This window comes from Chanodichthys erythropterus, chromosome 16 (assembly GCF_024489055.1).
Source record: "Chanodichthys erythropterus isolate Z2021 chromosome 16, ASM2448905v1, whole genome shotgun sequence".
Classification (NCBI taxonomy): Eukaryota; Metazoa; Chordata; class Actinopteri; order Cypriniformes; family Xenocyprididae; genus Chanodichthys; species Chanodichthys erythropterus.
In genome coordinates this window covers 18,953,692-19,014,639 of record NC_090236.1, presented here as the reverse complement: position 1 = coordinate 19,014,639, position 60,948 = coordinate 18,953,692, and the positions used below count along the sequence as shown (strand labels likewise).

Genomic DNA, 60,948 nt, shown 5'->3' with positions numbered 1-60,948 from the left:
ATATTTGGCATGACATTTCAAAATGTCTCACTTTCAACATTTGATATGTTTTCTATATTCTATTGTGTATAAAATATAAATTTATGAGATTTGTAAATTATTGTATTCCTTTTTTATTCACAATTTGTACAGTGTCCCAACTTTTTTGGAATCGGTTTGTATTACTGTGAACAAACCAACGTAATCCTTTCTAAAGTCATGACCCATTTCCTGTGATACACAGAAACATTAATTTAAGCAATTCATTCAGAGTTAAGTTCTTGTGTTATATAATTACATATTCTGCATATAACACATATTTTGCAAGCATTTTTTTTATTAATCCTGTCATATTTGCTTGGAGCTCAAGTAAAAGTTGATCAAAAGCCTTCATTGATGTTAATCTATTTAACTTCAAATCAATAATGAATTTGCTGTTTGTTTCCATTCATGTTAGAATGATAATTATGTAACATTATGCAGTGATGTAATAGAGATAATGATACAGATAGTGATTGCAGATGTCCAGGTGTTCTCTAAAAGCTCTTGTATCTGCTTTATAGGGAGCTTTTACCAATCAGTGTGTCCTCTACACTGCACAGTGCTGTTCTTGTCACAGCTCAAGAGGAAGTGACTTCACCTCTTCAGTCACCGGATGTCCGCGGAAGAAACCATGATCGTGGGGTGCGCTCCCGTAGGTATGGCCAGTCGCCCACAAGAGTACGTTTCGAGGATGAGTCAGAAAAGGAGGCTGAGCGGCGATACCTGGAGCGGGTACGTGAACGCGGGCCAGTGGTGGTTGAGAAATCGCACTCCACCCAACAGATGAAGACAGATCCGGTGTACAATATCTCAGAGGAAAGCAGGGGGAAGGCAATAAACTGGGTAAATGTTGGTATCCCTGTGGCCATCTTAACCAAAGAGGGAGAGTGTTTGGCTGCCATGGTGCCAAAGGACGAAATGCTCAGGACATGTGAAACCTGTGGAAGCATCTTGGGACCTGCACAGACCAAAGATTGTCCTTCCACGGCAACACAGAGTATCGCAGACTCTCGGGAGAAGGCAGTCCCTCGGTGGGTCGGCCCTAACCAATCATGTCGCCGAACCATCCACCCGACCTTCAAGGAAAGTATTACTTTTACTGGTGGCATCAGCCTGGCAGAAAGTGTAGGACGTGGAGGTGTAGGAGGTGCAGGTGAGAGCATGTCGGCCTTTGGGAAGCTTCGAAGAAGGAGCAGGAAAGGGGAAAGTAGAGTTGAAACCAGTAATGGTCCTTATGCTCGGAGTCAGGATCTATGGGCTCAGAGAAGGAACTCCAAAACCAGGTCAAGTCTGGAGGATAAAACTACTCGCTCTAAAGTTCTAAAGACATCTGCTCAAGGCTCTACAGAAACCTCACCTGACCATGAGAATAAGGACCTATCCAGCAACGTCAGGGACTCTCCTCCCCACCTCCCCATCAAATCGGCTCTAAAATCAGGTTCAAAAAGCCGTCCAACAGTGCAACGGGTGGTCAAGCTGATGCCCTCAGTTCAGTACCGTTTAATTCACCTTGACCACAAACTGGATGGAGGCTCTCACCATGAAAACATACAACCTGAAGAGCACCTCAGTGTCACCCTCAGTGCCTCCCCTCAGGTTCATCCAGTTACATCAGGTCTGACGTCTTGCAACAGACCATCCTCTCTCAGGTATTCCTCATCTATGCTGACAACAGACCTTCAGGCTCTAACAATATGGGACTCTGCAGGCGACCCAGTCACTGGTAAGTTTACCTGAAATTAGATCTTAAATGATGAAATGTAGCATCCCTCTAGCCAACTCAAAACAACTTGTTCAGGATGTCGGGCCTACAATTTTTTTTTTTTTTTTTGCTGAAACCTTAATGCTTTTCTTTTGGTGCTCTATCAACTATGTAAATTAAGTATACAATTGAAAATTGCCTGAAAAACAGCTAGTGAGATGCTGCCTCTAGATGAACAACAGGTTTACACATAACCTGATTCAGAACTGGTTTATTGATTCCTACTACAATATGGTTTGCATTTGTTGTGCATCAGGTCATGTGGTAAGTGAGGGTGTCTGTATGGATCCCAAAAGCACTTGCACAGCTCCTGTTTCCTCAGATTGCCGCCCAGCTTTGAGAGCTGTGGGTATGTCCAAGGCAGAGGACCTGAGGGCAGAACTTCTGAGAGCAGAGCACCGAAAAGCTGAAATACATTGGGATGACAGTTTAGCTGTGTCTAGGTAAGTTACATCATAAGAGATCCCTTACTTGACACAATGTGTCAATCTTATCGATATAGATAATTATAGATTGCATATTTTATGTTTGCATTGAACACAAAGGTTCCTAAAGAAGTCAAACTCTCATGAAGGAATTTCCTTACAGTTACCTGTATGCTTTATAAATGGATAGGTTGAAAATAATTGGTAGCTCACTATGTGGTGTGACCACACCCGCAATGCAACCTTACCAAATCGCTTTTATTAGAATCAATGAAGTATCCGCTGTCTACACTGCAAGTGTGCAACTGCAGTTTTGTTGATTAGAACTTTACATATACATATTGATAGAACTTTACTTTTATACATCAGTAGTCGCTTTACTCCCCTGATGTGAGGTAAAACATTAATAGTATTAGTAGTAGTGGTAGCATTGCATTGTGTTGCTCACTCTATAGATACATTCGCCGTTGTGCACAGCCATCAAACCTAGCAGACATGAAATAAGTTAGTTTAACAGTGAAGATAAACAAATAAATGTTTTTCTCCTAGGGGTCTTTCACACTTGCAGTTTAGTTTGAAGCAGGGAACAGTTTGAATGAAAACTTGGTAATGGGAAAGCTGTCATGTGGAGGTGGGAGTAGGAGGTTGTCTAAAGGCTGGAACACACCAAGACGACACCTACAAACTAGTGGCGACAAAAGCAGACTGAGGGGTTGGCTCATGTCGGCAGCGTCTGGGTCCAAAGTTGCCCAGACACTCCAAACCAATGCTCGACAGCCAACGGCCAAGTAGCATGTCAGTTCTGCACCTGCGTAAGATGAAATGTCTTTCCGTACCAGCAGGTGGCAGTAGCTGAACAGCCAATCAGAATGATCAGATGGCCCGACTGACCGACGAACTCCGACACCGATTCAACATGTCGAATCGGCCGAAAAAAAGCTGACGAGGAACAAGTTCAGCCGACGGTGCGGAACACACTGAGAAAACTTAGTCGGCCAACGAACTAAAACTGCCCGACGGCTTGGTGTGTTCCTGACTTAAGGATATGTTTACACGACAACAATGTACTAAAAACTGAAAAGTTTTTCCTTTGCGTTTTTAGACTGAACACATTACATGCATGCGCATGGCATCAACGTTTTCACAAATTCACATTTTTGTAATTTGCACAGAGATGATAGCGGTATCATTTTCAAAAGCTTGCACAGGGTTTTTTTTTGTGAATGTGTGAGACTTCAGATTTATTAGCCGCTATAGGCAAATACTGAGAAGAATATCAAAGTGCAGTAAACTGTAAAACCGTTTGTGCTACAAACCAGTGTTTAAAATTAAGACAATACATTAAAATAAAATGGTAAAAAATACCAGTTTACAATATCAAGCAGCTGTTTTGTATAGCTAAAAAGTAACTGGAAGCGAATGACACCTGAAGCCAGACACTTTAAAATTACAAATGACTGTGCCCAGTCTTACCTGAAAAATAAGGTAGATACAACACAGATTGTTTTAAAGCAACTTTAAAGTGCTAAAAGGAAAATTATACATTTCGGTTGTTCAGCTGAAGTCAGTTCAGTGTTGATTCAAAAACCTTGGGAGAAACCAGGTTCAGTCAGGGGCCAGTTTTCCTCTGGCCAACGAACGAACACAATCTGATTATGATTTAGGCTGCATCACATATCAAAAATAAAACCTTTACTTCAATCAGTTCGATTCTCTCAGGAAGAAAACGTCCATTCGTGATTCAGTTTGTCACATATAACCTACAGTTAGGTAGATGTGCAATGAGGTGCATTTGTTTCTAATGCCACTGCCACTAACCCAGAACCTGATTACATAAAAACTACTAACCTATTACTGTAACTAACCAAACAAAATGGCCCAACAGGCTGAACCCAGTGTATGGGTATTTAAAAAAAAAAAAAAAAAAGGGTGGAACACTTTGGTTCTTTTGGTGTAGACCAGAAATGATACATTCAATACTGATTCACTTAACATTCACACTGTGACTTTTAAGACCGAACCTAAAGATACAAAAAACTTTTATGATGTATATTTTGGGATGGAACTTACCGAACATCCAAAACAATGCTGCTGCAAGGAGCCATGGTTCCGATGACTACTGAACTATAATGGGCAACGTAGCTTCTATGACCAGAAAAAACAGATATGCTTGAGCATTCTCTCTTTTTTAGGGTCGCATCTTGTGACACCATGTCCTGTATTTGGTTCATTTAGATGTCTTTGGTCCATGTTGCATTCATATTTCAGTTGAATTTATTTAAAAGTGAACTGAGACCCCTGAAAAGGTTGGTCTCGGTCCGTTTGGTGGGCACCAGGGTTCGGATGGCAGCATTCACACTTATTCAGATGAACCGAACTAACAGAGCAATTGTACTAGAGTCTGTTTTGAACCAGACCTGCCAAGCGTGAACACACTCTTAGCTTTGTGATGATAAATGCATTAGTTTACAAGATAAACTTGTAGTATAGCCATTTACAGCACTCGTTAATTTTTCCCACAACTTCTATGTGTAGGAGAACAGGGGAACGAGAAGGGAGGCCTAAGTTATCCCTCCGTCGCTTTTTCTCAGCCATGGGACTGAACAGTATGGGTAAGCTGGTAAAGGGCAGCCGGTCCAACAGCATGGAGCACCTGTGTTCCCCCACTGCCCGCTACAGTTCTGCCTCTCCCAGTCCTACACACAGAGGCCTTGTCCCTCTGAAGAGGACCCCCTCTCTCCAGTCTCTCCACACAGTGAGTTCTCTTCTTTGTTAAAAGAGTTAATCTAAATACAGTAGCATCCACCCTAGCAATATATTGAGAGATCATTTGGATTGTATCTCTGGCTTTGTTTAATGAAATTGAAAAACATACCATGTGGTTTGCTGACCATAATACATCTGGAGAATTATGTAACAACACACTTTGATCAGTCTGGTGGACTGAACAGAACAAACTAGAAGCAACTGCTTTTTATTTACGGATGCAAGTTGACATAAGATGCATGTTTACTGAATTTACATGAGGCAATTTGATTATGGAAAATATAAATATAGCATACTTAAGGATAATTGACCCTGACAGACGCCAAACAAGGGCAACAGACACGTTCATTGGGTTTTGTTGCTGTTGGTCGGTGCTTGTTTACATAGACTGAACATGTTCAGTCGTTGTTTTTTGAGTCGTTTGTCAGGTCTTGGTTGTGGCATGTGTAACATAATAGAATATTTATACATTTTTGTATATATTTATATTTATTTATGCACCATGCTAGTATTTGATGTATTCTTATATGATTTTATTACAGTATTTTGATAATGCATTAATTCTGCTTTGCCATTGCAGAAATAAAATGTATTTTAAAATATATTAAAGTAGAAAAGATATTTTAAATTGTAAAAAAAAAAAAAAATACTGTTTTTTTTAATCAAATAAATGCAGTCTTTGTGAGAATAAGAGAATTCCTTTCAAAAAAATCTCCAAACTTTTGAACAGTAGAGTATTATTTATTATTATTATTGAGATTCACTCTGTAATCAAAACAAAACAAAACAAAAAATAACAAAAAATAACACCAAAGAAGTTGTCTGGGTGTATTAACATTTTAAACTATAATGTCCATGTAATGTCAGAGGTTTGAACATGTCAGTAAAATCCAAGTTTATCAAATTAAAAAATAAATAAATAGTGTTTTTCAGTTTTTCAAAGCTTCAGTGTTTTTCTCTGCCATCAGGAGTCTCCTTTGGCTCAGTTACGTAAAGCATCTTCTGTCCAGAGTCTACAGTCCCCGAAGAGGAAGTTTGAACGTTCCACTATATTAGGAGAGATACCACTGCCACTGAGTTTGGCACCAAGGTGTGTAATATTAAATGTGATAAAGTCATACATTTTTAGATTTAAAGTTGGCATGAAACAGAAGTTGCGATAGTCTTTTCTTCCCTATTATGACATATATTCGAGCGAATGAGCGAATGTAACTTCATTTTGGGACTCTATTTTGTCCTTGGGGAACTGATTGGGTCATAGGAAGCTGGCATTGCTAATTAAACAGAGGCAGATCTGAATACCAGTTTGCTGTCAGTTGTGGAGAATATAGTCCCACACTACGGCAAGACATACATCATGAAGAGAACAGACGTTGTTTCAATGGTTTGTACAAATTATAATGTGCACAAATCAATTATTTATAATAAAAAAAATAAAAAAAAGAATTGTCAATTTTGATTTCATGTTGACTTTAAATACTGTGCACAGCATAAATGAGTACACCCCCTCAAATACATAAGATTTATTTTCTTTATGATCACGAATACAATTCATGGAAAGATGGCAAAACTAAAATGTATTAAACATATACATCATAAAAACTGAGAAATATATGTCATTAATAGCCATAAAATAAGTAAATTAGCCAAGGGCGTAGATTTGGTTTCAACATTGGGGGGGGTTGAACGTATGCTGCCTGTTTGTTTTTTTGGTTTTTTTTATATTAAAAAATAATAATCTGTTTTATGTGTAGTGTTATTGGATAATCTATCTATCTATCTATCTATCTATCTATCTATCTATCTATCTATCTATCTATCTATCTATCTATCTATCTATCTATCTATCTATCTATCTATCTATCTATCTATCTATCTATCAGAACTTTATGAAATGTATGTATAATCATTCATCAAATTCTAACATAACGGTGATTCTAAAAAGAAAGAAATTATGTTAAATATTGAAACCGCCAGTAGGCGGCAGCGATTCGCTTTTTTATTGAGTGAGTGAGTCACTTAAATCGTTCATTCAGCCAATTCGTTCAAAAGTCAGATTAATTTAGGAAGAAAACAAACACCGATGTGAATATTTTTGTCATTGATCATTACAGACACTATTGAAAAATGAACAAACAAAACAGACGGCTGTTTTGGTAACTGGTTACAGTTACACTGATAGTTATGGCTACATTGTAATGGATTAGCTAGCTAAAATATGAGTGTATTACACAACATTCTCATACCTCCTTCTCAGTACATGCTTTATTCTTTTTAACGGACCAGCGGTTTAATATAGTTTTCTGGGCAGTGGTTCTCTTCATTTTTGGTGCTACCCGCGCTCTCTCATTCAAACAGTACAGCTCCACTCGCGTTGTTTTGGTGAAAGAGCGAGGCGCGTTGGTTGGGCGTTACCAATCGGTTCAATGGAGGGGGAGAATATTTTTGTCTAATTTATTATGACAAACTCATATTTGAATACAAACAAAATTATTGTTACAAAATAAATGAATTCTACATATTTTTCATTTGATCTGCTGTGATTTTCATGTTGAAATATTGGGGGGGTTGTAACTGAAGCATTTGAATATTGGGGGGGTGACCTCCCCCCCCCCATCCCCCCCACAAACTACGCCCCTGAAATTAGCCCATTTTGCTTAAATTAAGGATTGCAGAAATGAGTACACCCTAAATTAAATTCAACAAATGTATAATATTCTAGCACTTAGTATGCCCTCCATAATTTTGAATATACTGCTCTGACCCTTCTTGGCACGCAATGTACAAGTTCATGACAAATTGTCACATCTGTCCTGTTTAACTCCTGGATGATGAGCTCCTTAAATGCCCTGATCTTTAATGGGGAGTGTTGCTCAACTCGTCTCTACAGAATCCCCCACAGGTGCTCAAGAGTGTTAAGATTGAGTGCAATACATGTCCACAGAAGGTTTTTCACCTTGGGAGAATGCATATCCTCATGCTGAAAAAATGCCCAACAATGCAGGGTATGAGGAAAGGGTAACATCTTCTGTTTCAAGTTTATGTATTAAATTACACAGTGGTGTGGGAATTCATGACAGCATTGATAAAGCACAACTCCCTCACACCTTCAGCACTCATACATCCCTATAGAAGAGCTTTACTACCACTGAACTTTACTGTGGGAACCAGACACTTCTCTGTACTCTTCCTCTAGCAACACCATAACATTTTTGATGCTGTTAGATCCAAAATGATTGATTTGATCTTATGAGACCAGAGTATTGATTCCCAGAATCTGTATTTTGTAAATATGGGCTTTGGAAATGGCTTACTGACTTTATTGTGCTTTGGCTACAGTAGGTAGTTCCAGTGAGAACAACAACCATGCGTGTAATTTCTGCAGGCTGCATCTTACTCTGTGAGATAAACAGTCACTCTTTTCATAGCTTTTGCTGGCTCTGAGACGCTTTGTATTTCTCCTGCTCTTTGTCTCGAAAAAAATAAAAAATAAATAAAAAAATCCCTCATCACTAAATGAAAGCTTAAAATGAAGGCCTGATTATTTTTAAGGGGCCTTGTCACAAGTCCATTGTTTTTGAATTTCTGTGTTACTTTTGCTATATTTTCACACTTAAAACAATGATTTGGTAATACTCTTGTACCACTGTCCTCTTTTGTGCTAAGAAATAAGTCTCCTGACAGTTCTCTCCCAAGTGCTTCCATTGTTGTCAGCATTAAGTTTGAGAATGATTCAGTGGGCTATATAACACTTTTAATTGTCAAGAAATTACTTCTCTGTAAATGTGTTTGTTCAACATATTTACTAGTTGATCAAACATTGCCTTAAACTTACACCAGAACATTTTTTATTTGTTTTATTTAGTAACTTTTAGGAGGGTGAACTCATTTTATCACCTTGATACGGAAATCTTATATTCCTGAATAATTTTGACATACTTCTTTGGTAATTGTTTAAGCAGACTTGCTGGAACATTATAAAGAACCCTAACATGTCTTCTAAGTAATTGAGTAATTGCTGACTTGCAGAAGTTTCAGAGGGGGTGTACTCATTTATGCTATGCACTGTACATAATTCATGCCTCAAATATGTAAACTTTCTGATTCTGCTGTAAAACCATATTGGCCATGCCAAATTTCTGATTGGGCTGTTGATTTCTGTGTTTCAGGGAGCTTGAAAAGGAAGGGAGCTTGGAAGAGGCACTAGAGGATTCTCGAGGTCCACTAGGGCGGCTAGTGCAGGCCTTTCCTGATGGGACTTTACTGATAGAGCTTATCAGACCTCCCAACAATGGACCCTTTGGCTTTGTCATCTCTAGGGGTAAAGGAAGACCTGACTCAGGTTAGCCTCAGTTTCCCTTTGCCTCCATGACACTGAAAAAACTCAAACCCTGTGCAATTTCTGAAATGATTTAAAAGTCTTTTATCAAAATCAGTTATGCTGGTCTTATAGGTATATATGTGGAACGGGTTGGAGACAGTGCCACAGAGAACATCTACACTGGACTCCTGGGTGTTGGAGATGAGATTCTAGAAGTCAATGGAGAAATCATTGCTGGACTGACCCTAGATCAAGTTACACGCCTCATGACCCGTGACAGCAAAGCCCTGATCCGGATCCTTCCACGTTCCTGGATCAAGCACTGATGTAATTGAGAGACAAAATACAGAGCATGGAGTTATGCAGATAAGACCAAAATAAAGGAAAGTTTACAAAGCACTGATTGAGATGACTTTTACATTGTATTGTTCTCCAGTCATGGGTTAAGAAATCTAAAATGGCTTTTGCAATGCTTTGTAACCAGAGAAATAAGAAATAAAAACATTTAAAACTTGGCCCCTGGTCTTTTTTTAAAGCTGCAGTCCGTAATTTTTCCCTCTTCGTCGCCATCTCTGCTTGAAACCTGCAATTGCAGTTACTTGAGGAATTATCATCTTTACATGACTTATGCATTGGCATGCCTCCCCAGCGCAGATTAAATGTTTGCTGTCAGTCACGGTGTGGATACAGTACTTCGGAATCACAGATTGTAGTCTTGGAAGTATGACCAAAATAAGAACTTTAATCGGCCACTTTTGTTCTGACAAACTGAGAAAAAAAGCATTACAATAAATCACGCTGCCAATGGTGATTAAATCTAACGATTGCTTAGCTCAGATCACATCAAACCATGCAAATTATTATTACTGTTATACTTTGTTCTCAAATTGTTAATGTTAACAACATCAGCATTGCGTGACTATGTGTATTTAGTGTGTATTAGTGTTACCTATAGATTTAAATTTATGTAGCCACTCCGCAGAATCCGCCATCAAAATGATAGGCTAAGTTTAATTATTCCAGCTGCTGTGAGAAAAGACTATAAATGATCTGCCCCTGGCAGCATCCTCCATATGCCATTTAAACCTACTAGCTGGGACTCCTTCTTTATGTAAACAGACGTGATGTAATGACGCAAAGACGAATGACTGCATGCTCGAATTTCCTACAGAAACCCACCAGTACCACCCGAATTATAAAACATTATTGCAAGCTTACCGTTGTGAATCAGGCTAAGGTAAAGAGATAGTTTTGAACACTAGCTGGTTATGTGCTTGCTCAATAATAATTTTGGATCATTTTTAACCCAAAAAATTACGGTCTGCTGCTTTAATAATTGTAATGATTTTCGTTTTCATTGGATGGATGAATGAATGGGTGGATTGCTACCTTGAAAATGGAAGCAATATACAATAATAATAAGTACGTATATGCTGATACAAAATACCAGTTTCTGTAGATAGCGTTCAACAAATTATCTAGATATTTGGCCATATAATAGTTTTGGTAAATGGATATTTCACCCAAAAGTAAAAACTCAGTCATCATCTACACTGTGGAACACAAAAGAAGATATTTTGAAAAATGTTGGTAACCAAACAGCTTTGGTTATCATTGACCTCCACATTTTTCAAAATATCTTATTTTATGCTCTACAGAAGTAAGGAAGTAACACAGGTTTGTGACAACATGAGGGTGAGTAAATGATAACAGAATTTTCATTTCTGGGTGAACTATCTTTTTAAATAAGCTAATTAATAATAAATTACCTTAAATAACTGAATATGCTACAAGTCCACCATACTAAACTGTATACACATGACAAAATTCGGGATACAGTAGGCTATCTCACACAGTCTAATCTGTTTACTGCACATTTTAGCAAACGAAGCATGTCATGTAGGTCTTCCATACATGAAGAAAATCTGAATAATTAAGACAGTATACATATGACAGACATTTTAAGAATAATGTAGTATGATATTCCAATCAGAAGCATAATAAGACATGCCACTTTCTCCATCTGCTGGTCAGATTTCATAAATGCAACTTTCAGTACAAATTGTGCCATTGTCATATAGGATCAAGTTGTCAATTTGGGAAACTGGCAGACACTAAACTATAAAACAAAACAATAATTGATGAAACATGTATAAAAGTTTGCCTAATACAAAAATGATAACAAACAAAAATGATCATTTCTGCATCATTTTGCACCAATTGCCCATGTGGTTAATCCAGCCCTTGAAATATATATTTCTTCTAATAACTTTTTAGCTGGAGGGTTGAATTTTTGCGTTAAAAGTACACAAGCAACACTTCTTTAAAAAATCTACTACTATACATACATATTGGGGTGCACTACAATCTTTTTTTTTATTTTTTTTATTTGCTGTGTTTATTCATTCATTTGCATTTAAGTGTATGCTATTCTTTTACAGTTCTTTCAGTCAAATGAGTGTACTTGCATATAGGCAGAACAAACTCAAACCTCCCCCATCAGTGTGTCTTCACATTCTCTGACTGGTATCAGCACGGCATGCTTCTGCACATTCAGACGCTATGACAGACCTAAGAGCATCTAAAAAGCTTCTGTTTGGACTGTTACTGTTACAGACATGGCTCGGCTTTATTCATACACTCATTGACCTGGAACCTGTTCTGCATGAGACATCTCTTCTCAAACCCAAAGTAGTCATTGCCATTTTGGCCCGTAACGCTGAACACAGTCTTCCTTATTTTCTGGGATGTATTGAGAGACTGGATTATCCCAAGGACCGGATCTCTATATGGTAACTCATTTTTGTTTCATGTTGGTGGCATATATCCTTTCAAATGCATGTTTTTCACATTTTTGAACTTTAAAATTGTAATAACATTTTATAAGGAAGACATATAATGGATTAGGACGTATAGGAATGTATGCATCATGGCAACACTTGCATTAATAGCATCCCTCATTATTATATTTAAAAAGAATAACAGATCATCATAGCAATTAAAGCACCTTCATGCATACTCACATTTGAATCTGCATACTGATCTATTAAGCATTACATGAGTTTAATATCTTATTGCTGAAAGTTACCATAATGTGTTAGTACTATTATAACACAGTCTAAGATATATAATACATGTGTCAGTGGTTTTGTATTTGACCACACACTGAAGTGAGCACTAGGCTTTTAATTACACCTTAGTCTGAAATATCCTGGAAAGCTTGAAAAGTAAATATGACAAGAATCACAGTGAAGTGAAAGAATGTGAAAGGAGAAAAGAAGGAAAAAGTGCAGGCAGTTTGCACTCCAATAAGTAGGAAAACATGTGACCAATAATAATGTATTCTAATATGATTTATTTTTATATTAATAATAAAAAGTATTATTATTTGTAGTAATATTATTATTTAATTTTTTTAATTAATTGATTTTGATTTTTTTTTTCTTTTTACTTCTGTGCACCCCCTTGTAGACACTACGGAAGAGGATTAGGGCCAAGCAATAATAAAAAAATAAAACCATCTCGAGATTAAAGTTGTTAAATTTCGAGAAAAAAATCGTTAAATTTCGAGAAAAAAGTCGAAATAAAATGTTGAGAATAAACTTGTTAAATTATGAGAAAAAAACTCGTTAAATTTTGAGAAAAAAGTCGAGATAAAATGTTGAGAATAAAGTCATTAAATTATGAGAACCATTCGTTAAATTATGAGAACCATTCGTTAAATTATGAGAACCATTCGTTAAATTATGAGAGAAAACTCGTTAAATTACAAGATAAAAATTCGTTAAATTACGAGAAAAAAACTCGTTAAATTTCGAGGAAAAAGTCGAGATAAAATGTTGAGAATAAACTCGTTAAATTACGAGAAAAAAGTCGTTCAATTGCGAGAACCATTCGCTAAATTATGAGAACAAATTCATTAAATTATGAGAAAAATGTTACATTTCGAGAAAAAAGTCGAGATAAAACGTTGAGAATAAACTCATTAAATTATGACTTTATTCTCAACATTTTATCTCGACTTTTTTCTCGAAATTTAATGACATTTTTCTCGTAATTTAATGAGTTTATTCTCAACATTTTATTTTGACTTTTTTTCTCGAAATTTAACAACTTTAATCTCGAGATGGTTTTAATTTTTATTATTGCTTGGCCCTAATCCTCTTCCGTAGTTGACCCCTGTAGGTCACTGTTCAAAAGAAATAAATATCTTCTGTAACTTAAGAAATGTTTTTAATGTTACTTTTGATCAATTTAATGATCAATAATCTTTGCTGAATTAAATTATTCATTTCTTTTAAAAAAATCTTACTGACGCCAACCTTTTGAGAAGTAGTTTTATATGACAAGATGATGATGTTAATAATAAAAAGAATGCTAAATGCTAATTCTGGTCCTAACATGGACTTTCTGTTTGTCAGGGCCGCTACCGATCACAATATTGACAACACCACTGCAATGCTGCATGAATGGCTCTCTGGAGTGGAGAGTTTGTATCATTCGGTACAACTGCAGACGATGAAGGAGGAGAAGAGGTGACAACACATGCACATTACATTCTTTTAGAGCTTCTTTACCATAAGTAACATAATGTTGAACAAAATTAATATATGTATAAAGAAGGAAACATCTCATGTGTCTGTGCATACTGAAGCATTCAGTTCTCATTCATTATAATTATTTACAGTTATTATGTAGATGAGCTGGGTCCTAAGCACTGGACGGAGTCTCGGTTCACCCATGTGATGAAGTTGAGGCAGGCTGCGCTCACATCAGCTAGGGCACAATGGGCAGACTACATTCTGGTGAGATGACATCTCCTTCTGTGCTGATCTTAGGTCAGCTGCTGGTGTCCCTATATGTGTGTTACAACTGTCTGTATTATCATATCGTAATTAAAGGGTTAGTTCACCCTAAAATGAAATTATGTCATTAAGTACTCACCCTCATGTCGTCCCAAACCCATAAGACCTTCGTTCATCTTCGGAACACAAATTAAGATATTTTTTGATGAAATCCAAGGGTTTCTGAACCATATAGTGATCGCACATTTTGAGGTCCAGAAAGGTAGTAAAGACATCGTTAAAATAGTCCATGAGGCTACAGTGGTTCAACCTTAAAGGGTTAGTTCACCCAAAAATGAAAATGATGTCATTAATGACTCGTTCCACACCCATAAGACCTCCGTTCATCTTCGGAACACAGTTTAAGATATTTTAGATTTAGTCCGAGAGCTTTCTGTCCCTACATTGAAAATGTATGTACGGCATAGGCGTAATTTGCGTGTGGGACGGGTGGGACATGTCCCCACCACTTTTTGAAAGGGTAGATATTGTCCCCACCACTTTTTGAAAGGGTAGATATTGTCCCCACCACTTTTTGAAAGGGTAGATATTGTCCCCACCACTTTTTGAAAGGGTAGATATTGTCCCCACCACTTTTTGAAAGGGTAGATATTGTCCCCACCACTTTTTGAAAGGGTAGATATTGTCCCCACCACTTTTTGAAACATTTCGCGGCATCTCGCGGATATGTAATACAAAAGAAATACCTCTAGTTGATCATGAATTTGTGTTAATAATAGGCGATCTGGCGCTAGAATGTGTTGTTTTTGAAATCATGTTGAGTGCTCGTTGTCGCTGTTATCAGAGGCGCAACAGTGTTCTCTTGGCGCTCGTGCACACTGCGCAGTGTTCACACGGACGAGCGCTTAACTGTTGCAGAGACTCTCTATTTGTTACGTTGAATCACAAAACAAAATACAAATAAACGTGTCCCTGCTCTTGATATACAATCACTGATGAACATCTTTGGTTTTAATGAGAGAAAAAAAAAAAAATCATACATGGTTGGATTCGAACCCAGAATCTCTTGCATGCTAAATGAAAATAATGCCACCAGTCCATCAGGACAATCTATTTTCAGCAGCGGATCCACGTATTTATTAACTAATGTACATACTCTCGAGACATATTGTATTATAGCAGATGTAAGGAAGAAAATATCATATTAATTTTAATATTATATTATTATTATTGTAAAAATACAATTACAATACCCCCCCCCCACACACACACATACACATTCCTGTCCCACCCACTTTTTAAAACAAAGTTACGCCACTGATGTACGGTAGACTGTCCATGTCCAGAAAGGTAATAAAAACATCATCAAAGTAGTCCATGTGACATCATTGGGTTAGTTAGAATTTGTTGAAGCATCGAAAATACATTTGGGTCCAAAAATAACAAAAACTACGACTTTATTCAGCATTGTATTCTCTTCCGAGTCTGTTGTCAATCCGTGTTCATGACTCCGCAGTGACGCTGCTGACGTGTTATCTGGTACGCCCGAGCTTCGTTTACAGTCTGAGGGAGACGCATGCTGTATTCAAGCTATTCTACATTGTTTGTATTTTGGTTTTGCTATATTTTTATACATACCAGAAAACACGTCAGCAGCGTCACTGCGGAGTCGTGAATGCGGATTGACAACAGACCCGAAAAAGAATACAATGCTGAATAAAGTCTTAGTTTTTGTTATTTTTGGACCAAAATGTATTTTCGATGTTTCAAAAACTTCTAACTAACCCACTGATGTCACATGGACTACTTTGATGATGTTTTTATTACCTTTCTGGACATGGACAGTGCACCGTACCTACATTTTCAATGGAGGGACAGAAAGCTCTCGGACTAAATCTAAAATATCTTAAACTGTGTTCCGAAGATGAACAAAGGTCTTACGGGTTTGGAACGACATGAAGGTGAGTCATTAATGACATAATTTTCATTTTTGGGACTACTAACCCTTTAATGTTATGAAGTGACAAGAATACTTTTCGTGCGCAAAAACAAAATAACAACTTTATTCAACAATTTCTTCTCTCCCTTGTCATTCTCCAACAAAGCTGTTGTAGTGAACACAGTTCAGTGCCTTCATGTTTACGTGTGAACGCCGGCTCAATATTGATTGAGGACACATCCAAAATGTACACTGTTTGAGAACCACTATAAGGCCTCTAAATTACCAACATGATCAAAACTTTGCTGAAAAATCTGTTGTACAAAATCTACTGCATTCTTCTACATTCTGATTGATAGTTTATACTTTTTAGCAAGTAAAAGGCCTTTTAGTATACTTGAAAAAATGTCCCCCTTCAGGTTATGGTATGTTTGTTTTTGCAGTGAAATCTTTACTACTTAAAGTAAATAAATAAAAAAATAAAAAAATGTTTTATTAATATTTCAAGGTAAACACTTACTGATTATCAATTGATTATCCATCCATAATTTTTTTTTTCCCGAAAAAGCATGATGTATCATATTTGTAATATACTAATAATAATAATAATAAAAATCATAAAACAAAATCATAAGCATTTAAATATAAAAGATATTACTGGAAGATATTGAGAAAACATATTTAAATGCATTTATATGCAATTTCATCGTTCTTTTTTCCATATAAAAATCAGCAACTGCACAAAATTGCATATTTCTGCTCGGTTTGCGCATCTGAATAAAATTGAGGTGTTTTTTCCCTCGCAAGTATGAGATCCATATTCTCACTATATCATATTAGCCATAAAAGCCTGATGCTCAAAACACATATGCGAACTTTTTCCTCCAATTTTTTAAAATATAAATGTTCAATAAACTGTTTCATTTAAAAAAAAAGAAGATTTTCCTTACTATTATTTCATGTCAAAAGTGACCATTATCTTCCAAATTAAAATTCTTTTTATTAATGGATGGGGAAGGGGATGTGTCATTTGAGTTGAATGATCATTTTTGAAAGGGTTGTATGATTGTTTTTGTGATTTGTTCTCTAGTTTGCAGACAGTGATAACCTGCTGACAAACACAAAAGTGCTGAACCATTTGATTGCTGAGAATCGGACGCTGGTTGCTCCAATGCTAGAGTCAAGGACACTTTATTCAAACTTTTGGTGTGGTATGACCTCACAGGTAAAGGCTACTAAAGGTTTCATTATAATAACTTCCATGCAAATGCTGCAAATCCAGGAGAACAGTGTGGTCAATAATCAGGTTTTATGGTCAATAGGACCCAGTATGGTACTTTCAAACCACGATGGGTGATTGTCAAAAGCTTTACTCAATTTGCATTTAAGCACTAGGGCAGGTTTTGTGGTGGCCATTCATGATTATAGCAGGTCAAGGGCGTAGATTTGGTTTCAACATTGGGGGGGTTGAACGTATGCTGCCTGTTTGTTTTTTTGTTTTGTTTTTTATATTAAAAAATAATAACCTGTTTTATGTGTAGTGTTATTGGATCTATCTATCTATCTATCTATCTATCTATCTATCTATCTATCTATCTATCTATCTATCTATCTATCTATCTATCTATCTATCTATCTATCAGAACTTTATGAAATGTATGTATAATCATTCATCAAATTCTAACATAACGGTGATTCTAAAAAGAAAGAAATTATGTTAAATATTGAAACCGCCAGTAGGCGGCAGCGATTCGCTTTTTTATTGAGTGAGTGAGTCACTTAAATCGTTCATTCAGCCAATTCGTTCAAAAGTCAGATTAATTTAGGAAGAAAACAAACACCGATGTGAATATTTTTGTCATTGATCATTACCCAGACACTATTGAAAAATGAACAAACAAAACAGACGGCTGTTTTGGTAACTGGTTACAGTTACACTGATAGTTATGGCTACATTGTAATGGATTAGCTAGCTAAAATATGAGTGTATTACAAAACATTCTCATACCTCCTTCTCAGTACATGCTTTATTCTTTTTAACGGACCAGCGGTTTAATATAGTTGGCTGGGCAGCGGTTCTCTTCATTTTTGGTGCTACCCGCGCTGTCTCATTCAAACAGTACAGCTCCACTCGCGTTGTTTTGGTGAAAGAGCGAGGCGCGTTGGTTGGGCGTTACCAATCGGTTCAATGGAGGGGGAGAATATTTTTGTCTAATTTATTATGACAAACTCATATTTGAATACAAACAAAATTATTGTTACAAAATAAATGAATTCTACATATTTTTCATTTGATCTGCTGTGATTTTCATGTTGAAATATTGGGGGGGTTGTAACTGAAGCATTTGAATCCCCCCCACAAACTACGCCCCTGTAGCAGGTTGTGTACATTGAGGATATGGAGACGCATCATTCTGAAAGTTATTGCCAACAGAGACCCAACTCCCAATTGTTCATGACACCAGAGACGCGAGTTAATGTGAAGAAGTTTTGCATTCCGCCCCATTTGAAAGTTCAGTTTTGGTGAACTCTGTATGACGTGACCAATTTTTTTTTTAATAATCATGTTCAACACAGGAATTCCTGGTGGAAAAACTACATTACATTAGATTTTGCAATGAAATCTCCATCAACCAGATAATTGAAACCCACTTTCATAACAGTCAGTCTCCACAACCTCTAAAAATACTTAAATGTTTGTGCATACATTGCAATAACAACATAATCAACATCTTTCCCGCATTAATGTCCTTTCCATGTAATCTTAAAGGGTTAGTTCACCCAAAAATTAAATTTCTGTCATTTATTACCCTCATGCTGTTTTACAAGTCCTTCGTTAATCTTCGGAACACAAATTAAGATATTTTAGTTGAAATCCGATGGCTCCGTGAGGCCTCCATAGGGAGCAATGACACTTCCTCTCTCAAGACCCATAAAGGTACTAAAAACATGTTTAAATCGGTTCATGTGAGTACAGTGGTTCAATATTAATTTTTATAAAGCAACAAGAATATTTTTGGAGCGCCAAAAAAACAAAATAACGACTTACATAATGATGGCCGATTTCAAAACACTGCTTCAGGAAGCATCGGAGCATAAATGAATCAGTGTATCGAATCTGCTGTTCGGAGCGCCAAAGTCACGTGATTTCATCCGTTGGCGGTTTGACACGCGATCCGAATCATGATTCGATACACTGATTCATTTGTGCTCCGAATCTTCCTGAAGCAGTGTTTTGAAATCGGCCATCACTAAATAAGTAGTTATTTTGTTTTTTTGGCGCACCAAAAATATTCTCATCGCTTTATAATATTAATATTGAACCACTGTGCTCACATGAACCGATTTAAATATGTTTTTAGTACATTAATGGATCTTGAGAGAGGAAATGTCAATGCTGGCTATGGAGGCCTCACAGAGCCATTGGATTTCAACTAAAATATCTTAATTTGTGTTCCAAAGATTAACGAAGGTTTTACGGGTGTGGAACGCCTTGAGGGTAAGTAATAAATGACAGAATTTTCATTTTTGGGTGAACTAACCCTTTAATGCTATATATTATGTTATATTAATCAAAATAAAACTGATATAGATTCAACTTTACTGGTATTGCTGATGTCACGTGAAATGAATTGCCCTAATACATCATGTCATTCCAAACCCGTAAAACTCTTCAAATGTCCAATTTTTTTATGAATCATTTGAATGAACAATTTGTCATTTGTCACCACCTACTGGCCAATCAATGTAACCTGTAGAATGTGAGGACTGGAACTAAAAATGTAATATGAATAACTGTTAAACAATACACTGCAAGTTACAAAATATTCCAGTGTTTCGTAAAAGTTAGTTAGAATCAGATATTATTCATTGTTTCTCCTTTTGTCTGTATAATGTAATTTGAGCATTTTTTTCGATGCTCTGAATCTTTTGTGAATCTTGAAAATGTTAAGCATCTTTTCCTTTCTGCAGGGGTATTATAAGCGAACACCACATTATGTACCCATTCGAAACTGGAAGCGTACTGGTTGCCACCCAGTTCCCATGATTCACTCCACAATGCTGATAGACCTGCGGCGCAGTGCTAGCAGAGCCCTGGCCTTTTACCCTGTGCACCATTACTATCTTTGGTCCTTGGATGATATCATGGCTTTTGCATTTTCTGCAAGACAAGCAGGTAACAATTTCATTATACCTGCATTTTTGACAATACAGTACTCTATTCTACTGTACTTTACTATAAGTATGATTAAAGAGGAGCCTATATGTTATTGGCCCGGTTTCACAGACAGGGCTTATGCTAAGCCAGGATTAGGCTTTATTTCAATTAAGGTATTTAAGTAGCTTTTATAAACATACCCTAGAAAAAAAAAAAAAAACATTACTGGTGTGCATCTTGAGACAAAACAACAGCTCTGACATTTTGTAAGATATGTCAGTGCAAGTTACTTTATGTTAAAACAGTTCAAACATGCATTTTAGTCTAGGACTAGCTTAAGCCTTGTCTGTGAAACCGTGGGATTGAGTCGCAACCTATGCTTGATATTTATTTACTGTTACTGGAAGAACGTTTGTTCATAACCTTGAGAGAACCTTGCCAGAATGTTCACTAAAGTTCCCTTTTAGCTGGGTCTGACCATTACTGAAATATGTGTGATATGAATATGACTTTTTAGATGTTATTATCTTTACAGGTGTGCAGATGTTCTTATGTAACAAAGAGCATTATGGGTACCTGCCACTGCCTTTGAAGACAAAGCAGACTCTGGAGGAGGAGGTGGAGAGCTTCAGCCACACTGTCACCGAGGCACTTAGTGTGTATCACTAAATCTGCTTATTCACAAAACAATATGAAGATTTGAAAAAGGTCTTTACAGGCAAAAACAGCTTTTAAGCTGAGAGTCTTTCTGCTGATGTACAGTGAGGTGAAGTTAAATACAATAGCCTATTAGCACAGTTTCTTTGAGTGAATAAACTGTGAAACAAAGGTGTGGGCCATCTATTCACCACTATCCCTTCATGTTCTACCTCGAGCTTACACAAACACTTCATTGTATGCTTTTCCATATAGTTTTCACAGGAAAGAGAGAGTTTTCACTCCTATGTGACATCTCTGACACATTCTTTCTCCTCTTTCTGACCCTGTCTCCTGTCATTAGATTAGCTTCATTGTACCTTGTAGGCGAGGGCGATATGAACAAAATCTTATGTCAAGATACAAGTAATTTTATTTCACAATAACGATATATCATGATACAGTTATTTTTCTTTAAATAAGGTTTTGATACCAATATTTTTGCTCCCATTAAAATTTCGCAATTCTCGTCACCAATTTTAAAACAAAAAATTAATACTAGCCTAAGAAAAAAAACAATACTAAAACAAACAAGTCACCAAAAGAACTTAGTTCAGTACTCCCAGGCTGTATGAGCAGCGGCTTTATGTGCATACTTTTTAGGTGTGTATAGTTTGTTTGTTTGTTAAGTATACTCACATTAAGCTGTATGTAGACTATATAGCAAATCTCAACTGTGTGATTATTATATAACTGCAAAATATAAACTATATTTATCACCCAGCGATATATATTTAAAAGTTGGGTAGTACATCTTAGTACCACCTGCATACATACTTACCTACAGCAATATACACTATATATGAAATCACAGGTTTGTGATTGTTTACATCATCACAAAATGTAAACTGTATTATTACTTTTTCTGCATAGTACACTCACATAGGAGATACAAATGATAGCAAATCTCTGTTAGATCTGCTGGAATTCAATTAATAAAAGAATAAAATATGAATTAACTTAAACCACATTAAATTATCATTCAAAATGTGTAATCCAATCAGCAAGCACCAATTTTTATAAATCACTAATTCATTTAATTTCTATGACCTTCTTATACCAGAAAATGTTTCTTTGTGTTTAAAAGACAAATAACCTAAAGTTTATCTTCCTCAGTCGACTTCAACATGGAAAATTCACATTATCTGCACATTGCTTCCAAACCCAAAGACACCATGGCATTCAATCAGGTATACTGACGACTGAAATACTAAATGCAGAATATTGCAAAAAATTGCCTCTTCAGTCTGTGTCCATGTGCAACATTCATTATAGGAATCAGAATGTAACAGTTAGGGCATTATTTTCTCCTCTTATTAGGTCTACTTGATTAATCTAATGCGGCGGAAAGATCGCAGAGATCGTATGCTGCAGTCGTTGGAGGTGCTGGGCATAGATGTCACCCTCATTGATGCAGTGGATGGCAAGTATGATATTATAACCCACACTTTTGCATCAGACACAATGTCAACGTTTACACGATTATTTGTACTGTATGTCCTTTATCTCTGCTTCACTACGCAAATTGTATTTTTCTATTAATCCAAATGCCACTGTCAAATACGACTTCTTGTTTCTCCTTTCCTAGAACCTTGAATTCATCTCAGCTAAGGGCTTTAGGAATTGAGATGCTCCCTGGATATAAAGATCCTTACTCTGATCGTGTGCTAACTAAGGGTGAAATTGGTTGCTTCCTTAGTCATTACAGCATCTGGAAAAAGGTATACAGCAAAACATGCCCTACAATTTGCTGATACATTAACATGTGTAACCGGTCCTATTCTATCTGCACCAAGCGGGATTTGAATAGGCTTCTCCAGCATGAGAGGCAGGCATGCTAACAAGGACGCTAAAGATTACAGTCTCTAGGATCAGTTGCCAGCTTGCCTCTTGAGACCAGGCAAGTGAGGTTTACAAGCACAGCTCTTACTAGCTGGCCTGTGTTACACTCCCCCCACCCCCCCCCCCCCCCCCACCCCTAAACCTCACTCCCATCCAGGTCACGGCACCAAATGTAACCGGTCCTACTCAACCCACTCCAAGCGGGATTTGAACCCACTGGGAGGCGGGAGTGCTAACAAGGACGCTAAAGCTCTTACTAACATGGCTTCGTTTCACTCACCCCCCCTAAACCTCACTCCCATCTGGGGTCATGGCACCAAATGTAACTGGTCCTATTTGACCCACTCCAAGCAAGAGTCAGCATCTCCAGCTTGGGAGGTGGGCGTGCTAACAAGGACGTTAAAGACTGCAGTCTCTAGCGTCAGTTGCCAGTGCGCCTCTTGAGGCCAGAGGAGTGAGGATTATAGTCACAGCTCTTACTAACATGTCTTCGTTATGCTCATCCTCCCAAACTTTATTCCCATCCGGGGTCATGGCACCAAATGTATCTGGTCCTACTTGACCCGCTCTGAGCAACATTCGAATCAGCGTCTCCGGCTTGGGAGGTGGGCACGCTAACAAGGACGTTAAAGACTGCAGTCTCTAGCGTCAGTCACCAGTGCTCCTCTTGAGGCCAGGCGAGTGAGGATTATAGTCACAGCTCTTACTAACATGGCTTTGTTACACTCACCCCCCCAAACCTCATTCCCATCCAGGGTCATGGCACCAAATGTAACTGGTCCAACGAGACCTGCCCCGAGCAAGATTCGAACAAGCGTCTTCGGCTTGGGAGGTGGGCGTGCTAACAAGGACGTTAAAGACTGCAGTCTCTAGCGTCAGTCGCCAGTGCTCCTCTTGAGGCCAGGGGAGTGAGGATTATAGTCACAGCTCTTACTAACATGGCTTTGTTACACTCACCCCCCCAAACCTCATTCCCATCTAGGGTCATGGCACCAAATGTAACTGGTCCAACTCGACCCGCTCCGAGCAAGATTCAAACCAACGTCTCCAGCTTGGGAGATGGATGCGCTAACAAGGACGTTAAAGACTGCAGTCTCTAGCGCCAGTCACCAGTGCTCCTCTTGAGGCCAGGGGAGTGAGGATTATAGTCACAGCTCTTACTAACATGGCTTCGTTACACTCACCCCCCCAAACCTCATTCCCATCCAGGGTCATGGCACCAAATGTAACTGGTCCAATGAGACCTGCCCCGAGCAAGATTCGAACAAGCGTCTTCGGCTTGGGAGGTGGGCTCTTGCTAGCTTGCCTCCAGTACACATGGACTCTTGTGTACAATGGTGTTAAATGCAAACTACATTCTTAAAAATAAAGGTTTTTCATTGGCATTTATGTTTCTATGGAGAACCTTTAACATCCATGAGGGCTTTCCACTGCACAAAAGGTTCCTCAAAGTGGACAAATGAGTCACTTTATGTGCATGAATTATTTTTGTTGTGTGTCGCCCTCAGGTGGTGGAGTTCCAGCAACAGCAGGTGCTCGTACTGGAGGATGATGTCAGGTTTGAACCCAACTTCAAGAGCCGCCTCAACACCATCATGGAGGATGTAAAACAATCAGGCCTCCAGTGGGACTTAATGTGAGTTGTGGTTTTATTATGATAACTTCATAGTTCCCTATTCTGCTTTCCGTCATTAAACAGATCCATCACCATAGCTTCCACAAAGTGGTCCTGGTTTTCTTAAGGGTCCACAAATGAGCATTTCATTAACAAAATATATTAAATTTCCATTGATAATTAGACATTTGCGCATCTTCCCTTTCTCCGTTCCATCTTTCCTCTTCTCTTTAAGTTATGTGGGGCGTAAACGATTGCAAATTAAGCATCCAGAGCGCTGGGTGGAGGGAGTGAAGAACCTGGTGAGTCCAGATTACTCTTATTGGACACTAGGCTATGCCCTTTCACTGCAGGGGGCAAAGACGCTTCTGGAGGCCCAGCCCCTCAGCAAGATGCTGCCCGTGGATGAGTTTCTGCCCGTTATGTTTAACAAGCACCCCAAGTAAGTGTAGGTAGATATTAACATTTCTTAAAAGGATAGTTCACCCAAAAATGACAATTCTGTCATCATTTACTCACCCTCATGTTGTTCCAAACCCATAAGAATAAAACCTGAGATTTCTCTCTCCATTGAAAGTACATTCCACCCAAATGTTGATGCTTCAAAAAATTCATAAAGAGCTTAAAATTCTGAAGAGCTTAATATAAGCACATTTAATTTAGGCTTTTATTTACATATAAACTTTGATCAAAGCACATACATAGAATACATCAAATATGATAAATGGCAGCTCAACCGTACTTGCTTGATGTGAGAACAAACCTCATTGCTTCTTGCAGAAGCTCAAAGTGCTTGCAAGACACACGAAAACAAAGCGTAATGATTCTTGTGCATCAAACTTGCAGTTGAGTTTCCGTTTACCATATTTGATGTGCTGTATGTATGCACATTGATCAATGTTTAAATGTAAATAAAAGACTAAATTAAATCTATTCATCATAGAAAGCATAAATTGTATCTCGTCAGAACACATTCGGATTAAACCACTCTATTCGATATCTTCGATAACAATTTTTGTGGAATGGACTTTCAGTAATGGACAAACAGAAATCTCTTGATTAAAAATATCTTCATTATGGGTTTGGAATGACATGAGGGTAAGTAAGTGATGACAAAATTTTCATTTTTGTGTGAACTCTCCATTTAAGCATTATTATTTTTTATTTTTTTTCATAAACTAAGGGATGAGTCAAAATGACTGTCTGTCAGAATTGTGTCCTGACCCAGGAACATTTAAGCAATAATAATGTAGCAAGTCACTATTCTCTGCATTATCATTAAGAGTTGCACTTATAATAATTACTTTTATAAAGGCATATAGTGTCAATTTCTTTCTGTGGGCTAACTGTAGTGTTCCCTCTGTCTGTAGGGAGGAATACATGTCTCATTTTAAACCGAGAGACTTGAAGGCTTTCTCTGTAGAACCCTTGCTGCTCTTTCCCACACACTACACTGGGGAGTCGGGGTATTTCAGTGACACCGAGACCTCCACCATCTGGAATGATGAGACGGTGGCCACTGACTGGGACCGCCATCACGTCCGTGGAGACCGCAGTCGTGGTGATAAGACCCCCACGCCCATCTCTGAGAGCAACCTGAGAGATGAACTATGATTAAGCTCTTACAGAATCTGGTTACACTTTATTTCAAAGTGTCCTTGTTACAGTGTAATTATACATTTAAGCGCCGAGTAATATTAATTAACAACATGTACTTATTATAGGGTCCATGTTAGGGTTTTGTTTCATTTAGTGTTAGTTGCATGTAATTATGCACAATGTATAGTTATTACTATTGTAAGTACATGTAACATATATGTAATAAGGACAATAAAATAAAGTGTTACCCAGAATACTTAATGAACATGTCAAATGTCAGATTACAGCACAAAGAAAAAAAAAAAAAAAACATGGACCTCAAATAATGTGGATTCAGTGAGAAATTATATATTTTTCTACACACACACACACACACACACACACACACACACACACACACACACACACACACACACACACACACACACACACACTGCCGTTCAAAAGTTTGGGATTGGTAAGATTTTTAATGTTTTTTGAAAGGCTTATTTGATAATGAAATAATTTATATTGTGAAATATTATTACAATTTAAAATAACTTTTCTATTTGAATATATTTTAAAATGTAATTTATTCTTATGATATAAAGCTGAATCTTCAGCAGTCTACTCCAGTCTTCAGTGTCACATGATCCTTCAGATATCATTCTAATATGCTGATTTGCTGCTCAGGAAACATTATTATTATCATTATCAATGTTGAAAACAGTAGTGTACAAATTTTTTTTTTAAGTCTTACTGACCCCAAACTTTTGAACGGTAGAATATAATGTTACAATTTTATTTCAGATAAATGCTGTTCTTTTGAACTTTCTATTCATCAAAGAAAACTGTTTTCAACATTCATAATAATAAATGTTTCTTGAGCAGCAAATCAGCATATTAGAATGATTTCTGAAGGATCATGTGACACTGAAGACTGAAGTAACAATGCTGAAAATTCAGCTTTGCATCAGATGAATAAATTACATTAATCAAATAAATGCAGCCTTGGTGACCATAAGAGATTTCTTTTAAAAAGAGTAAAGTCTTACCAATCCCAAACTTTTGTATGGCAGTGCATATACAAACATACAGTGTCCAATATGGAATTTTATTGTTAATTTAAAAAGAAAGTGTACTTGAATATATATATGTACTTTATGACATACGAGCTAAAGAAAACTATTACAAACAAATAACTATATCTCAGTACTCCCATGTAAATGCAATAAACACCAAAACACAAAATAATTCTTAATCCATTTATTTATTATTTAAAAAGCACTGGAGTTTTTTTGTTTGTTTTTGTTGGAGGCAAACAATGAATCATTTAATCAAATCAAATCATTAGTCAAGTCTCATACCATAAAATAAGTACTGAAAGTACTGTAAAAAATGATATTTTAAAGCACACCAAAACAAAAGCATGTAATAAATAAAAATGGCAGAATATTGCAAAACAAAGCAAATGAAAAGAATGTTTAACATTAGGTCCTACTCATGAAGGACAGAGGTTTTCAGCATTACGTTTTATCACCTGAGGAGATACATGGAGGCTTTTGTACTGACAAAACCCATCGGTTCACTGATATGAGACATGGCTGTAGACTGAGACCTTAGTAGATCTCATTAGACATCCTTTTAGTGTGATCACTACAGACAATCTGCCAATCAGTGCATAATCATTTTAGTGTGTCAAAACTGATGGACAAGATCTAGATTGTACGCCAAGCAACAAAGCGGTCCTAAAACAAAGTCGTCAATCTACATATTCTCAATCTAGCATGGTGATTAAAAGCAGCTGCGCTCACACACATCTTAGTTTGACACGCAGAGATCGGATGCCTCGACACAGCAAATGATGCAGCATTTTTCCCGAAGGAACTACAGAATACGTGTTTTCGCTCCTATTCGATTGCTAAGCTATCTGGGTTCAGTCCTAAACCATCTAGAAAGCTATGTTCTGCATACTACAGACATCTACAGTACATAAACCAATACAAAGCATAAGAAACTAAACTTTCCAGTATATTCAAACCAAATACAAAAGATAATAACTGAAATTAAAAGACCACAAAGACACACACACACACACACGCACAAAAAAAAATAAAAATCTGATTTGATCCAGTGGTTTGTGATGGCTGTCCAGAGTACTAGCTGCAAATGTGTCGAGTATAATGGGAGGGATATCAAATGCAAAGTTGAATCCGGACTGCTAAAAGAGGGCATTGTGAGTGAAAGTCAAAAGACGTGATCACAATGGTTTCAGTCTGTCGAGAATCACATACAAAGCCCACAGCAGCCCAACACAGTGAACCATTGATGTCGTCAATGGTCAACAGGTCCACAGACGACTCACTACAGGAAAACTACTACTAAAAGACGACATAAAAAACAAGAAAAAAACCCGGCCAAACATACAAGCATTGTGACGAATACAACCTTTAATTAGCTAAAGAACAAACAAAGAGTCTTAGATGCTATTCTGGTTTGGTTTGTTAATGTGGTTGAGAACTTATCAGTTGTCATCATGCTTCAAGTTACTGCCAGCAGTTACTTAAAGCACTCTGAATATTGCATTATTAGAAAACAGTATGATGAACCATTAAAAAAAGCTGTAGTTTTGATACCAGACCAACTGCGTTCAGAGCTTTTGTATCCATTACATGTTGCAATCCAAATGTAAAGCAAAATACAAACGAAAGTGAAAAGTCCACAAAAAAATCAAGTCCATTTTTCCTCACACTGGTTTAAGCACTCAGACGAAGGTGCGCATTTTTAGACAAATGTATCGATTTATTGTGACAGGTCTTTATCCCCTTCCACAGTGTTCGTTTAGTTGAGCACTATGCAGTAGCATCTATGCAGCGAAACCCATCACACTAGCAGACGACTAGCATTTTTGACAATACCAGTAAGAAAAAAGTGCAATATTGCATGTGTATTTCTTTAGTCGAGAAGACCGACGCCTGACGGCATACCTGTAGAAAATATCCGACAGTAAACAATGGTGCAAAACAAGTCAAAGAATTTTAAGGCTTTCTGAGTTTCCTGATGGTTTTTTTTTTTTTTCTTTTTTGTTCTCTGAGATAGTTCTAAGAGGTCCACAGGCGGGACAGTTTTGGAGAGAGATCATTTTCCAGGCTCTCCCGTGTGAATATACACTCACACACACACACACACACACACACACACACGAACGTGACGCGCAAACATTCGCACACAAGCAGCACTATTCTATTCAAGCGTGTACTGTCACCCCTAATATAAGGTGTATTACTTCTAGTAGTTCATATAATAACATCTTTACCATTGAAGCTGCAAGCATAGATATTTATCTACACGTATCCACATTACTATTAAACACACTGCTACATGTATTGACACTACATGGCCAAACAAAAGAGTTCCTCCAAGTGGAAAATAATAATAATTATAATAAATGCATGGTCTAATAATATTAATAATTAAAAAATCCCTACTCTTTCAGTTGCCATGCTGATACTACTAATAGAAAACAAAAGGAAACGAGCACAAAAGTAATTTAAGATGACAATAAATTATTACAATTTCAGTAGGGAAAGCTATGTGGAAATGCGGCATTGCAGGCAGTGTTTCTACCCAGAAGAAACTCACTGGCCGTTTCAGTTTCGATATTTAACGTTGTTTGGTTTCAAAGGTTGTAAAGAATGGTATTAATTTAAGGAATGGATAAACTTAACATCACAACTTAAAGATTTAGGAAAGCCAAGGAGGTTTAAGAATGCATAAAGTCACTAATTTGTGAGTAACAAACAAATACTTCTGCAACTGAACCTGGTTAGTGTATTGCACAGCATGTGTGGACAACAAAAACCAGGGAGGGTTTACCAAAAGGTAATATACAAAAAGTATATTGGCTATACAAAAAGACAAGACAAACAAGGTTGTGCGAAATTTTGACCATAGATGGAAAGAACGAGTAAACTTTCCCTAAAACTGTGACATATCCTTTAGGAAGGTTATAAAACATGGCTGACAAGTGAAACAACAAAGATGGCCGATGGAAAACATTGTGCTACTAGTAGCAATTTTGTCTGCATGCATCCAAAAAAAGTCCTTTTCCGGCATTTCGGATGAATCTATAACACTTAAAGCGTGCAATTTAAGACCAATGTTGCGTTCGGTGTCACTTGTCAGTCATGTGATAATTTAATCACGTGACTTGGGAATGTGCTTGAGCGTTTGTGTCTCCTTCGCTTATTTTGGTTGTCACTCCTTGGGCGAAGGGGTTCGGAGGAAGACGTGATGAAGTTCTTCATTTTTGGCCAGTGGAAGTGAGGACTGAGCTTAAAAGGATGCCAGCATGCACGGCAATCGAGTAAGCTGCAGTGTCTTACAGAGACGGTGATCACAGTGCAGAAGGCAGGGGTCCCAGCGAGGGTCTACATGGCAGTGTTGGCGTACTCTGAGCCGGCGGTGGCAGGCTGGGTTGAAGCAGATCCCTGAGCCGAACCTTTGCGGTTGATCATGGAGGGGTGGAAGTTGGGGTGCCGGCGGGCGTGCTTGATGAGGTGGTCGCTGCGCATGAAGCGCTTGTCGCAGAGCGGGCACAGGAAGCGTTTCTCGCCGGTGTGGGTACGCAGGTGTCGGGCCAACTCGTCGGAACGGGCGAACTTCTTTTCGCAGTCGGGCCAGGTGCAAGGAAAGGGCCTCTCACCTAGACAGAGCACATGGACGACCCACAACTCATTAGACGACACTAATGCCGTACACAATACACAAGTGCACTATAAAGTAAGCAATGGCTTGGCACCTCCTGTTCTAGATGTAAAGCATACTAACTGATGAACTTCAGGCATACTATACTATTTTTTAGCTGTTTACTAGAGCTGCACAATATATTGAAATTATATAAATATTGCAATTGTATATGCATATTGCAGCGGCTTGTGATAATGGTTTTAATACTTAAATGTTTTGGGGTAACGCAGTGAAGGTGTGGCATGCTTAATATTATTAAGCGCAATAAGCCGTGGAAAAAAACTCACACACGCAGAAAGCTGCCCCTCAGAATTCAGCTCTCTTAAACGTTAACAGTCTTAAAGTGACAGTAGCTTATAAATACCTGCTGCTCTCTATGTCATTAACAAATATTTAGCAAATATTTGATATTAGCAAATATTTAATTTATTTAGTGAACGTTATAGTGTTACTTCACATTTAGGCCCAATTATTACATTTCTATACTTGAATACTACAGTTAGACATTTCTTTATTTCTAATTTTGTTATATTGTATTTATCTATGCTTAGTGTTTTTTTTACTGACCTCCCCAACCGTGATCGAACCACTACTCATAATCAGACTACAGTTACATTTTTATTGTTTACCTGATTACATATTCACACAGTGTTAGTAAATTATTCAGAAATGATTCCACACAATTTTTATTTTTTTATCTTTTTGATTTTCCTTTCTAAAAAATCCTATCACTTATATACGACATGTTATAAAGTCTTTTAGGTTTGTGGAATTGCACACAACAGCCTCTAGTCAAGTGGCTGTGGTTACAAGGAAAAAGGAGAAGCAACATGACAACTGACCACTGAATTTACAGAAATCATTTCACTTTTAAAGATTGTTTTCTCAACATTGCATATATAATCAATTCCTGATGAACAACACATTTTAATTAGACTTTGGAAAGTGTTTTGTCATTCAAACACATTAAAATTCATGTCATTTCATATTTACATATAATGCAGGTTTTCCCCCAAACTTTTTTGTCAACCACACCTCTTTTGACCTAATATATTTAATAATCACGTCAATAATTTTATAACACATTCAGATATTCATGGTTTCTCCGATTCCAATTAATAGTCACATGACATGCAGGTAAATAAAGTGTTCCATCTTTTAAGACCGTATTTATTTTTTTAAATTATTTTTATTATATTATATTATTAGCTTTTCATTAAACTCACTACCCCTCTGCAGTTCCTTCCCAGACCCCAATTTGAGAAACCCTGATGTAATGTTTAATGCCCTTCATGTTGTGGATAAAGAATTTAACACATTTTCTTCTATATGGTACAGGACTGTCCTATTCAAATCAATATGATAAACAAGTTAGATCAAAAGTAATCTAAAAGCAGTAAGAATACATTACATATATTTGTGTAATGTAATAAATTACAATACAATTTTCCTCATGTAATGTGCAATCGGCTATCATTAGCATACTGCACCAGGGTCACAGTCAACAGAACTAAACAGGCCATCACTTGTCATCAAGTTAATCATTTGGATGTGTTTAAGTCTTGTCAGTTTAAGCATTCAAGCGATTTTAAACCAATCAAGGTCGATAAGATGTGAAAGAGAATCAAAAATGCCCATTTCGATGAGTAACAATATGAGCATTATCCCCGTTTCACAGACAAGGCTTAGGCTAGTCCTAGACTAGCCTTATGCATGTTTGAGCTGTTTTAACTGAAAGCAACTTGTACTGACATATCTGAAATATATCAGCGCCATTGTTTTGTCTCAAGATGCACACTAGTAATGTTTTTTTTCTAGGGTACCTTTATAAAAGACACTTAAATATCCTAATTGAACCAAGGCCTAATGCTTGCTTAGGCTAAGCCCCATCTGTGAAACCAGGCCTAGATTAGTTAGTTTTTTTTTTTTTTTTTTTTTTTTGTGGTATAAAAATTGGCATTGAGAAATGTGAAAATATTGGCGTCATAATCTTATTTATTAAATACTAGGTTATATAAAATACTTGGTCAAAAAATAAAAAATAAAAACAACTTTTTTGGGGACAGTGAAAATATTTGCAGGGCAATAAAATCTGAAAAAAAAAAAAAAAAAATCCTTGGAATTAACCCTGTGTACTAATTATTTCTTAGCGTAGTAGTACTTGTATTTTCTTGGTGTACTAGTAAGTGTACTAGTTTCTCATGCCATAAGCTCCTGAACTTATATTTCATTAAAAACTATCACCTTGTCCCCACAGTATACTTCACAAAATCAAGTGGTAAAGATAATTTGTGAACAGCTAATGAAGAGACCAGGTGTGGCTTAAATGGCTCTTTTAACTTTAGTCAAATAACAGAAAGTGCATTAAAATGGGAACCTGCGCGTAAGCGTGCGCGCACACGCGCATTCTGTACTCGAGCTCTGTTCATATGCAAATACCGGGTTCGTCACTATACTACTATACTCGGTCCTCCCTCACGCGCTCCTTCCTTTGTTCATAAACTTTCTTTGTTCGGAGGCCACAGTTGGGAGTTTTCACTCTTTTGTTCAACTAACGAGCAGTGAATTACATTATTATCCACGAATTCACAATTAATATTTCTATTCATAGCCGGTGGCGAGAGTTGACAGAGGGAGCCCCTGACAACAGTCAACAAACAAATGGCCGACAATTAAAAGTTACACTAACCGAGAACTCCAATAAAACACAACCTATAATAAGGTTGAAATCTCCCATAATATGTTTATCCAACAGTGAATTTTAAAGCTACATGCAATATGAGCCGTTTAAAAAACGATATAAATTTAACGATCTAAGTTAATGGCAAGGCAAGTATTTATAAATGCGTATATACATACAAGTAACGTCACATACATATAGGTTACACACAAATATACGTGTAAAAGTTTAAATGATGTCTGCAGCGTTAGCGTCCATCCGCTCCCATGTGCTTCAGCTTACCTGTGTGGGTCCTGATGTGCGCTTTCAGGTGGGATGATTTGCCATACACCCTGTCACACCCGTCGAAAGTACAGGGGTGACGCTTGGTGGGGGACCGGGGTGCACCGCCTCCTGCCCAAAACTGCTGAGGGGTGCTATTGTACTGTCCCGGGACAGGGGTGGCAGAGGGGGTCATGGTCGGCGTTGGGGTGGTGGAGTCAGACAACGTGGTGTAGCCGCTCTCTCCGCATGACGAGTTGCTGCTCTCGGAGTAGGCCGACATAGGACGAAACTTGCCATGGAGGTCGGTGAGGATCTCCGCCACCGTCATCATATTGGCCCCCTCTAACCGGAGCGTCTCCCGCACCTCCCTGTCCTCGCTCGACCCGTCTGGCTCCCCGGCAGGAAGGCCCTGAGGAGGGGCCTGAGCCGCACCAGACACCGGGGTCGGTCGATGGAGGACGGGACCGCTGGATATCGACACCAGACACTCGGCGGCCAGATAATCCGAATAGGCGAACGACATTTTATCGCGACTGCGTTTAACGACAAAACAAAAGTTATGATGGAGTGCCTCGTTTCCTGAGCCCGTTCGGTTCTTCTCCAAAGACTTTCAACTCGTTGTTTTTTCTCATCAGCAGCGACCTTTGCTATTTATCTATAATGAATACAAAACAAATGAAATTAACCATAAAAAATATCCAAAAGAAGTAAAAAAATAATACGCTACCGGCGTGTCTGCGTTTCAAGCCCCAACGTGGTGTCCTACATTGCCCCTCGTTTCATTGTGTCTGCTGCTAGAACCGGCAAAGCCCACGCCACGCCCCCGTTAGCGAATTTTAGTAATACTACTACGGAGAGGGCTTGGGCTCATGAATATTAATTACGTAATGCAACGTTCGCCCAGTAGACTTAACCGATTGGCTGAAAATTAAACGTCGGTAAGTGGGCGGTGCTTAGCAGGCGAATACACAAATCATTGTAAGCTCATAAATATTAATTATAATGCGTGACAGGACGCTCCAGGATGGTCACCAAGCAACTTCAGCGTGACTTTATTAATATTCATACACTAACCTTCGCCGTAGTAGGATTCGTAATCTTCCAGTCGCCAGCATGCAAAGAGAAACACGCACCAAGTGACGTGGTGAACTGACGCGCGCTACGGGCGTGGAGCAAAGAGACCATTTAATAGTGTCAAATGACACTGCGAGAAAAAAAAAAAAATCTAATCACAGCGCAGTTTGCTTCGAATCATGGCCATGGAGTAATGCATATTATTAATAATAATAACTACTCAAAAGTCAAATTAATTCTTATCAGTTGTTGACGTCATGAAGATGTGGAAGGCGATGTCCTCTTCATTTTAATAGGCAAGTAGGAATGGAAAACTGAGTACTATTTAGTGCATGGAATTAAAATGTTTGGTGTGTTATTATTATTTTTAATTTTCTCAGTTTACGCCTAAGATGGGGGCTGGTCACGACATGCCCTGCTTACACTCACTCATCTCCCATGAAGTTACACTCTAATCCTAAAATATAAGTTCTCCACTTTTTGAACTCTTTTTATACGGTTTCTAAACAACACCCACCTTACGTAAACTGGTCATTAGAGTGCACAGTGAACACCCCAGCAGATTAGACAGAGTTCATCAATACAGGCCTTCAGCCGTTCCTCCGAAGACCAGATGGAGTCTGGTGTCAGAGTATTACAGTGAGCAACAAGCCTTGAAAAACCATGAGATAGAGAGAGTCACTGTGGATAAAGTAGGGCAACCTGAAAGCCCCAACAGATGCTGTGAATCATGCATGATGGCCTCCTCCCTTTTTTGTCCAACATCTCATACAGTGAAACGTGCAGGGGAAAATAGGTAGCGCTTCGAAAAAAAAAAAAAAAAGGAATAATGGAATACTGTTAGTAGGTCAGTGAAAATAAAGGCTGCATAGATAGTTTATGTGTGTTGTGTTCATGTAAGGTTTGGGGCCACACACACACACACTGGATTTTCATGTTTTGTGGGGACTTTCTATAGACATAATGATATTTATTCTGTACAAATTGTATATTCTATCCCTTACTCCTAAACCCCACCTCTGTCTTCATTTTTAAATTTTCTAAAAACATCACTTAGTATGATTCACAAGCTCCTCATGGAGACCACACTCTAAAAAATAGCTAAAATTTACTCAGTAAAATACAGTTTTGGTACAAAAATGCTGGCTTAAAAACAACCCAAGTTGGGTCGAAAATGGACAAACCCAGCAATTGGGTTGTTTTAACCCGGTAGTTGGGTTAAATGTTTTCCCAACGTGCTGGGCAGTTTCATTTAACCCGACTATTGTTCAAAAATGACTTAAAATGAACCCAAAATAGGTTGGAAATTAAAAATCAGACACATAATTAGAGGCAACAATAATAATCAGAAGGTGAACATTTATTAATAAGAAATTAATTGCTATTCATTAAACTTATTAATAAATGTTAATAATGTTCATTTCCAACTTTGGGTTAAATAGAACTACCCAGTTGGGCAAACATTTAACCCAACCGCTGGGTTAAAACAAGCCATTTACTGCGTTTGTCCATTTTCAATCCAACTTGGGTTGTTTTTAACCCAACATTTTTAGAATGTAATATACTGTAAAACAATGCATTCTGGGTAATATTATTTGTAGTTTTCGAGAACGTAGCCTATAGGCCAGGGATGGACAACTCCGGTCCTGGAGGGCCAGTGTCCTGCAGAGTTTATCTCCATCCCTGATAAAAACTCACTTGCCTATAACTTTCTACTAATCCTAAAGACCTTAATTAACTGGTTCAGGTGTGTTTGATTAGGGTTGGAGCTAAACTCTGCTGGACACTGGCCCTCCAGGACCGGAGTTGTCCATCCCTGCTATAGGCCTTTTTACTTAAAATGAAAAATATTACAGAGAACGCATTGTTTTAATGGTATTACTGTTTCACTGGAAAATGGTAATTTACTGTAAATTTGTTTCATTTTTTTTTTTTCAGTTATTTTTTTAGAGTGAAAAAAATGTCCCCACAAGGACAAGGATTTTGGATACCGCCATCTTTGGGGATTTTGTCCCCGTAAGGGTTTATCTGAAACACACACACATACACACACTCATATTTTCTAAGGAAAAAAAAAAAAAACAAGTCTCAATTTTGCTTTTCATGATTTTTTTTTCTATTTTAAGAATGTTTAGATATTTTGGTAACACTTTAAGCCCAACAAGTAACTATCCCTAAACCCAAACCTAACCCTAACTATAGTAAGTACATGTAGTTAATTAATATTACTCAGTACTTATTTGAGTAAGTACAATGTAACCATGTCACCTTAAAATAAAGTGTACCCGATATCTTTACTGCAAAACAAAAAGAAGCTTTTGTTTGTTGTTGTGCACAGCTAGCCCAGCAGATGGTGCCATACTCGAGGTACAAGCCTTACATTATAGCCCAGGGATGTCCAATCCTGCTCCTGGAGGGCCACTGTCCTGTAGAGTTTAGCTCCAACCCTTATTGAAACACCTGAACAAGCTAATCAAGGTCTTACTATAGGCTAGAAACTTCTAAGGTGTGTTGAGGCAAGTTGGAGCTAAACTCTGCAGGACAGTGGCCCTCCATGACTGAGTTTGTGCAGTTGCTGATATTTATATGGACAAAAAGATGAAATTCTGTATATTGTAAATATATATTAGTGAGATCTTTATAACAATATAGAAGATAAAATACATATATCAGTTGTCAATTATCTTGCCAATAATGTCTGTGTAAGATGATAATAGAATGAAACATTTATGGGGACAAAATATAATGCCTGAGAGATGTACGAATAAACGTTTCTTTATTTGGTATATTTGGAATAATTAAGTAAACCTAAGTTGCTTCAGTCAGTATTTTTGGAATATCAAGAACTTTAAAAGTTATTTTTACATTTACTTTATGAAAATGAGAAAAGATTTCAGAGCAAAAAGACACATGAACCATGACCTGAAGGAGGACGTTTTTAAAAGGTTTTTACCTGCTAAGAAAGTACAAAACTGTCAATCAGATGGCATAATGCTTATTTTCTTTTAAAAAATAAGGTTAAAAAAATTGTGGTGAGGCACTTACAATAGAAGCAAATGAAGCAAATTTTTTAGGCAAATACAACAAGGTTGTAAAATATTTGTACACAGAAAAGCTATAGTTTTTAATGCAAAAATGTTTACAGACTGACTCCATTAACTTTCATTGTAAGTGCCACAGTGTACCCCGGAAATATTATTATTATTATTATTTATTTTTTATTTTTTTAAGGAGGGACAAGTCTGGAAAATATGTGGTAATCAACATTATGCCACAAAAGCTGTCAATTGTATTTATTTAATTTTTTATATATAGTGTTGGTATTTAGCACAGCACAAGTCACATGCTATTCTAAAATAGAAATTAAATAAAACAAATTACTTTTAAACTCAAAATATTTAGCATTGTAATTAAAATAATAAAATGATTATAATTAAGCTTTGCAATGAGCAAAGATTTTGAAGCACCCCACCAGCAGACACAGTAAAAACTTGGAGGAATAAAATGCTCAAGCCACGCCAAATTCGTGAACATGTTATGAGAGGCTCAGTTCAAGATGTCCATCGGTATGCTGTGAGATTTTGTTAGCTGGATGGTCCCCTGGTGGGCATCTGTCTTCTGATTGGTGTCTGAATGTCCTGTGAGTTTTTACAAAGGCTTAACTCAACATCTATCCATTCACTTATGTGGTTATGCTTTTCTAGTAATGGTCTCTCCTATGAAGTGCTGGTGCAGGACATTACTTTAAATCCAATCACTTATGGCTATGTCTCCGTTCTGTCTATCGCTCCAAAATCTCTGTTTATTTATGTGGCTTATCTTCAGTGGTAAGTGTTTAATATCCCATTCTTTAATATTATCTTTTGAATATTTCGACAAATACAAAATAGCCAAGTAAATGTTTGTTTCTCTACAAAGTTTAGTGCAAGTGTTAGTACTTCTGCATTCAATGATGGTTTTTAACTTGCTAATGTTTTTACAAGCTGACTGCCACAAACTGCACCAAGGTCAACTTTGCAAGTCTACCTGCCCTGGTAAGAGAATATACATGTTGAGTAAATATGTTTTTGCTATTCATCCATACATAATTATGGATATTCCACATACTTATCTAAATGGCCACATACCGTAGACATCTATAGTTTTCATGCAGGTCATTTTAAATAATACTGACTAACCCTACAAAAAACCTTTTGCATGATTAAGAATAAAAAAATGCATTTATATAATTGAGGATTTCACCAAATGGAGGTTTTGTCTGGTGTAGCTCACTTCTGGGGACAAATTTGTTCCTAAAGTATAAATAAACACACACACACACACACACACACACACACACACACACACACACACACACACACACACACACACACACACACACACACACACACACACACACACACACACACACACACACACACACACAGTGGGGACATTCCATAGGCGTAATGGTTTTTATACTGTACAAACTATATTTTCTATCGCCCTACACCAACCCCTAAACCTACCCATCACAGGAAACTGTGCACAATTTTACTTTCTCACAAAAACTCATTCTGTATGATTTATAAGCCTTTTGAAAAGTGGGGATATGGGGTTATGTACTCATAAGTCACCCTCTCCTTGTAATACCTATGTCATACCCAAATTTGTGTCCTGATATGTCACAAAAACGCGCTCAAACACACACACACCTACACACACACACACACACACACACACACACACACACACACACACACACACACACACACACACACACACACACACACACACACACACACACACACACACACACAGAGTGAGAGAGATAGAGAGATGATTTGTATATGTGTGTGTGTGTGTTTACTGTATATATACATGTGTGTATACAGTACATATGACTTGTGTGTACAGATGTGCAGAAAGGGCGAAGGCACACCTATAGATACAGTACAACGATAACCAGTGCCTGGAAAGGTCCTTCATCAGGAGGCAGTCAGTTAGCTTTGGACTGTGTTGTTGACATTGATGTCCGACCAGGATGTCCAGAAATGATATTAAAGGTATTTTCTATTATATCAATCTTTTTATGCATGCAATTTTGTCATCTAAACTCTCAATTTAAATTCCAAATTTAAAGTATGATGTAGTCAATTTTTTGGGGTGAAACATTTTTACATTTATGCTGTAAAATATTGAATAAAAGCTGAGAAATTTGAATTTATGAATTTAGTAAATATAAGTAAATTTAAGTTGATCAGAATAACTACATTTGGTACGATACAAATAAAATGGAGTAAGACACAAGTTTATCAACTCAAATATTTGGGTAGCACTTTATTTTACAGTCCTGTTCCCCATGTACATACTATGTGTTTATTATAGTAATAGGTAATAACTAGGTGCTGACTCTGAACCTACCCCTAAATCTAAGCTTAACCCATGTAGTTACCTTATATTACCCAGAATGTTCTTAGTACACCGTAAGTACATAAGTGCACGTACCGTAAAATAAAGTGCAACCAATAGAAACCCTAGAAACAGCAGCTAACTGCTATTCCTTTCATGAAATAAACTTAAATAATATTTGTACATTTTAGACAAAATTAACTGCTTTTGCATGCGGTATGTCCAATCACAAACAATCAATTAAGTGATATTCAGAGATTTTATTCAGAGTTTTTTATTATTATATTTACAAAGCAACTGAAGTATATATTTTCAGAGAGCATATTGATATAGCTTTTCTTGCTTGACAATACAATATGAGATTTATGAACACATGGGGCTTTTGATTCAGTAATAATAATAATAATAATAATAATAATAATAATAATAATAATAAACGCCATTATTCATGAACCAATATCTTTTATATATTATGTTTAATCTATTCAATATTTCTTTTATAGCTGAGGAACATACAAATAAAGCAAAGCTCATCAAAAAGAGACAATTCCGTGCTACGCTTGAAAAACATAAGGTAATTTCAAAGTTTCTGCTGGTACTATTTTTTCATGCTCACTCATCATGAAAACAAAACATTTTCTGTATTTGCATCCAATTGTTCCAAACAAATTGTATAGTCACTGTTATTTTATATCTGGTTCAAGTGTCAGAATTAATCGTAGTGATATAAACATTTTAAATAACAGTACTTTGGTTGAGGGTCACATCATTGAGTAATCATTGACACACTATTGCTGCTCTCGAGAGTTAGTCTGTGTTCATCATGGATGGGACGAGTGTTGAGAGGTTGAAGGTCCATCTGGTGTTTTGATTTCGAAGAGAGTCATTGGAGAAGAACCCCCTGTGGTTCTCGCTCGAGGGGGGAAAGGTCACAAAGCTTTGCCCACAGGAGGCTGAGCAGGTGTGGACCCTCAACATCAAGAGATCCATTCTGAGCATGTTCCAGACCTCTCACTCGGGACGAGTCAGGGAGACGCTGAGAGAGGTGAGAGGAATTGTAACTCACTTTGCACACAGTTTCATACAAGGCCCACTTTTATATGAAAAAATATGCAGATTTTTGAAAATATATTTGAGAAATATGCAAATGTAGAGTAGTAAATGTATAAAAAATTATTTCATATAAATAATGCAATATGTACACTATTATTCAAAAGATTAGGATCAAGTACGATTTTTTTAAAAGAAATCAAAGGTTTAGTTCACCCAAAAATGCAAATTCTGTCATTATTTACTCACGTCATGTCATTCCACATCTGCAAGACTTTCGTTCATCTTTGGAACACAAATTGAGATCTTTTTGATGAAATCTGATGAGCTTGTTGTCCCTCCATAGACAGCCATGCAATTTAATTGAAACTTTGATGCTTCAAAAAGTTTATAAAGTGATTGTATAACTAATCCATATGAAGTCCAAATTTTCCGAAGAGACACGATCGCTTTATATGAACAGATTGAATTTAGACTTTTATTCAGAGATAAACATTCATCAACTCACACATCAGTTGTGGTAAACAGAAGCTGCGAGAACGTCTCCGTTACAAAAGTAACCCTAGTTCGGACAGACAGACGAATAGGAATCTCGCTAGAGAGGCCAATCTACTTCAAGTGTAACTAAAACGATCCAATGCACATTAGCATGCAGTCATTTTCAGCAGCTGCTGAAACAGATGCAGCACAGGTATACAATGTGGGGTACAGCGACTGTGGCGACAGGATGTTCGTCCCCGTTCCCTCCTTCAGGGAACGAGGGTTACCTCTGTAACCGAGACATTCCCAATCAGTCGGTCAGGTTCGACGTACATCGGACAGACCGATGAATAGGAATCCCTACCAAAGTGCCACAGTCGCTGCACCCTTTCAGTGCCCTGTGCAAGCCTCCGTTCCCTCTTGCCTAATAGGATGATGGGACAGGGCTTACACAAAGAGTGACCATCACTGCTGTTCAGTGAGAATATTGGATAACACTGGGAAAGTCAGAGATGGAGGAAACTGCCCTCTTCCGGGGGAGGGAATGATGCAGTCACCGTCTCCCAATGAGCAGCCCATCTCTGGGTCGCCCGTCCTAGGGCCTCTTGCCTTTGGCTTTGCCACCCTTTTTGGTGGGGGCCTGGACTTGCGACCAGCTCTATGGCACTTCTTGGATGATATCCTCAGATTGCTTCTGTACTGCTGGGCAAAGTTCTCGACTGCATTGCCGAAGACACCGGACTCAGGGGAATTAAGAAACCTGACTTTGCCTGACTAATACCTCATGTCGGCCAGACACAGACAGGGATGGCATTCCAAGACCAGCATTGTGGAAACGGCATGAAGTTCTTGGAGAACTTGCGGATCGTGACCACTCTCGTGCAGGTCCTTCAGTGTCTTGGCCTGATGGACTTGCAACAATGCCATAGAGTGTAGGGCAGAGGCAGCTTCCCCACAGGCCTGGTAAACCTTGCTTGTAAGATCAGATAAGTGCTTACAGGCCCGGAAGGGAGACACGGATCCCCCCGCCAGGTGGAGTTAGGGCACAGTTGCATAGCAACGGCCTGCTCCACAGGAGGGATGTGCGTGTAACCCTTCGCCATCAAGCCACTGGAACGGTTTCGGGCTGTAAAAGGTGCCGTCAATGAACCCGTGAGCTCCTCATGCACCTCCGGGAAGAAAGGAACCAGGGTGGGTGGCTGACAACCAGCACACGCCACCCCAAGATACCAGTCATCCAACCTCGAGGCCTCGGGACATGGTGAAGGGTTCCACATGAGCAGACCCTGTTGGCGGCCTGGGAAGGCATAGCCATCATCTTCGAATCTGACTTGGGCAATGCTACCATTCCTGAAGGCAGCAACAGAGCCGTATCATCATCCCCAGAGAAGTCTGGCTCACCCTCCAATGCAGCAATCGACATTCGATCGTTGGGGGGAGCCCCAAAGGATATGGCTGGTATCCACCTTCTCACTGTAACCCTCAGTACCACTGTCCAAAGCGATCCTTTGAGGAGGATTGGACTCTGCCCAATTTTCAGGAACTGGTGTCTCAACTGCAACTTCGAGATGGTCATCTTCCCACAATGGATACACAAACGCCGCCTCAGTGTGCTCAATACCCACACACGTGAGACAGCGATCATGACCATCCCTCAGCACCAGGTAATGACCACCCTCAGAAACACACAAGTAGAATGTCATCTTTAAGAAGTTGCAAGCTCTACTTGTGTAAGCTCTTTCAGGGACTTGCTGTTCTTTATTGCTGAAGCACACAGGGGAACGGTTGTCACAACATAGGCAGGGAAGTGTGCATCCTTTCTCTTTGAAGGCGGTCTCTTTCCAGCCGTGAGAACGACCTTTTAGCACTCTCAGTGCACCGTACTGGCCATGTGAACAGCCTTTTTGCTCAGATGAAACAGGCAAAAAATAGACAGAAAGAAAAGAAGAGAAAAGGATCAACCCTGCTGCCGTGCTGTACACCAACACCGGTAGAAAAGTGTCTTCTTGAAGAGCTGCCTTGACTCCTTACAACACTGTTTGTAGAGAGAGCAAACAAATGCTCGGCTCTGAAGCGAAAAGCTAAGGAATGCATTGCACCCAGTGCTCATTATATACCCACGCGGCAGAGCAGCTGCTGCAAATTATTGCATGCCAATGTGCATTGGCTTGTTTTAGTTAAACTCAAAGTAAATTGGCATCTCTAGCGAGATTTCTATTCGTCGGTCTGTCCGACGTACGTCAAACATGACTGACTGAATGGGAAGCAATGAGGTTCATTCTTGTGTGTTACACAGCATGTTTGAGCTTTTATCTGAGTAAAATAATAAATTAAAAATCTTATCATCATTAAAAGCAAAAACAAAAAACAAAAAATTGGACTAAACCACTTAATTAATATGAGTAGAGTAGAGTAGTGTTGTTATCTTGAAATAATGGCAATTGTGACATGGAGTGAAAACAGCATCGGTTTTGTGAGGTACCTTATATGCAAACGTTGCCTGCAAAGTCATTAGGCTTGTTCGACTTGAAGCACCACTGCACAGACTGATCGGTGTACAACATCAAAATACTGCGAGAGCAATTAGAGAGCAGATGGCTCTGTATGCTTTCCAATCACTCTCATTGTAATTTGTTGTCATACACTGATCGGTCTGCACAGCGGCGATTCACACCTATTGCCTGATAAAGCAGGGAGGCAAGACCATATACTCTTATGAAAAAGAAGCTTATTCAAGTGTGCTATTAGTATACTTCTTTTAAACTAAACATATGAAAATATACTTTCAGTATACTTTTTAAGTACTTGTCAGAAATATCCTTCAAATTGTACTCAAGTATACTTGACTTATACTGACAGAAAAGTCTATGTATATTAGATTCAGTGTTGGGCACGTTACTTTAAAAAAGTAATTAGTTATAGGTACTAGTTACTTCTCACAAATAGGAGTATAAATATGACAACACAAAGGCCAAATTCCCTTAATCTTTCATCACAATGAGTAAAACCAAAGAATATAGTTCTGATGAGCAGCAAAAGATTGTTGAGCTTCACAAAATAGAAAGTGACTGTAAGAAAATAGCTAAAGCATTGAAAATCCCCATTTCCACTATCAGGGCAATAATTAAGAAGTTCCAATCAACTAAAGATGTTATAAATCTGCCTGGCAGAGAACGTGTGTCTAAATCGTCCTAGTGCGCGGTGAGGAGGAAAGTTTGAGTGGCCAAAGACTCTCCAAGGATCACAGCTGGAGAATTGCAGAGATTAGTTGAGTGTTGGGTCTCAGAAAGCCTAAAAAAAAATGATCAAACAGCACCTACATCACCACAAGTTGTTCAGGAGGGTTTCAAGAAAAATCCTCCTCGCTCATCCAGAAACAATCTCCAGCATTTTCAGTTGTCAGTCAAGACTGGAACTTCAAACGGGACCAGCTTCTATGATCAAATTAAACTAGAAAAAGAGTTTTTTGGCAGCAAAACCAACCAGATGGGTTTGGTGCACACATAAGTACCCCATAAGTACCCACATAAGTGCTCAGTTAAATATACTGCTGGATCTTTAATGTTGTGGGCCTATTCTTCTGCTGGAGGTCCTGGACATCTTGTTCAGATACACGGATATCATGGATTCTATCAAATACCAACAGAAAAATCAAAACCTGACCACTTCTGCTAGAAATCCAATAATGGGCCATGGTTGGATCTTCCATCAAGACAATGATCCAAAACAAACATCAAAACCAACACAAAAATGTGTCACTGAGCACAAAATGAAGCTTCTGCCATGACCATCCCAGTCCCCTGACCTAAACTCTAATGAAAATGAGTGGGGTGAACTGAAAATAAGAAGCACCAACATGAAGCTGAAGGATCTGTAGAGATTCTGCATGAAGGAATGGTCTCTGATCTCTTGTCAGGTGTTCTCCAAACTCATCAGGCATTATAGGTGAAGACTCAGAGCTGTTCTCTTGGCAAAAGGAGGTTGCAAAAAGTATTGAATAAAAGGGTGCCAATAATTGTGGCCAACCTGTTTTAAAAAAAAAAACATTTATTTCATAATGTGATTTTCCCCCCACTTTCAATTCTTTTTCTTCAATGAAATGTTAGATTTCTGCTAATTTTATGAATTAAAGATCAAAAGGATAAACAAGGAAGATTTATTTTTAGTCATCTTTGATCATATTTACCAAGGGAGCCAATAATTTTGACCACAACTGTATTTGATTAGTAAACTATCAGTATACCTTTAAGTTTACTTGTAGTAAAGTTGCAGTACCAACAAAAAACTTAGTTGTAAACTAGTCGTGTACTAAAATGTTACTACTGTTACACTTAAAGTACACTTAAAAGTATACTTTTATACACTAAAAAGTATAATATTAATGATGTTGGATTATGTTTTCTCTTCAGATTGATGTGTATGGGACATGTATGAGTTCTTATGAACAGAGAGGACCATCACTGATGAAGATCCGAAACATTCAACAGTGCCTCAGCGACAGAATCAATCAGTTTTGGAGACACTCTGTCCCCCTGAAGGAGGGCATGGTGGGCCCCAGTTTTTGTATACCACACATAACATTCACACATTTAATCCAATGTGAATTTTTACTTCAGTTTGAGTGTCTCTTTATTTTGATTAGACAGTGAGTGCCGGGCTCACGTGTATCCAGTTCTATGATGGAACAATGCTGAAGAAGGTCAACTGTACAGAAACAGTGTCACTAATTCCCCTGCCAGGCCTGTTAGAAGCAACAGAAACTAAAACCGTTTCAAGCCTAACTCTACTCAGAACCCTTGAAGTGATTCCAATGAACTTGGGTAAGACAAGGATGGCTTTTTTTCCAATATGATTACATTACTTTTTTCAGGGGTGTTTGGTAATGCCATATTTCTACTACAATTTGATAAGAAAATTAATACTTCTCTGATATATTTCTCTCATCCCTTTTGAGGATCAAATTTGCTACATTTTTCAAACAACAAAAAAGCTATACCGGTCGTTGATAGCAACATCCAGTTGATGAACAAATCACTTAATATGAATCACATTTCTCCAGATCATTTCATATTTTAACTGTATATTGCAACATCATTTCTGTGTGTTTGTTGAACACATGATGAACACAGGGTTTTTCCTATTTACCAGCCAATATGTGACTTTTTATGACCACTTTGATTATCTAATGAAGTCCAGTTTTGTTTGTTTGTTCAGTTATTTTACATGGCATAAAAAACTACCAGACCAAAGAAACTTTTTTTAGAAAGAAAAAAAAAAAAAAAAGAGAAAGAAATCGGTTAAAAATGACCAAAAACAAGGTTAAAGATTTTGATAGTTTGGCTGCCCCTGAATGGGTTTTGTCATTGACATTACCTGAGCAGTTGAAGTAAATAATTTCAGAATCATTTTTTTTTTTATTTTTATAATGGCATCATGCAAAGGTGCGTTATAAAATGTTTGGTATAAATAAATATAGTTATTAAGATTAATGCACTGATTCCTTTAACTGAAATTTTACTATTCAGTAATGAAAAGTTAGTGTGTTAGTTTGGAAAGTGCATGATATTCTAGGGTAGTCTATCCATAGAACCATTAGTCTGAATGATTTACTCAGTATCGGTAACTGCTGTAAGGTTGCATATATTAACATTACACAATACAGCAGTTAAAAGACCTAAGATTGCACAATAAAAGCATTTGTAAATCTTTGTTTTTGCCACATGTAAAGTGCAATTAATTATCTTTGTCATTTCAGGGCAGATCGCCGGCTACTTGACCAGTATTATGTTTGAGACAGAAAGCCAAACCTCAGGCAGACATGGTGGACCATCAGTTCAAGAGGTTTCTAACACAATAAGGAGGTTGTGTGCTCATCTTGCAGATCAACAACAGGTCAGGCACTAATTAACAGCATTAAAGAATTTCTTTCATTAATGATGGCAGGTTTCTCTCACTTTTTTTTCTTTATCATTTTTAGCAATCAGAGCTTCTGCTAAATCTGCTGCTTCAGTTAAGATCCTTGTCATCCCATCAGTTGAGAAACTTGTGGCATGAGGCCTCCTTCAAATGTCGAGATGACTGGTTAGTTCTACAATAATTATTATATATGAAGTTAAATGTAAAAAGTTTTTTTTTTTATTAATTTTTTTTACATTTTATGCTAAAAATCCTATTATCATTAATTTAATGCAATGTTGTGACCTGATCACATAATAATGATTTTTTAAAGAATTAAATTCAAAATAAATTAAACAAAGTCTGCATGTGAACAAATTCATATGCGTATGCACAACTGTGTTGTGAATTAGGCACAGTTTTCTCCTGTGTGTACAAATACGAAATAATCCACAACCCAATGTCTTTTTATAAATGCATATAATTTCTCTTTTTTTTTTTTTTTATTTTGGGGGTGAAATTAGATTTTTTTGCAGATTTTGTTAGATTTTACTTTTCTTTTAGTAGCAGTAATAGACATATGGAGCCCCTAAAGGGACATGATGATGGTAAAAAAAAAAATTAATGGGAGGGGGAAAAATTATTTCAGTGCTTTTGCGTTCTGCTGAGAAAATTTTTGTGGATGGAAATACTATGTTTCAGTGCTTTTGCGACCAAACACAAAAGGGAACGCAGTGGATTTGCGAGAGAACACAAATGTTTTGCGAGAGAACGGAAATGTTTTGCAAGAGAATGCAAGGTTTACTCTGGAACACAATACTTTTGCAAGAGAATACAAATGTTTTGCGAAAGAACTGAAAAGAATTTAAATCTTATTTTCCCTTCTGTCTCATATTTCTTTTCATCACCATGTCCCTTTAGGAGTTTCATATTGACAAGCTTGTTATGATTGTTTTATAATGAAATACAATGTTTTTGCCTTTTTATATTTGTTACATAGACCTTATGCGCCAGAGAAACAAGTCTTGTCTTTAATATTGTCTTTGAACTTCTGTTTTTGCGGTAGCTCTGTATATTTCTATGGCATCCCTGTCAAAGAATAACTAGCTGGTGAAGTAGATTTACTTGTTGTAGAGTTAATGAAAGTTATCATGAACATTGTAATGTTTAAAGCAGATGTATTAACAAATGCCAGTAGATCGGGAAGATTTTAAAGTGAGCATTTCATTCATAAATACGTAAGGTTGCTGTGGAAATACAAACCGGAAGACAAAAGACAATGAGCGCAGCGCTGAAAAGGGGCAGGGCTACATAAGGTCTATCTATTTTTTTTTTTTTCTGATAGTAATGTTGATTCTGGTGTCATGGCAGGCAGCCTCTTGTAGATATGCTGTCAGCCTGTGGAACTGAGGACTGCATCCTTGTCACTACAGACCTCATACTGAACAAAGAAGTTGACCAGGATCATATCATACCCCTCCTCAATACTATCAGTTTTGCTTCCCACCCTACTTCTTCCATGATTAACCACCTCAGTGTAAGGTTTTGAGTTGTTCAATGAATTAATTTGAATTAGTTATAATAAGAAACTAAAAGCTGTCTCTAAAACAGAGGGGATTTGCTGGACTTTTCTCCTCCAGGCTTTGCTGCAGATACCTCTTATCCGTCCAAAAGCACTTTTGGTTGTATCTTCACTGGTCCACAGCCTTTGTCAACAGGAACAGGGTCCATGCAATGAGATCTCTGAAGTCCAGCAGTTCGTCCATGTTCTGAAGCAGAGTCTTGAGGCAGGATGTGAAGCAGATAATCATATTCAGATCACAGAGGTACAGTAGAAAGATGACAATAACCATTAGACAGCAGAGATGTTATCCTGCAAAGAATTCGATACAGCTGAAACTTAATTGGCAGATTTTTTTGTGGCATAATGTTAATTATTTCACAAAATGGGGGGTGAGTGGTAATGTTAGTTAAAAAAAGAAGCAAAAATTGAAGTTACATATTTTCGCTTACAATTTTAAAATCTAAATTTTATAAAAGCACTTACATTAATTCTCCTGTTAAAACTTGTGTTGTATCTAAAGTAGTTTAAATCATCATCATTAAATCGTCATTTTAGGGTTTTGTCATGATTAGCAGGCAAAGGGCGAGGACATGTGGATCTATATGCAGCATTCATGTATTAAACAACCAAAAACAAAAAGGATAATCCAGCTTGGAGACAAAAAGAAATGCAACACCTTCACATAAAAGTAAAGATAATAACTGACAAGGAACAGAACTAAACGTATAAAAACACAGGACTCAATGAGTAAATTAACAAGTAACAGGTGGACACAATGGGAAACTATGGGAACACATGAGCACATACTAGGAAACTAGGCAACCAAGGCAAACAGGAACTAAATGCAGGAACAAGGATGACAGAGACACTAGAAAGAAATGAAAGTCAAAATGAAAGTACTTGAACTAAAACAAAATGTGACAGGTTTATAATTGGCGTGTAACATGGCGGTTTGGTACATACCTCAATATTGAAGTCACAGTTCGGTATGGGTTCGGTACAATAGAGGGGAGAAAACTAAACATAAAATTGCTTCTTTTTCTTCTTTTTTATTAAACAGTGGTTTATTGAACAAATTGTGTCTCTCTCTTTAAATAAATTCAGTTATTATTAACATTTTCTTAAATGGTTATTTCACCCAAAAATGAAAATTCTGTCATAATTAGTCACCTTCATGTAATTCCACCCGTAAGACTTTCATGAATAAAAGACTAAATTAATCTGTTCATTATAAAAAGTCATCATGTCTCTTCAGAAAGTTTGGAATAAACCACTTAATTCATATGGATAAGTTTTACAATCTCTTTATGAACTTTTTGAAGCATCCAAATTCCAACTGTGTATGCAGGGACATCCACATTTTTCATCAAAAAGATCTTCATTTGCATTCAGAGGATGAACGAATGTCTTACAGATTTGGAATGACATAAGGGCGAGTAATTAATGAATGATTTTTCATTCTTGGGTGAAAAAAATCTTAGCTAATGCTGTAAACTATATATCTTATATACACTGTAAAAAATTACCGTGATTTTAACAGTAAAAGACTGTAAAAATGCTGCAGTGAAAAACTGTTAATTGGTTTACAGAAAGTTTCCGTACTATATACGGCGGATAACTGTAATAGATCTAACTATATATTTAATGTAATTTTACGGTAAAATACCGTTAAATTCGCAGTTTTTGAAAGTGAAAAATAACAATTCATTGTAAAATTTACAGTGAAAAACCGTAAATTGACATTCCCACAATTCCCTGCGTGACACTTCACATTTGATATATTTTTGTTGAAATAACTCTGTTTCTTCTTAGTTTTTCTCATTTTTTTCTAAATAAGTTAAGTACATTAGGGTTTTATGTTACATCTAATGTTGTTAAATTAATGTTTATTGCATTTTTAAAATTTCATGCATGTTACCATGATGGTGTTTAGTGTGTGTGTGAATGACACTGTGTGCTCCTTCTATATATTAGTATTGTCCTCCTCAGCTTGTGGAAAAGCTGCTTGTGATGAACTTTGATTCATCATGTGACTCTTATCACCACTATGTTTGGTTACTGTCAGTGTATTATAAAGATACAAAACAGATATTCGTACTTCATTAGGTTGGTAAATTAACATTATATCAGTAAATGAAAGATGTTATTTTACCGTAAATTTTACTGGGAGTTTTTTTACAGTGTACTGAAATCCAATGTTAAATATACATATTTAAAATGTAAAATTCACATGTAACTCCGTAAGTATGTTTACGGTTTGATGTCATTTTTACAGTATTGTTCTGGTAACCACAGCTGCCGGTATTTTTCCTTAGAAACAACGGGATTTTTTTTACAGTGTATATCTTCAAATTTTAATTAGCATAAATGTTTTAATAGTTTTAGTTTTTGTTAGTTAACTATAATAACCCTGCCTCGGCAAAACATCCACAGAACTGCATTACAGTCAATTTTCCAGCTGTTTAAGCCATGAATATTTACAAATAATCACAAATTATTTAATGCCTCTGGGACACAATCTCTTACATTACTTTTAAAAATAATACATGTTTGAAAAGTGATAATAATGTGCCTCTTTTAAGGTATTGTCTCCACTTTAATTTATCAGTTTTATTTTGATAAATAGGCCTATGACAATAGGCCCAGCATTAATGTTACATGAATAGAGTTTTTTGTGAGCAAATTTTGTGAGCATTAGCGGAACTGAATGTGTCAGAATAAACATGAAACGCACAGATTAGCTGTCTTCATCAGAGCTCGTGCAGCCGCCCTAGAGAAACTGCGACAACTGTTCGTGAATCGCTCCCGTGGTACTTTGATGCCACACTGCTTAAGTCAGAAACTGATAAAGTCGAACACACACCTTATGATTAGCTGTGCACAGACGCTCCGCCAATTAATTATCTATTAACGGTTTAAATAATTCACAAACGTTTAAGAGAACTGGGGGGGCACAATTTTTTTCTGGGGGTGCCATGCCCCCCTTTGCCCCCTGTAGCGCCGAGCCTGGCATAGATCATCTGTACTACTTTTGCGTTTTTTCCTGTTGTGGCAGTTAGCAAACAATGTTGCAGTACCACGCACTGCCCCTTCTGGATTGGAGTGTGGATCGCCTGTGACCGACTGTATTCGCCATCTGACTGTGATGGTTTGGGACGAATACATTTACCGTTTCACTCAATTTACAGCGTTTCGATTACATGGTGACAGAGTTGTAAAACTGGATATAACATTACACAGAATTTTCACGTACTTCCATTGTAAGTGCCTCAGGCTAACCCAGATTTTTGCTTTTAATGTAGAAAAGGTAATGTATAAAAAATTTATTTGGTGGTAATTAACATTATTCCACAAATTATGTCAATTTAGCTTAACTTGTACCGAACCTGGAACATTCCTAACCGGTTCTGCATCTCTTGTGCAGCTGCTGCATGTGTTGAAAGCAGTGGAGACTGCAGGTGTGGCTGTATCAGATCTCATCTCCACACTGAGCCACTGTGTGCAGAATCATTCTGTGCCACTCGAGCTGCGGCTGGCCGCTATACGAGCATTCAGGAGAATCCCATGCCATCATGACGTCAGTATCACCAAACAACAGTGACACGTTTACATTGATGTTACATCTATTATGGCATTAACTTGCATTATGTTCTTTCTTATGTTATCAGAGGAGAGCCCTTGCTCAGGCATTTCAAAGTCAGCAAGAGAATGTGGAGGTCAGAATTGCAGCATATCAGCAGCTCATGCACTGTCCAAACCAGAAGATTTTCACAATTGTGAAGACAGTATTAAGCAATGAGAAGTCCAGTCAAGGTATTGAAAAGTACTAATTATTAGTAACTTAAATGTGCTACATTAAATCAGTACTGTCACAAAAAGTATGAAATTCTAATGATTATAATATGAATTGATAAATCAAATAACATTTTTTAAGAAGGTCCCATTAGTTAACATTAACTAATAAGTAACAAGTAACGTTAGTTAATAAAAATACAACTGTCCACTGGGGTTGCAGGGTTAAAGGTCAGTGCAAAAATGTGTAATAAAATATGACTTTAAAAAGCAAAAATCATTAAACAAAAAAATGTGCCCAAAAAGCATAATCTGCTTTAGAAAAAACCTCCATATACAGAGAAACCATTTTTATTTTCAATAAAAATAAATTTTTAATCCAAATAACCTGTTAATTTTTAATAAATTTAAAATAAATATCTAACTACATCAGAAATAAGTCACACATGGTGCAAAAGTGTCATCATTTTTTTTTGAGAATGAGCCAAATACTGTATGGTCTGCATGGAAATAATTGTATATGTAACTTTCATATTTCTAACACTCTTCAGCTGAGACACATTTTCATATGTTATCTATCTCCTCAGTTGGGTCGTTTGTTTGGAGTCACCTTTTTAATATCCAGAAAACAGAAGACCCTCTGAAGAAAGATCTGATGGAGTCACTGCCAGATGATATTATAAGTAAAGACTTTGAAGCTGAACCATGGAAATATTCTTCACATATGGACTATACAGTGGACACAGGTACTAGACATAAGGCAACTTTTCCAGCTGTTTCTAATAGTTTTTTATGTTTATTTGTAATACTTCAATTTGTAATGTCTGGGTTGTATGTCTGCTCCAGGAGTGGCTGCTGCTAACATCGAGGGAGCTGTAGTTTTCTCCCCTGAATCTTTTCTTCCACGTTATGCTATGGCGAATCTGACAGTTCACATCCTAGGCAGAGCATTCAATCTTCTGGAGGTGAATCTGTTTGACATCTGTTTGTATTTTCCACAAAACATGAAAATTAAGACTGCCTATTTACTATTTAGTGTACTGTACTCATAAGCCTTTCGAAAAAAGCATCAACATAAAAGTAGTAGGGGCCAACCCTCCTGAAAGATGTTCTTGAAGAAACTTTAGCACTGGACCAACAAGGCAGTTAACTGGGTTTACATGACACAGTTCACACCATGAAACAAACAGCTGCCATTTCGGGGCATAAAAGTTTCTGGTGGACAGAGCTCTAGAATTGAGTATTGTATCAGCAACCTCAGTTGAGAGACCATAATCTATAATCTATAAGTTGGTGCGCACCCAAAGTTTCCAGATCACTGGTCGGGGATGAAATATCATCCCCTGAACTTGAGATAGAAGATCTCATCGGACTAGGATCTCCAAGGAGATGCCATCCAGGAGAGACACTAGGTCTGTAAACCAAACTTGGGCTGGGCCACAGCAGAGCCACTAGAAGAACTCAGCTGTGGTGAGCCCTTGCTAGAACTTCCAGGAGCAGAAATATCTGGAGGAGAGATATCTGAGGTGTACAGACGTAGCCTTGGCCACATCTGCACCATGGGGAGCTGGAGGTGTGAGGGCGAAACATAGGGGAAAGTGTGTCGACTCCTCAGAGGTGAACAAACCCACTATCGTTTGGCCGTAACTCTGCCACCACTTGAGGATGGAGTCACAATTCCCTGGGCCTCAGCCCCTGTCTCGACAAGATGCTGCTCCCACATTCTTTTATCCTGGAATGTAAATCACCTTTAAAGAAAGCAGCCTGCCTTCTAGCCAGAGCAGGATCTGCTGTGCCTACCTGAAAAGGGGGCACAAACAAAAGGGGGTCCTGGGTGATTGATGTAAGAGACTACCATAGTGTTGTCTGTGCAGACTAGTTTTAATTTTGTCGGATTTAATCAAATATGACAAACATGTTTAATTAACCTTGTCTTGTCTTGTTTAGTTAAGTTATTGTATCAAAGTCAAAATGTCAAAAGGCCCTTTAGTCTAGTTTTAGTTAAAATTTTTGTCATGGTGCATAATTGTTAAACTGATAATAATCAATTATTTTGTTAAAAATTATAATCGCAATGCTTGTTGTCATTTGAGAATTATTTATTTATTTATTTTTTACATTTCATCAGAATTAATGCACTTTTATCTATGAGCACAAACTCATAAGCATGAGAGCCTGATGCCTCTCACAGTGGTTAGGATTAAATCTATAAGTGCAGTGGACAGATGTGCCTGCATCGTGGTTGAATCCCATACTACCCCTTAGAAAATTGGTTCTCTGTTCTGGAGAAAGCACACTTTTTTGAAGCACACTGGAGTGGACTCACCTATATAAAGAGTCCCAGACACTTTATATAGGTGAGCATAACATCTCAATGCCGTGCCACTAACTCTTCTGACTGGGCTAATATCAACTGAAGAGTACGGTTCAGGCCCTGCAGATCTAAAATCTAAAATCCTTATGTGGTACTAAGAAGTACTGACTGTAAAACCCTGCATCTTTTTCTGGGAGGGTTATGCTTTCTATAGCCCCTTTAGGCAGAAGTCAGCGCAGCTCCTGATCAATAAACTCTTTCTCCATTTCCTGACGCACCATAGGTGTTACTGAAACAAGGCTGACAGTAATCCAACACCGTGATCCAAGTCTTTTAGCAGGTCAACCTGGTATGCCTGCAGAACCACCATGGTGTGCAGGGATGCATCATCCTGACTTGCTGCCGCATATGCCTTACCAACCAGATTAGATCTGACTCTGCATGGCTTTGTGGGTAAGGCTGGTTTCCTCCACGACGATGCACTTGAAGGGGAGAGATAGCCCGCAAACATCTCTTTCACCTTAGGCATCACCTCATACCCATGCTTGAGCATCCTGACCATTGTAGAACACGTGGAGGTGGCCTGGGTTTGTACGCAGGCTGAATATGGGTTCTTGAAAGCCCTTGACACCTCAATGTGGAGGTCAGGGAAGAACTGGAGATGGTGGCTGGGAGGTTTCACTCTAGCTGCTCTGCCGAAGCAGTGGTCTGCTTGTCTACATCCAACCCCTCCGAGTCAGATGCAGACAGCATGAGATCCTCATTTTGGTCTGAAGAATTTGCAAAGCAATTTTCGAAATCCAAAACGCAGGCCTGCGAGCCAATGTGACCTGAGCCACAAAGTGCAGTTACTTGGCTCTAATCCCTCAGGATGTTATCGTCTCCATGTAAACTACAGAAACACGAATTTGTGAAAACAGTGACGTCATGCGCATGGATATTACATGTTCAGTCTATAGGCACATAGTGTTTCTTTACAAAGTGACATCGCCAACTACTGGCCTAATACAGTGTTTTTAGCCATTTTCACGGATTTCAGGGAATGTTTTGAAAACGTTGTAGTCTGTATGTGAAAATGCAAAGGAAAAACTTTTCTGTTTTTCCTTACATTGTTGTTGTGTAAATGTACACTAAGTGATGTCTTAATTTCTTCAACTTTCTAAGGTAATATTTTGATGCACACAACACACTGGTCTTTTTTCATTACCCACCATTGTACTGGTGAATCCGACGGCAAGATGTGCCTCGTCATATTTTCTTGTCTTTAAAACACAGTGTCTACATTGTACGTGATGGCTGTCTTGTCACACCGTATAGATGCATCAAAGTGATGGTTGCAAATCTATTTGTGCTTTGTGTCAGAAGTTACATGAACACTTAAAGTACTTCAGAAATAGAACGGGGCATCGGTTTACTGTCAGGAATTAATCGTGTTGTGTTGCGCTGCCCAGTTTGGTAAACCCTGGTCTAGGCCATGCGGAGAATTGTTTAATGTTAGCCAGAAAATAAATATTTTAGTAGTTTTGCAGTAGCAAATAGATATGTCCACTGATATTATTCTTCATTTACTTTTTTAGATTAGCCTAAGAATGGAAAACCTAGAGCATTTTCTGAAGACAATCTTTGAGGAGCATCCTCTAGCATCTGGTGATCACTCTAGACCTAAGGCTCAAACAGACTCTATGAAGCATGGACAGAATGGAAGAAACAGTGATGGCTGTAAATCCACAGGGTTAAGTTCCATCAAGACAAAGGTGAGCGTCTTGCGGATGGTGGTTTTGTGTCTGTCATTTGACTCTACATCAGGCATGACCAAGTTTTCTGTTTAAGTTCACAGAGCAGAGGAAAAGAGATGATACCTTCCGATGTTGGATAAATGTGAAGATGCTCGGCAATGACCTCACCTTTATGACCTGTGATGACCTCCAAGCGTATCAGAGAAAGCTATCACTTAGTACAGCTGGTGTTGTTGTCAAGTTATTAAAGGTAAGAAATTCTTTCTCAAGTTGTTACTTAACCCTCTGGCCTTCTTCGGTCATTTCTGACCGAAAGATTTTATATTTTGAATTGTTAAAAATCGTAGCTTTGTCGGAATGAGATGACACTTGGTGACTTTTGTAGCATTACCAATATGAACACACAAAAAAATCAAGGACATGATTCGGACATGTTAAGGCATCGTAAAAAAAATAGTCACACTTACCTTCTTTTCGGTCAAAAATGACCGACATAGGAAATGAATGGGAAATACGAAAAAATACAACAACTCAGAGAATCTTTTGTTGGTACAAACTACAAATCAGACACTGTGCAGAAACAAAGTGTGCAGCACTGAAGGGGGGACACTCTGAAATGCCAAGAGTGCAAAATAGACACAACCCCCCCCACCCCCTCCCCCCACACACATATATATGAACCAGCACGACTATAAGACAGAGCAAGTTTATGCAAATGTGTGAAATAAAAGCAAAAATTCAGCCACAAAGCAGTAAAAAATGAACTGCAAGAAAGGGGTTACACTCTAAAACACCAAGAGTACAAAATAGAAACACCCACTCACTTACACACATTCACAGACAAACACACACACAACACACCATTATACACATACAAATGAACCAGTGTGGCTGTAATAGTATGGTAAAATTGAGCCAAAACTCAAATAAGAGGATGAAATCAGATCAAACACAGATTTTTTAAGCTGTTATAAAACACACCTGTTCATTTTTGTTATTTTTTATTGAATTTTGATGTTACGTGTAACAAAATGGCGCCCTCTATGTTCAGGTTTGACTGTAGTAAAATTAATGCAAAAACCGATGCTTCAAATCAACATAAAAAAATAAATAAAAATCTAAACCTTGACAAAAAGTAGTCTTTGAGAATGTCTAAGTTTAAATCCATATCCAAAACTTAATAAAAATAAGTGTTTGTGTCCAAAAACCACTAGAGAATTTTATATAGAGCTCTATGGGAATCTAGTGGTTACGACATGGCATTGCATAAGTTTTTCTTTTTTTACTCTCACCAAATGGCACTAATCTACCTTCAAAAAAATTATTTTAAATGCCTTGTCTCTATTTTAACATGGAATACTGCTTTAATTGAAAAATAATTTAAAAATATGTTAAAAAAAAAATTCTATTATTTTCAATGGGGAAAATAGTTAATAAAAATTGTATAAATATTGCATAGTATCATAAAATACCCTCAAAATTTTATATAATAATCAAAAAATATTATAGAACAAGAATATATTACATTGGTTTTCCTGAGGAACAAAAAAGTTACTTTCCAAGGCTTCGGTCACTTTTGACCGTAAAGAAGGTAAGTGTGACACCTAAACGAAGAGGGCCAGAGGGTTAAATGAATATTCTAAGTTTAAAATTCACTGTTTAAATAGTTTTAGTGTGAAAATATAACTTAGTGCCCTTGTCTGTGTAAAGTTATATTCAATTTTGCAACTTCATTATAACACAACACAACACCTAAAACCCTAAAGTGACTGTAAAATACAAAACACTCAAATTCAACACAAGTTTTGACAGAAGAATGAATATAAGTGCTTTTATATAATTATAAGCTTCACATTTATGCTTTTAAATTGATAAACCTCAATGTTTTTTTTTTTGTTTTTTTTAAAGTGCCCCTCTTATGCTGTTGTGAAGGTACCTAATTTTGGTTTGGAGGTCTCCTGCAATATGTTTATATGTATCCAAGGTCAAAAAACTATATTATTAATTTTCTAATAATATACACTGCAGCATCACCTATTTTCTCAGTGTCTAAAATGGCTCAATTAAGGATTCTCTGTCTCTCTAAATTCTGTCTCCGAGAGCCTACTCTGTTCTGATTGGACAGATGGCCCATTCTGTTGTGATTGGTCTAACGTTACCACTTACAGCGCGTGTCAGAAACGAAATGCCATATCTGAATTTCAGCTCTGGAGCTTCCTCGCACTTTATACAGTGATATGAATAGTAATGATGATGTCGGTATTAACGTATCAAATCGAGCCAGAGTCCTTACCGTGCGTTCACACCGCCGCCGGCGAGAGCGTCAACATTCGCCTTGGCCGCCCTGCCAACAACGCTGTGCTGTTCGTTCAAACCGCCACCGAACACACACCGCCGGCGGCGAGAGCGTCAAAGTGACGCAAGTTCAGCGGCGAGCTCCGGCGAGAGCGGCGCGGTGCGTCTTGGACGGTGAGAGCGTCGATGAGAGTTAACTTTATGGTAATGAGCTATGACGCGGTTCGGCGGCAACCAATTAGAATGTAGAGGTCCTCGCTTGAGAGGCTTCCGATTGGTTGACGCGACTTGTCATTTACTTTGTCTCTGCTTTGACCCTCCCGTCGGCGGCGGTTTGAACGAACAGTACAGCGTTGTTGGCAGGGCGGCCAAGGCATCTGTTGACGCTCTCGCCGGCGGCGGTGTGAACGCACAGTTATCCTTTGGAAGTGTATGCAAAGTGGATTTGCTTTTGGGTCTTCAGAAAACAGCATCTTCTCGAAATGTTGACAACGCAAACCAAACTCTTCCAGTCTCTAGTTACAATTATAGTGTTTGAGGGCAGGTCAAAGTAGACATTGTTTAAGAGCAGCCAATGAAGATCACAGGTGAGCATTATGCAAATTTGATACAAACTTACATAGATTTGTGCAAGAAGTAAGACCGAAATTATTGACGACTTGTTTCAGGCAGTTCATACTTGGTTCTTTCTTTTAGGATTCAATAACTCCATTTATTGTGCACTTTGACTTTTGAAACTTTGCGTAGTTTTTACATTCACAAACAGCTATATTGCACCCTGCATGAAAGGTAATATCCAAAAAGGCATAATTGGGGCACTTTAAAGAAAATAAGGTTAACATCATTATGCCAATAATGCTGTCGATTGATCTTAACTTTAATTAAACCCTGAATATTCAGTTAAAGCAGATTTAATAATCGTCTTCTAATCATAACAGACATAATTTTAATATCAGTGCATCTTTACTATATTTTTCACTTTTTATGTCATAATAATAAGACTAAACCTGATCCTTGTTTTAATTTCTTCCCTTTTCTCAGGGTCAAGAGATTAAAATCAGCCAAAGGCCAATTGTTCTGTCAGAGGAACTGGTTTTACCATCTCTCTCTGGATTACCCATGAGGCTAAGCATCAACATGTCCACTCTGTTCTCCCTCAGACTTAAAGGCATCGCTAACTATAAGAATTGGTCACATTTTTCACTGGCTGGCTATGTCAAACCAAAGTATGTCTGGTGTATAGTTTTAATAATGGCAGTGTGCTAATAGTTTGAAGTCGTCATGTTAAGTCATCTCCTGTTTGACCTCTTACACAGTGCACTGGTGTCCATCTCTGCGAGAGCTGGAGTGGATGGAGCATTTGGTCGTGTGGGATTAGAGTGGGTCACTCAACTCAAAACCTTCACCAGCTTGGATGGGGCTATATATCTGCACCATGGGCAGAGCCTGAAGGTGGTACTCAATACTCCAGAAGATGTCATGGATATACTGACCTTCAAGTATGAACATTATTTACATGTTCTTTCAAATATATACATTCACTTTGATATATCATTTGGGGGAAATAAAGAACAAAATGTCAGGATGGTACAAATAAAGCATCATTAAAAGAATCAAATTCTTGTAGAGAAGACATTAAGTAGTTTGGCATTATCTTTTATTAGTTTCTTAAAAAAAAAAAAAAATCAACAAAACTGCTTCAATCTTCCAAATTAAAGTCATGTTGTATAAACAA

General features: G+C 37.6%; 2 protein-coding genes across 3 annotated transcripts; one reads left to right on the top strand and one right to left on the bottom strand.

Moving 5' to 3' along the window:
- The first annotated feature begins 11,857 nt into the window (after positions 1 to 11,857).
- Positions 11,858 to 26,150, top strand: colgalt2a (collagen beta(1-O)galactosyltransferase 2a). The gene is made up of 12 exons (XM_067363254.1): positions 11,858 to 12,087; positions 13,717 to 13,830; positions 13,983 to 14,100; positions 17,130 to 17,264; positions 20,012 to 20,216; positions 20,734 to 20,853; positions 22,011 to 22,084; positions 22,215 to 22,321; positions 22,483 to 22,615; positions 24,245 to 24,372; positions 24,587 to 24,793; positions 25,722 to 26,150. Exons 1-12 carry the CDS (start codon positions 11,858 to 11,860, stop codon positions 25,963 to 25,965), a joined length of 1,815 nt encoding a protein of 604 aa, XP_067219355.1. The 3' UTR covers positions 25,966 to 26,150.
- Positions 26,151 to 27,166: 1,016 nt separating this feature from the next.
- zgc:153115 (uncharacterized protein LOC768186 homolog) lies at positions 27,167 to 34,427 on the bottom strand. 2 transcript variants are annotated; one of them, XM_067363419.1, is made up of 3 exons: positions 34,350 to 34,427; positions 33,641 to 34,277; positions 27,167 to 30,634 (listed from the first exon to the last, which is right to left on the bottom strand). In XM_067363419.1, the coding sequence occupies exons 2-3, from the start codon at positions 34,143 to 34,145 to the stop codon at positions 30,360 to 30,362; spliced, it is 780 nt and encodes a 259-aa protein (XP_067219520.1). In that variant the 5' UTR covers positions 34,146 to 34,277; positions 34,350 to 34,427; the 3' UTR covers positions 27,167 to 30,359. The 2 variants fall into 2 exon arrangements, with proteins under 2 accessions (XP_067219520.1, XP_067219519.1); XM_067363418.1 differs by having other exon boundaries at positions 33,641 to 34,409.
- Between the last annotated feature and the right edge of the window lie 26,521 nt (positions 34,428 to 60,948).

Bases quoted from the DNA above. Each gene is read 5' to 3' on its own strand.
- colgalt2a (XM_067363254.1), top strand. From the start codon at position 11,858: ATGACAGACCTAAGAGCATCTAAAAAGCTTCTGTTTGGACTGTTACTG. The intron at 22,085-22,214 runs GTATACTGACGA...TCCTCTTATTAG, and splicing joins ACACCATGGCATTCAATCAG to GTCTACTTGATTAATCTAAT. The intron at 22,322-22,482 runs GTATGATATTAT...CTCCTTTCCTAG, and splicing joins ATTGATGCAGTGGATGGCAA to AACCTTGAATTCATCTCAGC.
- zgc:153115 (XM_067363419.1), bottom strand. From the start codon at position 34,145: ATGTCGTTCGCCTATTCGGATTATCTGGCCGCCGAGTGTCTGGTGTCG. The intron at 30,635-33,640 runs GTAAGCTGAAGC...TGCTCTGTCTAG, and splicing joins GCACATCAGGACCCACACAG to GTGAGAGGCCCTTTCCTTGC.